Source organism: Athene noctua, chromosome 11 (genome assembly GCF_965140245.1).
Source record: "Athene noctua chromosome 11, bAthNoc1.hap1.1, whole genome shotgun sequence".
NCBI lineage: Eukaryota > Metazoa > Chordata > Aves > Strigiformes > Strigidae > Athene > Athene noctua.
The window spans coordinates 20,600,519-20,672,607 of record NC_134047.1 but is presented as its reverse complement, the minus strand read 5'-3'; positions in this window follow the sequence as shown (position 1 = coordinate 20,672,607).

The window sequence follows — 72,089 nt, the reverse complement described above, 5'->3', positions numbered from 1 at the left end:
AATTAAACCATGCACACTCTTTAAAAGAGCAATGGTGCTTCTGATAACAGAGGCTTAATCATTGTGTTACCTAATCAGCCGCCTGTCTGGAATTTACTTCACTGCAGGTTGAAATTTAGTATTAAATCTCCATCAATAACAGTGTGCAAATAAAGATCGTGTAAGCAAACTGACTTAATGTCAAACTAATGAGACTGGAAACTCTGCTTAAGGAATTATATTTTAGCCTTTATCAAATAAAGTGCCTGGGGGGAGGGGGTTTCCCTGAATTTACTGCAGTAGGAGATTTCAGTGGTTAATGAGAGGATCAAGACTAAATGTCAAACTAAATAATATCATAAAATCTTTATTTCTGATGCTTGCCAATTCAGAGTCACCGCTTTCATATACCCTGTTGTAAGTAACAGGTTCATTGGCCATATTCGAACTTGCAGCAATACTAAAACCTCATTTATCAATGCTCAGACACTAATCTGAAATCCCAGTATACCAGAAAAGCTTAGTGAATAGTTAATTGCAAAACAATTACACAATGATCTGAGGAAAACCAAATTCCTAAATTCACAGCTTCTAAGAGGTTCTTATGGAAGCTATAAGGAATATTTTGAAGAGATTGAGATATAAAAGCATACAAATGCATTAATGACTGCAGAGATCTATCAGTCTTCTTTCTGTGGTGTGACAGAAATTAAATTACTTAAATGATGTCTAACACGAGTTATCCTGTCTGCCTGGTTATGACTGTAACTCTTCTCTAAAGGTTTCCCTTGATGGGGATCTGCATCTGATCAATATTCAGGCCAAATACGGAAACTTAAACCATGTTACGATTCGAACACATTTAGCTTAAGTACTTAGTTTTCTTTCTTTCTTTGTAAAACAATGCAGCTCCTTGATATTTTTGGCTGTTAACTTCAGAAAAACAGTAATTTCTGGAGATTTGGCCATCCTTCCAAACACTCAGGATGGAAGTTCTGTACTAGGAACCTGCTTGCAATCTTTCAATTTTCTATTAAAGAAAAATAACAAGGCATTCCATCAAAAATCAGAAATAGTACTATGTGACCTAGCTAAACCAACACACCACTCAGGTAGAAAACACATAACTACAGAAACTAAAAAATTTCAGTTGTCCTGTGTCCACTGTGCTATGGGAAACTGCCACAATGGTAGCACACACAAGTCATACATACATACATATATATATATATGTTTTTATATATATATATATTATCTTTAACCTAACTACCTGACCTAAAATAGTGGATTAAATGCCGAAATCTATGCCACAGTATCTTTATTATGTATGCTACACAAGCTATCTAGATAAAAACATGCTCAGACATGCTCATGTGCTGATGTGCAAGTGTATCCAGAAACCAAAGTGCCCTCCAAATGTTTTCACAAGTCTCCAGATCAAGTGCAAAGAAACTCTATAATGCACCATTAGAAGTAAAGGTACAGCAGTGAAAATACTTTTCTGATGAGGTGAGGAGCTGACTCCCATCTAGAAGGCCAGTACAAGGCCTCTCCATCAGTTAAATCTCAATAGGAATTCCAGGAGTTAAGTGGAGCTCAGTTCTCAGGCTATAGTTGACTTCACCATTCCACACGGGTTACTGCTGGCTAACACCTCAACTGCAAAAATGAGCAAACACTTAAACATAATCAACCTTAGCATTTTACACTACTACATGCCTACAGCTACAACTCTATTTCTCAATAATTTTTCAAGCCTTCTCGTTTACACTTCAGATTTCCTCTAAGCAAAGGTACTATGTGGGACATTTTTAAGGATTAACTCTGGATAAGATGGCCTTTAGAAATAAACATTTTCAAGATGATCAGTATAAGGGGAGATGACGAAGAAGAAAGGAAGGAAAAATGCAGCGCTCAGCTTACCTTTAAAAACGCACAGGAAGTCCAAAAGGATAAAAAAGAGATATTAAAAAAAATCTGGGTTTGTGCCCTCTCATGTTTCAGCAAGGGTTTCTAAATATCATCATGGGAGAAATCAATTTCAGCAGCTGTGGACAGCCTTAAGGGCTTGAACAGCTTAACTGGAGAAATGTTTTAAAAGTTAAAAGGCCAGAATCATGTCAAGTACATGAAGCAAAACCTCACAGATGCTTCTAAATGTATTCATTATACAGTATTACAAAGGACAGCATCAATATAAGAAAGTATGTTCAGAAAGGAACATTAAAAGCTAGTTTTATTGGGGAATTCTAATCAAACACCAAAAATATTCATATAAGCATATACATTATTCTAAAAAGCTGTATTAGCAAGTTTTAAGAATTGTCCTTTAATACGTGTTTAATGTATATAAGCTAAATCTTCAGAAACATAATAGCCACTTAATTAAAGTCAGGATTGAAATTTAACAGTTCACTTAAACTACTCACCTCCTAATTTAGTTTTCTTTTTTTATGTTGAATTTAGTGTTCATGCAGTGAGACTAACTTTCATGAAAGTTGGAAGCCCAAATGCATAGAATATGAATGGTCACAAAACCTCTGGCTTTTAACTTCAGAGATAGAATGCATATTTATCCTCTGGCTTAATTGCACACGGAAATAATGGTGCCTTTAAAAGCACCTCTTTGGTGAGTAACTCAGACCTTCAAGATGAAAATAGCGCAGGAGGAAAATAAAGTCCAGATAAGAAGTAGCAATTCTACAGTTCACTATTACCTCCCTTCATTAAATGTGTGCGTTTTACCTTTCCCATCATCATCCCTCAGCAGTGCTGCTTAGGAAGGAGACAAAGACATTCATTACAAGCCCATCACTCCCAAGGAGGAGAGGTTCTTCAGCCATTGCTCTCTACAGTGAACTATGATCTGAAGTGGGGATAAATTAATAATTTGAAGAAAATGCTACTGTTCTGGAACTACTGTAATCATATTAGAGGTAAAGGAGGCAATGAAAATCTTGATTTTTGGCCCCATTATCACACTGTAGCTCAAATCACATTAATATTCTATTCTAGACTTGCAATGGAGGTAAGTGGCAGAAAAAAATAAAAATCCTTGTTTACTCTTTGGTAGTGTATATTTACAGCACCATAGAAAAAACAACAGTTGAACAACGACAACATAGGTCACTATATCTGCATCAATATTAGTGATATACTTTCTGAATAAATACTCTGTTATCTATCACACAAAGATGTAACAGACTGTTCTAATGATGATTAGATTTATACATTTTTAGGTAGTTTGATTGAAACCATTAGCAAGGACCTTAATTCAAAGTGGTGTAAACAGTGATATCCTCATTAGTCTGTTTACAGTTTCTTAGTCTAGCGCCAAGCACTCAGATATTACACGGTATTATTTTTTTCAGTAATGCTTCTAATATTGGCTTCTGCGCTGCACTTCTGTGCGTTGCGTCATCCTTGAGGCACCCTTCTGCTGGAGTTAGCCCGGGAGCCTGCATCACTGAGGCTCCTTCCCCAACTCCAAACTGTGATGCAGGACAGCCACGCAAATCCTGTTACTTTTTGGGTGCTCTCCACATCTCCAGGAACTATTGCCACATGCTTTTGTACAAAAATCAGAATACAGTGCTGTTTCAAACCCAACACAAAAGAACAAGGCCCAGTCACTGTAATACATAGACTGGATTTTTTTAACTAGTAAGGTCAATAAATGCTTTACTTAAGTAAATCTTCAATTCAGGATCCCATTTCTACTGAGAAAATATAAATTTAATCAGGATTTAAGTATTTGCCTAAGTTCTGTTTTCTCATTGTAGCAAGCCCTATTTAAGGTTGATCTCTTTTATCATCTCCCAATCCATCTGCTTGCCAACTTATCTAGTCTCTATCAAAGACTAGTAATCAAAAGCCTTTATCATTCTTTTATGTTGTACAATAAATAGCTCTGAAGCTATCTGTTATAAAAATTATGAACAGTAGTGATTCTATGACATACAAGTCCTCTACAACAAGACCCTACAGTTAAAAGATGAATTTGTGTTCTAATTGAACTAATTATTGGGAAAGGAGAATGCAGGAAGCCCAAAACATTGAACTAATTCTCTGTGGAATGCCTTCTGGTAAAAAGGACATGAAAAGAGTCCTCACCTCATGTCAGTAATTATTTTGGATAATACAGAGCTGAACGTTATGTAGATGTCCAAGTGCCTACTTGTTTAAAGAAATAGCTGATTAATTTTTTAATCTTTTTTTTTTAAAAAAAAAAAAAAGTCCTGTTGTATAGAGAGCTTCCTGAAGTCCTAGTCTTTGACAGACACAATCTCAGCTGCAACTGTGTGGCCTGTCCTCTGTTCTAGGACATACAGGTTAAATTCACACAGTCACTGGCTACAACTTTATACCTACAGCTGGTATGAGGCTGAAAAGATGTAGGGTGGGAATCAGGTGGTGCAAAGCAGCAGCATTCCATTATTTTACAACAGCTGAAGATATGACTTTAAGGCCTTATTAATAAATATATAGGCTACATACAATGGACCTGAACCTCTACCGTGCTACTCCAAGTTTCTGTCTGTGAAATTTCTTCTAAGTAATGGTATGACCAAAGTATGTGAATTATAGTGATGAAACCAATCAGTATTTCCATGTTGTATGTGTACAGTACATACTGTTATAGTCTCTCCATAGCATAAGTCTGAAAGCTGTTCAGAAATAACCCTGAAAGCTTTTTTCCCCAAAGAACACTTTTTTCTCTTTTCTCATCTTATTCTAAGGAACCTTGAGCATCTCTAGCTTTAGGGGGTTTTCTGCATTTAGCTTTCTCCTTGCTAAGAGATGCCACAAAATATAATATATGCAACCTCAAAGCTACAAGATGCATTTGCTGTTTTGTCTTCATAAAATCAGAAAAAAGCACCCCCTGCCTTCTGCTTAAAAGATACAACTGGAAACAAATGGTTATGTTTGCAATATCCATCTTTCTGTATTCAGACTATCAATCGCAGTGCACCGTCCTGTCATTCTTACTTAACCTCGACTAAGTTTGTACTCTTTATCGCTTCTTTAGGCAGTAAGCCCTTTGTATAATTTGCTGGGGGCAGTCCCAAATTTGCAGTCTCTTCTGTTGCGGTCATTTGCAGGTGCTGCCTGATTTCCACCAAAGAGAGTAGCTGTGCTGTATGCACCCAGGACAGGCTGTCACCTCCATCCCAACAAGGACAACTTTCTGCTGTGGACTGGGGCAGCAGCCGCTAGCAGGAAACATATGTGCAGCAGCAGTGCTTCCAGAACTGATAGTTTTAATTTACTGGTTGCTGTTTTCTTTACGTACCTTCAAATTTGTTTTATCGTTTTCATTTTCTACTCATAATACACACAGGAGGAAAATGAGTCAAAAAAGCCATATAGAAATAACCTTTCAGGTTTTTCGTAGGTAGATGGGATATTCTGATATGGGAGTCCATTATTTTTCCATTTAGGCATTACAATATCCTTTAACTTACTCCCATTTTCCCTGCCTAATTTGCCATCTCTTAGATGCCAAGAATGTGTAGAAATCTCTGAGGGGTATTTCTCTCATCAGCAGAAAAGGAACATTGGAATAATGACTTTCAGGCACTGGTGGCAAGCATTGTATTCTCAGAAGCATAAAATCAGAAATGGAAAAACTCCTAATAGGTCACCTAATCTATCTTTCTGCACAAACTGAGTTCTGCATAGTTGAAATATCCTCAATTTGGTTGTTACCTGCTTGGGATTCCATACTCAGATTCCCTTCCAGTAATACACTCATACACTCTTCCCCATATCCCCTTTCAATCTCAAGGAGTCGTCGAGATTCAGAATATACAAGGAATAAAGGATGATAAGCTCAGAGAGTTGTTACATTAAAACCATCAACTTAGCCTGACATAAACCAGAGTTTTGGGCTCTGTATTAACAGGAAAGAATATTAGACTGGCGTAACAGTTCTGTGGCAATAATTACTTTCTAAATGTACTGGAATAAATTTAATCTTGACGAAATTCCATCTGCTGTGACTACTGCCTTTCTAATACACCTTTCTAATTTTCATACCAGAAGGAGATCTTGAAATTCCTGCATAATAAACTTTCTTACACAGTTATATGACTACCAGTATCTAAAGATACACTTTAGCAGTTCCTCTCAGGAAAAATAATGATCTGTTTGCAAGAGCTAATAGGTCTATATTTGCTCACTGCTTACTTCTGCAACTTTCCAGTTACACCATTACTTTATTTGTGCTACTGTCATAAGTAGGAACTTAAAACACTAAATGGCCTCTGAACTAGACAACTGTTTAATCAAGTTACACTATTCAACCAGTTTCACCAGCAGAAGTTGTGACAGAATATCTGCCCACATCCATATGGTGTTAGCAAACATCTCTAGACCACGGACCAAAAGGTAGTAATACTGTCAAGAGTTTTAGCCCACAGTCTCATGCGACCAGTGGAATAGCTCCTATTTTTGAATGTGCCTTGAGGATAAAGGAATGAACTGAGGGTGAAGGAACTAAAAGGCTTATCTTTCATTCAATAGTTGTTCAGTGGATCTGGAGAAAACAGACACCCCACATGTAGCTGGGTAGCAGTCACAGATGGATAAGCAGCTGACCTTCTAAAGCATCATTCAGCAGAGCTGAATTAGCACAAAGGTATAAATAACAAGCTATTAGTATTGCAGTAGAAGCAACAATTCTGTCATATTTCAAGGAAAGACAATCAGATTTTATTATTTGTATATAATCACAGTTGCTATAGGGTAGACAGGATTGAACAGAGACAAATAAATTATAACCTTTTTGCAAAAGAAAAATCAAAGTTGTTTTGTGGAAGCATTTAAAGTAATAAGAGCTCTTCCCAAATGGGGCTTCTTGCATTCATTTTGACAGCAAGGGAATGTTTTTTCCAGATCACATAAAAGCCAAAAAGAAAAAGTTTCTGTCATAGCTTAAGCCAGTAGTTTTCTCCTAGAAATGTGTTTACAGTTTTAGTCTCAACAGGGAGGCATGTTTTGCATGTAAATAGCAGGTGGTTATGGAGAGTTACTTTGACAACTAATGTCTTGAGCTGCCTTGACATCTGTGGTCTAATAGAGTGGCTCTGTAGTAAGTGAAGTTCCTGATGAAAGGCAACCAAATTAAGTGGAGTTTTTCATCTCAGTTTCTAGCTGGCTATACTGCGACCATTCAAGGGGGAATGAAGAAATGATTAAAAAGAGATTGCACTCTGGCTTCAGTGGCAACTGACATAAATGAACTTGAAAAGACAAATAAGACAACACTAATTTTAAAGCCACAGTGGTTCTTCTCAGTCAGCGTAACTGGAAATTGCATTGCAGAAAGCAGAGGTGGTCTCACTCTTGCCCAGAAAACAAGCAACACCATGCTGTGGGAGAGGGGGAATGTCAAGTGCACCCCAAAGAGATGTAATTAGAGGCTCTGTCTTATTTATTCTTCTGTGTAGAGAATTAATAGCTACAGTGTTTATAATGTCTCCCAGGTCCTGTGCTTAGGCTTAATTCACATTTTCTTTCTATTTCCTAAATTATAATCTGAAAATTACATTGCTGATCTCAGGAAGGTCCATGATTCTCAAGAGCAATGTGTCTTGAGAAGACCATAACTTTTTCCAAGCTGCAATCATGGACTTCTCCCTTCCAGATGGCCTTTCCTGTGCATCTTCTCTTAGAAAAACCTCTGACTTCTGCATCCTACAAAGATGCTTGGGCAGAAGTATAGTATTCTCATCAGTCAAATGTATTCAAGAAGTGTTAGAAGAGTCCCTAAAGTATACAGCTCTATAAAACTGCACAGAATTTACAACTCACCCATAAAGGCACTTACTTATGGTTGTCTCATATGTGGATTAGGACAAGGAGTTTCAGGCATTTCAGTGATTCACAGTTTGGCTACCAACCTGTTCCAGCCCTTCTGACTGGATCTTCAACTCTGTGGCTTTATTGTAAAAATAAATATTACTCTTCAACAGCACTTGGGGTAGGTTTGCTGCCACAAGCTGCCCAAGACACATTTGAAGCAGAAAAGATTCCTGAAAAATGTATAGCTTTTGAGCAAACATGGATTTTTTTTCTTCTCAAGAAAGGTACTACCAAGATACTGCTACTATCTGATTTTACGGTAATGTTTCAAAACAGAAAACCAGATGTTAAGCATCTTCTTTCCTCAGAATTTTAGGACATTACATCCCATACAACTGTGAAATGAAAGGGAGTTCATGGAGCAACTGCTGTGTTGTAGCACACTGCTCCCATTTCCAGGGAACCCTCTCTCCAGATCACTTGTGAAAGACCAGAGTGGGAATGGGACCATCTCCTCATAGATTTGCACATTTCCGTGCCACCAGACCCTGCAGTGGTGTGAAATACTCTGCAAGAGAAAGAACAGTGTCACTGCTAATCTGTTTTCTCTGAGTTGACCAAAGGTAATAGCCGCATTTGAGATATGTAAGAAACAACATCAGTCTGCCAAGCTAAAACCAGAATGACAGTCCTAAACAGTCCTTAATTATTCTGATTCTACTTTGCCTTCATATTGGTTGTTGGCAAGTGCACTCTATTTTGCCCTACAGTTCTGCTTCAGAGGCAAACTGTGTTTGTCCTGCCTCCACTGTCTGTCAGAAGGATGCCAACATAAACGTGGTCGTCTTACAGGGATGTGTCTTGACAGGTAATCTATTACATGACACATACTGAGCCTATGTCTGCCTCTTGCCCCCCAAATGCATGTAGAACTAGAAATCGGAAGAATATTATGCTGGCTCGTTCATTTTTTTCGCTGTATCTATCTGTTTGCATCAATCATGTCATGTCCAGGAGCATTAAGAGCCTATGTACATGTAAGGTTTAGGATCTGTGGGGAAAGGACAAGAAACTCTGATTAGATAAGACTCTGCAGAAAATTAAAATACTGAAGCTCCGTAACAAAATCCTGAAAATCAAATATTGACAAGAAGATAGTCCATAATAATCTCATAAGTGTATCTGCTCTGCCAATTATGTGCTAAAAATACTAAGAGCCCACACTTCACTTGAAGTAAAATTACCATGCAAGTGATATTTTCTCCTTTTGCATCAAGACTTTGACTTAGAAGTCACAAACAGTCATGAGAGTTTGTTAAATCCTTGCCATTTACTTACTTTTCATTCTCAGCCTTGACATAACATCGTTAGAAACGATACAACTATAAATCCATTGCTCAGCAAAGCTAGATAACCATGTATCTTCCAAAGAGCAAGAATTCACAACGGAATATTTGAATGCGGGGAAACAAACGTGCTTAAAACCACACTCTGTTCTGCTGAGAAATATAGAGGTAGCAGGAAAGTTGCATTTGGGAATGCATACAAAGATGATTCAGCCCATGGGGCTACACCAAACCCATTTCCGGGGCCTGATATCAGCATTGCAATGCGCTTTCTCCAAAGGGAGCTCTTGCATCGATTCAGATCCTACTACACACTAACACTACCGCTTTCCACAGACTCTATTGCCCTTCTCACAAACGTGGTAATTGCACACGTCCTATTCAAATTTCTCCTCCAGAAAATTATATGAACCTGGCTGCTATGACAGATTCCAGATCCCATCCTTCCTGAACTGAAATAAACTTGAACACTCCCAAGACAACAGATCTCTATTCATTTTGTGGGAGCAGATGGACTTCACTTCGGGTGGGTTCATTTTCCCCTCTTCTCATCAGATCTAAAAAAATCTAATCCTTAACAAATCATTGTGATAATAATTTCTTATGCTTTGGTAAAAAACTCAGCTCATAATCTTACATAATTCCTCATGTAACGAATACTAGGATGCATATATAATCACATTTTTTCCAAGTCATCACACAAGCTATATTTTAACAGAAAAACTAGCATGTCAGTAGCAGAAAACTGCCAACCTTCTCTCACTCCCTCTCTCTCCCTCTCAAAAAAAAAAAAAAAAAAAAAAAAAGCAGGAAAAAATTTCTACAGGGTACGCTGAACTTACACCTCAAATCAAAACTAAAATATTATGATTTACTGTAAATATGATCACCATACAGTCCAGGATTCTGCCAAAAGTTTATCACAGTCACCTGAAGTAGTTTTAATACTAAAAAACATTAACTGCTGTAGGATACAATGTTCAATGAGAACATATAACCTACTGTATTCTTCACATTTTTGTATGAAATTTCTCATTAATGATGGAGCAAAAAGTATAACAGCAGAGCTACCAAAAGAGTTCTTTGAGATTATAATAACATGTGGAAAAATAGATTGTATGTCAGGTATGTAATACACATCCGCATGCATAGGTGTGATTTATATAGTACACGTTAGCCATCTATCCCTTAATGCAAGTTAACTCTATAATGAAGAAACAAAGAATAGTATCAGACAGCAGAAAATAAAATAGAAAGTACTTACTACATAAGAAGTTAATAGCTGTTGGTAAAAACTTAGTGTATCTAATCCAGAGTAATTCCTTTGTTAAACTATACTTCCACTTTAACCAGTATTTATCTTTCTTTGTGCCAAACATGCCTAACAAAACCAAATAAAACCAAAGAGTGAATGATGCAGTGTGCAAAGATCAACATAAAATACTGAATGAACATGTCAATACAAGGCTATCATTTCAGTAGGGCAAAGCAAGACCTGGGTGGTACCAACTCATCTTTGACACGGACAGTAACGTTCCAACAAAGCAATGACGTGCTTATGTTAAAATCATTTTAGAATTCTACTTATTTTTAAAAATGTTGTGGAAAAAATATTGGAGAAGTATAAGGATTTCTTCTTCTAGATTATGACTTCAAATATTTTTCAGTATAACACTGATCTGAAATCATTGCCATCTAGCAGCAAATCCTTTACCTGGGAGAGTTAGTAGACTGAATTCAGTCTACTGACTGAATAAAAATCTGTAATAGAAAAAATCAGTAACAGAAAAAATCCGTTCAAACCCACATTGGACATCTCATTAGACAGTCTGAGGATTAATGAGGCTAGAAACTAACTGCACTTTTGTTCCTAGAAATGGTCTTTGATTACAGGTCAGACACATTGACAAAACAGTATATAAAAATTATATAGGTATTGTCCTTGATGTTTCTTTTTCCTGCAGAGAGGAATTCTGTGTTCAAGTGTAGCACTCAATAATATTCCCATGCAGTTAAAATTAATCTTAAAGAGGTGCGACAGATTTTATCCTTCATCACTTTTAAGTTTGTTAAGATTAATGAAGCACATTTCCAAACCTGATGATGTATTTACTCTTTACATCAATGTACCACACTACTAATAAAGACTGCATATATTTATTGCTATTACTATACAATCTTATCGTAAAACCAAAAAATAACCCTTGACTGAAATAGTTGGTTAACTTTAAATGTTATCAACCTTTGAAGTTTTCACATCCTCTACCTCTAGGGTTTTTTGTTTTGTTTTTTGTTTTTTTAACAAAGGGTCATTAGAGTATAATGTAGTTTTAATCACCTCAGTGTTATCACTTAATTAATGCTGAATTAAATTGTAGCATCTGTTGCCTATCACCAGTGTGTGGCACGCGTTCATCATATAGAGTGCACAAGATGAAGAATTTAGTATATGCAATTTTTTCTGCAGTGCATCCTAGGTATTGTTATTCTTTCTTGCCAACAGCCAAAATGAAACATTGAACAGAAGACAGGAATGAGTAACTGAACTGTGGCCAGCCTTCAGCTTTTCACTTGGCATACTTTGCTCTTTCTTGATATTCCTTATGAAATTAATCCATCTCGCTATCACAGCATGTTTAATTAGTATTGGCAATGATTCTCTGATGTCCTTTTTCAAATCAGAAGTTTCTAGGATATATGTCCACGCTTTGATCATGTGATCTATATTCCTTTTCCTTTACACTCCCCATTTATGAAACCCTGATACACAGTCTGTCAAGTAATCTAAAGGTATTCAGACTGGAAACTTTTTAGATAATGACCAATCCCCCAATTTATTCATTACTTATTCAGAGTTTTACATCAGTTTTCATTACTATTGCTCCATCTGAAGGAAAAAACCAAAAAGTACCAATTTAACCCTGCTGATGCTTTGTAACTATCAATATAATCTCAAATTCACCCAGATTCAACCTCAGAAAGCTTACTTTCACATCCCAGGCATTAGATTGTACAGTGCTGTCACTTTTGGGTTAGATAAATGGAAATAAGAGAGCTAAGTACCATCAATATATTCTAACTTTATCTTAATCGATGACTCCTTCCTAAAGCATTCAGCTGCTCCATGTGTAAACTGTGAAACCTAGTAGAGTCCCACTTATGAAAACTTTGTGAGGCAGAAAGCAACTACTGAACTCCTCTCTTGGATCTCCTTTAACAAAACCCAAGAAACTAAGCTCTGCTTTGTGTACTGGGTCATGATGCCATCAAGAATCAATATCACAGTAACACCACCTATAATGCAGGCTGCAATACCAAACAAATTGCCACAAAATAATTCTCTAGATTTTTTTTTTTTTAAACAAAATCCATTGCCATTTAGTAATTGTGATTTAATTGGATGCAGCAATTGCTCCATGTGGACTTTGTGACAGTGAAAGAATGTTGTTAACAAAATCTGAAGGAAGCTGTTGCCCCACGAGACCTGCAGAAAGGAGGCCTTTAGCTGTGCTGGTAGTAACCTTCTGTACAGATTGAAGTAGGATCCCTTTTATTCTTTTATTATTACACATGTGTGCAGCAATCACACAGCAGGACTCCCAGTCCCAACTGGGGGCTTATACTACTCAGACATAAATAAAATATGTGATTAATAATACACGCTAGAGCAACATCAGTACTTCGTGAGAAAAAGGAAAATACACTCCTAGAGAATAAGCACGTACTTTACAATAATTCTACTTAGCATTCAGTTTTTCTTCTCACTTATAAACAACAGCAACAGGACAAAAGATGGCAATTTTAATTGTAAAGCAGCTTAATAATTTTATAAAGGGAGCTGTACTCCTGCTGCACACTACAGCATAATGAATTCCTTTTGAAATTGGAGAAGGAAAGAATAATCCCAGAAGCTCTAACAGACAAGATGTAATGCCATCCTAATGCAATCTGTATCTTGTTCCTGCCATAATAAGTAGTTATTTTTGTTTAGCAAATTGAACACTGCATTATTCCCAATAACTGGAATGAGTACAGACAGGGAAGAATCTGCTTACTTGGGAATAATTTTTTATGTAATTATTAATGAAGTTGCTTATGGTTCACATTGTCTGTGCAGCCTATAAATGCCTATACTGAACACTCAGCAGAACTTAGACAAACCATTAGTCTAATTTGAATAGTGGGAAGGGATCAAAGAGACCAGAACAGGGTTTCAGCAGCTTTTTGAATTTTACTTTAATTCAGTAGAGTCCAACCTACAAATCTCAGGTGATTTGATAGACTGCAAGTCTCTTATACTTATGTATCTCTATCTGACTTCATAAATCCTTCATATGTTTCTGCCCAAAAGTTTAAGACTTATACCTTAGTGACTGCCTGTGGATGAGAGTTATTTATGGCTGCCAGTATTCGAAAAACGGGTTTAGTATGAAAAAAAGAGACTCTCTGGTAAAACAGCTGAACTGTGAATGAGTCTTATGGATTCCTCCAGACTCTGATTATAATTTTTAAATGCAATATGGCGATAGGTGCGATACTTGAGGTCCTGTGATTCAAAAAATGTTCTACAGTGCTAAGAAATTGAAACATGACTTGAAGACGGGTACATTTTTTCTTTTTCTGTATACACCCATTACTTTTTCCACATAGTGTTTAGTGGTTAGAAATGTAATTATTAAGTCCGTATACTAACTGCTTTCAGTACCATATTCTCCACAAAAATAGCTATTGATCATATGTCTAAATTAATGTTCTTAACAGTAGAAACATCATTTTAGCAGTAGTGGGATATAAAAAAACCCCACGGTGGGACATTTATGTTGGGGAGAGAAGCTGCACTATGTAGCTGCTAAAGAAAGCCCAGGAGCGCATGCCTGGGCCACCAGATGAAGACATAGGTGAACATTAGGAATTTCACAAGGGTTTTAAGTTCTTAACAATAAGTTGTCAGAAAGAATGATGATGGATGTCATCCCAGAGCTCAGAGAACTAGTAAGCCCAGGATGAGCATAAAAGACACAAGTTCAAAGCATGGCTTAAAATAGAGGGATTTCAGAAGAAACATCAGTTATAAGTGCTCCCCTTCCATCTATTTTGCAGGGGTTTTATTTGTTTTGTTTTAACCCAGATGAGTTTGCTGATCCAGTGAACGACATGACTCCATAAACAGTTGGGTTAGTGTAACTGAGGGAGCACTGCGCTGCAGTATGGCACAGAACAGAATGGCTCCAGATGTGATGGGAACTCATGCTGAAGTCACAAGATCATCAAATGAGGGCTCATCTCCCACCTGAAGGGAAGTGCAGCATTGTTTTCATTGCCTGTGAAGAGGGTTTGATCCAGAATAAAGAGAAGCCCTTACTTCATCTATAGCTGAAAGGTAATCCGAATTTAAACTCTACCATACAGACAGAAACCAAAGGCAGGGAAGAGTATTGTCAAGCCATAATACATCTTCAAGAGAAGTAAACCAATTTAGACTATGACAACAAAGCTTTAACCTGCTACACAGCTGAAATTGTCCTTCCAATAGTAAAAAGGCAAATGATTCTGTAACAAGTGGAACACAAAGAGCTCCTTTCTTCTTACTTGACTATCACAGAAACTGTATGCGGCGCTCAGGAGGGTGAGAGTAGATTCATTCCTTGCTGGTCCTCAAAAGGAAACTCAATGCGTTGTCAAATAGACTTCCAGCCACGGCTCACCAGCAGCAGACCTGCCTTAGAGATCTGCCGTATCTTTTATATACATGCACAATTCCCGTATGTTTTTGGTGGGAAGGGTATACGTCAAATTTAAGAGACAAAAGCATCTGCACAACTGTACAAGTATTTCTAACATCTATGATAAGGCAGATTCAGCTGTACTGATATTCTCAGATCAGTTACATGATGACCTATGGAAGTTATAAAATCACTTGAAGTATCAAGAATGTTCAAATCCCAAACTATAAAAAAATCTGCATAATATATAAAATTATTTACAAAACCATAACAGAAGCAAGGGATGTACCATACCCTTTAATTGTGACAACATCTGCAGAAAAGCACATAAATAATACCATAAAGCATAATTCACTTTCTCTCTCTTCTCATCTTCTGGTTTTTAAATACAGTCACTTTAATCCCCATTAGAAACTTCTTTAATTCCCTCAAATTAGCTGCCCAGCATAGGCAAATTTCTTAGACCCAATCTCAAAGTTTTCAGAAATTCTGTTGCTGATGATTTTTATAAAAACATCCTTGAGTTCCGAGACCTAAGCAAGTGTTTTCCGATCCTGTACTTCTACTATTCCAGGATGAGTTTCCACGGTTTGGGCAACCTTCTTTTCTGGTGAGGCTTTCCCTGTGAGTCTAAATAAGCTTAGACTTCTGATAAAGAGTTTATCCCTACTGGACCCATACAAGAGCAGGTGTTTGCAGAGACAAAGAACAGCCTTTTCCAAATGAGCTGGCATTGGAACACACTATTTTAGTCAATTGGAATACACTATTTTGGAATTCTTAGGTCAGAATAGCAAAGCACTGAAAGCCCATGATAACAGACTTACTTACCTCTCTGCTTCACATTAGCCATAATTTCCCAAATTTTGCTCCAAGTAGCCAGCTTCAAGTTCAGTTCTGGAGCAAAGAGTGCCAGTTCAGTGGCCCTGTACTGCATCCCACTGACCCGGAGCTTGGCCAGGATCCCGGGAGCTCAGAATAAGCTGCAAAATTCACCTAGATGAAGGCTAAATTACCTGTGCCTAGTTTTATGCTGATATGGCCAAGATTCTTCTTGGCACCAAAAGAAAAGTGTTCCTAGTCCACGCTAAACTGCATTTACTGCTGCAGCTAGCAAAGTTGAACTTTACTGAGAAGGAACACAGAGAGCAATTAACTAGCAAAAGACAGAGGTTAAAAGCCTAGAATCTGAACAAGATTCTACATTGATGATGCTCAGGTGGATCTTCATATTTTGCTCATTTGTGAGTTCATTCATTAATTTTTCACCTCATTTCCGATATTTTAATAACTGACATGAACAGACTAATAGTTTGCATTATGATAAAAGAATCAAAAATACACATCTCTGTTTTTAATGTTTAACTTCCATGATTTCAAAGGCATAAACTTTGTTAAAATCAGCCAAGACATCATTGCATATTTTAACCAGCTCAGTTTTAATTGCAATTAGTTAATAAGTGATAGAATTATCTTCGTATTTTCCTTACTGTTTAAGCAAAAATAATCCGTACATTACTGAATAAACCAAAACAATTTCAGTTTAGACTTCAAACAATATATAATTTAATGTTTTAAATTCTTTCAAGGGAAACAAACCCTCAACAAATCATATATATTTCACCTTTAAATTGATTTTCAATATTGTTCTGCCTTATTTGCTTTCTCCACATGGTTTCTTCTGTTTCCACTTTCTATTGCACTTCTTTTTCTGACATGTAATTTCCTACTTGCTTTTCTTTCACTTATTCTATTTTTTCCATTATTTTTTCTATTATTTCATCTTCCTTTCTGTTTGTCAATTTTATGCAGTTTTTTTAGTGTGGCTTAGTGTTTTGACATGCCTTTATTGTTGCATTTATTTTTATTTACTTTTTTGCTTTCATTGTTCTATAGATGAGACACTATGCCAAGTCAAATCCCTTTTCAAATTTTCTTTGAATAAAAGATGAGCTGCTCTGGAATCATTCCAGATGTAGCTGCCAAAATGAACTGGTCCAGCACAGCTTTCTTTGGATTATATTCCATGATAGTTTCACTACCACTCTAGCTGTAAGAGGAATACAAGAACTTTCACCATGAATCCTTTTTTTGTCATTTTTGGTACCTTTGATTATCTCAGTCTATTGTATTTCAGACTCAAAACTAAGACAAAAAGCCTTCTTGTGCTGACTTTTGACAAATACCTACTGATGAAGACCTTCAAAAAACAGTACTCGTGTGAACAGTAAAACCCAAGAAGACTGAATTCTTGCAGCTCTTGTCTGTTGGGATTCTCCTGCGTCTACTGCTTTGAGTGGTTTGGGGTATTGGGTTTTTGTTTGTTTATTGCTTTTGGGTGCTTTTTTGGTAGCACTTTTGCTTCCAACTTGTACAACCTTAATATTTTCATATTTCTGCCATTGTGTCAAACCTGTTTAAAATGTGGCAACAGATTCTGAAGTTTGGATTCAGTATTCTTCTTGCTTTTCCAGTACCTAATATAAGGACTGGTAAGCTGAACACTCCTGATATTCATACATATACAATTATTTTTCAGTCCTGGCTTAAAGATCAGTTATTCAATTTCAGACGAGCAGGATGGACTTTTTTATTATAAACAGAGTAATCTTTCCAGTAGTGTTAAAAATACACATAGTTGTATAAAAAAAAAATTCTTATGGAAAAGGTCAGATCTGCACTTAAACATTTTGTTTAATGGTTGTAAGTTACCTGTGAAATCTTACAGCACATGTGAATAAAAATACATTACTTAAATTCTTACTATTGGAACGTGAATTATTAGACTAAATAAAGTTACCACAAGATTTCCAATGTTAACGCAGGTTTCTGAACGTCCGACATGTTGATGGATCCCTCTGCACGTGCTAAGACTACTATATCTACACAAAACCTGGATGTACTTACTGTCTGTGTACAGATAAATTGCAGAATTCCCTTATGCAACTTCTTTTATCGCTGCATCTGACTGATGGGCATAGAACTCTCTAACAAGATGTTTCTGTATCACGAAGCAGAGCCTGGTGTAGATGCCTGAACTGGCATGAACCCAACACAGCAGCACTGACCCAAGTGGGCAGTGCTGAACACATCTACCAGGCATACATTAAACTGTTTATTTGTGCCCGTGGAGAGAGTCTAACACTTCTAAGAAGCTATTCCACTGACTTTCACTTCTGCAGAAAGTACAACACATGCACAAGTGGCAGAATTACTTGGTGTGCACAGAACTATCACATACACATGCCATGGTGCCATGGGCCATTTATACAATTTTTTTGTCCCAGACATTCCAGACTAAAATGTGTTAGTTGCACACAAGTCTGATTTGCACTCACAATCACAACTTCTGACATAAACCAGGTATATGGACACGTATCGCTGACAGATTTTGTGGATAATTGATCATCAAATCCTATGTAGCCTCAGAAGCATAGCTCAGAAATAAAGAAATATCTAAGCTATTTTTGAGCTGTTCTCTTATCAAGGTTAAAAAAAAAAAAAATCCTCTCACAATGCCACAGTAGCATTCCACTTTGATTCTTAAGCATGTATCGCTGCAGGTACGGGCACTGCCTTGTTCAGATCCAGCTCAGTTATTTCTGCATGGCACCACACTGACACAGCTTTACATCCTTACGGTATGGAACATTCAAAGACTGATTTCCAAATGGTGTAACACAAGCTAATTACGTTTTCTTTTGCTGTACCTTCGCTACAGAGATAATAATTCTCTTTTGAGTTACTATTTCCACTGCGGAGGTATCAATTTACATCAGCTCTATCCTGTGCTATGTCATGTTGTGCAGGCTTCTAATACCATCAGTGAACTCTACGCCCATCAGTTAATTTATCAACAGGACGAGTGCTCTTGGATGAATTGTACATTTAAGGATCAAGTCAGTGGTTGCTCTAAACCTGAAGTGATAACTGGCTTTTTAAATAAAAAACAAAAGTAAAGCATTTGAACCCTGCAAACCCTGCCTTAATTCATCTGTACCTCTGCTATGCTGTGCTTTAATACCACTCTGAAAGCCACAATGAAAATTAATTGGTAATGCTCCATCATGAATGCCTCCAGGTGTGAGAAACAGTACTTCAGGAGAATAATACCACAGCTAGTAGTCAGTAGAGCCAAATCTCCACAGTATTTAAAAATACTTCTTATTTAGATTGGGTGAACAGCTTCTTGGAATGGAAAACACGAACTGTACTAGCAGCTTGTACCTGAACGTTTCTGAATCTATTCAGCCCACCTATAATGAATAAAAATGTCCATCAATATATTCGTATGTTAGTTTTTGAAAAGCAAAACAGAGAAGAAAATTGGATGCAAGACAGTATTACGTTTATGAATGCAATTAACAAAGAACATCTATGAGCAGAAGACACATCATGCAGCAACACGCAGCACCAACAGATACGAATTTGCACACACAGTACAATGTGATATAGAAATGAGTAGACACATTCAAATATGTATGCAGAAAGTAAACCAAATGCGGTAAAACAGAAACAAAAAGTCTCTGTATTTGACTTCCAGTACTAAACCAAAACAAGGCATATGTCTACATGACTTGAGGAAAAACACCTGGTAGTAGCTTGCTTTTAGTCTGTTCTCCTCACCACTTCTACCTTTTTCTTCAACGCATTTACAGTCTCCCAGGTCACCAAACCCTGCTCTATGCAGGTCTAATCCTGGAAAATATCTTCTCTTGGAAAAAGTACTTTTTGTATTTTTTTTTTTTAAAGGATGGAGAAATGAGTTCATCATCTCCAAGAAATTTGAAAGCAAGAAAACTAGTTTGTAGAGGAGTCATGTAACACAAGAAACTATGAGTACTGTCGCAATTAATTGCTGCATTTAAAACTGAGAAATTATTATATTTTTTGTTAAGTTTTTATCTAGAGGAACTCTGAAATTTTTCATTCATTTTTTAAAAATTTCACAAAGGCTTTGATACTAGAAACCTGCATTCACAACCATGCATGTATTTTAGATGCCTGATTCAAGACAATGAAACCTGACAGATGCTGCCACATTAGACAATCAACACGCTTCCAGCAGGAGGAGCAGGGGGGACAAAACCCATTTGTTCATTTTTTTTGCACATGGAAGATACACCTTTCAAAATACAAATGGATCCTGTCTCCTGGGCTTCCACATCGTGGATGCCTCTTCTATCTTTATAATCAAGACAACTATTAAGGCTTTCCACTGCATACAAGGAAGAAATGATCGTTCTTCTACATCCTTCGCTTTTTCATTCTTCCCATCATACCCCTATCCCGTGAGTAGTTATAGATAATGCAGGTTAGCAGATAAAGTTTATACATATCAAAATTATACTCTAAGGCCATACTTCAGCATATTCTTTGTTTGCACTGATCCCTGGATCACCAATAAATGCATCGTGATAAGTTTTTGGTTGCCACCTGACTTCACCCATTAGAAATACTAATTAAAAAGAAATATGCTACAAGACAAACGTAATCATTTAACATGTTTCTTGCTACAAGCCAAGTGTTTGAAGGATAGGTTGAGCACTTTCCTACTTACAGAATTTGACTTATGGGACTATCACCTCCTGTGATATTACTGAAGAAAGAACATATAAAATGGTCTAACAGATTTATATGAATTTTTGTAGTGGCTCTGGCAATTATTGACATTCTTCAATTATCATTGACCTTTATGTTCTAGGACAAATACTATTCCCTGGAGTAGCCACTTAGAAGAAAATCTAATGTGCTGTTCCTGAACATGTCATTTTTATGCTACTTTAAAAAAGAAATGCTGCTTAACCAGCTAATTGCAGAAATTGTATGTCATCTAATGATAGCTCTTCTCTCTAGGAAACCTACAGTAAATTAGCACTGCAAATGGGATGGGGCAATTCCACTGTTTTCTGGTAGACTGTAAATGATAGATGTTCCTGGCATATAGAAACATTTTTACTTTGTTTCCCAAAAGCCATAAACTCATTAGCATCTCATCATACTCTTGAATGCAAAACCCCGCAGCATGCACTGGACATCTGGGAAAAGCTGTAAAAGCAGATTAATCACTGCCTTTTTGTGATATGATGGAAACACAGGAAGGATCTCTTTACTCCTGGCAACCATATTTTTGTTCTATTCTTCTTAATCTGTAATCCCTTTCTCTGTTCAAAGGAATGTTAACAAGATGCCTGATTTCTCATACAGGAAGAAGCGAATTCATCAATAGATGTTGCAAAACTGAGGTGGCGAGTTTTCCCTTTGTCACCACTGTAACTACAGTGATTTTTTGCTAGATATGACCAGTCAGATAAGGGCACTCTTTTGACATAACTAGCTAGGGTACGGGTAATCTTTCTTCAAGGAACACCCTTTGTCTTTATCATTGAACACGGGGAACTCACTTGCCTGCCATAACCAGAATCAAGTTCCTGGATGGGCGTTTACCTGTCACCTTCCATTGCAAATGTCACAAGTATCAGGACTTGATTAATGAACAGTATGGGGCAGAACCAATGCTGAGGTATTAAGACAGAATAACAGCTAATAAAACTGTCTCTTTAAATATGCTTTCTAGTCTGTTAAATGATATACCTGCTAGTACTAACAGATGAAGTGATTTTTCAAATGACACCATCAGTTATCAATGAAAAAAGGTTAGAAATGGCAGGCAGGAAGAAACTTAATCTACTAGATCCCATCCACTGAGCTTTGAGTCCATTTCTACCACATGGACAAAGAGTTTCTTACCAGAGGGCCATATCCCCTATTTCATTTCTGAGACTGTATGCCAAAAGTTTATGACACATGTTAATGTCCTTCATCTAAATACAAAAGTTTCATTGTCAAATTATGCTCTAGATGGGCTTAAGAAATTGTGAACTGGTTTCTGTTATGAAAAGTCACATTATATTAACATGTTACTGGTAGGAACTGTGCATAAGAAGCCAAACCTGGGTTGCAAGTTGTTTCAAAGCCTACACTGTATTTTCAAACATGTCAGACAATACTTGGAAATATATATTTAAAGTGTGGACACAACCCACGCAAATACTCTAAAGCTCTGGGCTGTGCCAAGTCAGGCTTCTGGGATAGGTCTAAAAAGAGAAGCCAGAAAATGGTATATATTTGCATACGTAACTGGAACCACAGTGAATTCACATATAGTGGAATCGTATAGATATGTACTTTGAGGAGCAAAGGCCTGAAATCTTTAAACTTCATTAAAATTTCCTAAGAAACATTAAACAAGACAGAGTACCAAATACTATTCATCTAGTTCTTGATTCCAAATGGTAATCACATAATTACTAAAAAAATCAAGGAAAGCCCGGTGCATGAACAAGAATATGAAATCTGTGGTTTTGGAGGAAGCAACAGACAGCCAGTAGCCCTATCTAATTTATGCTAAATAAAATTTTATCAAATCTTTGTTTCCTTACAGTCAAAACAGTTCACAAAACTATCTCTTGGAGAAAGAAAAGCCCCTCATATTTTTTGACATGTTTATCTTTAAGACTTCAGCTTTACATTCAGGAGACTTTAATTAAGTATCTCAAATTAGACCGAGCAGAACTTATAGCCCAGTTCCTCCCACACACTACTCTGCCACATTAATCACCACACTACTTCAGCATACGTTTATCTTCCCCTAAAGCAGACTTTCTGAAGGCATTCTCTTGTTACAACTTAAGCTGTACAGCCAGAGCAAACTAGAAGCAAATCTCTAAACCTCAGAAGTTGACACTGTTAAGGATCATCCTGGTATCATCTGCTTTAGTTTCAAGAATTATCACATTATTATCTGCACTGGCTTTAGTCTCCAAAATACCTGCAAGAAAAAGCTAAGAAGAATCTTTGATGCTTGGGACTTATGTGTACATAATACAAAAGCTTCCTTTTGTTTTAGAAAGGAAAGTAAGAAGACATCGCAGATGTGCTAATGTTTCATCTCCACCGTGAAAAGAAAAAGCAGAAGACATCCTCCCTCTCCTGAAAACCTCCTCAGTGGTTAACACTGGACAGCCATTCATTTATTTACCTGAATGGTGACCTGTTTCCAACTTCCACTGATTAAAAAATAGCAGCGTTCATACTCTGGGTTTCTTAAAGCGGAGTGTTCTTGGCCTCTTTTTTCTGCAGTAAAACAAATGCCGCACTTCCAAGACACTGCTGAAACCCCCTGCTATTAGATCTCTCATTTCTTCCCCAATTATTTAAATTAGTCTTGCAATTTGAGGTGATGTAGGAGTCTTCTATGCAAGTACCAGTTACAGAGAGAAAATTAACCAGATCCACATCTCATGTACATTGATACACACCGATTTACACCAGATGAGCATCTGACCTCAAAACATGTCCGATCCCAAACCCGTTTATGCGTTATAGAAAAATTACATAAATCTCTGTTTAGTGGGTATGGTTACATCCAGCAGATATTTTAAAAGTAAAAATAACAACTTGTTCATCAGATAATTTCAAAGAAAAAAGGTCAGTGATCAAAGAGATTTTCACACAGTTTTACCTACATCTCTCCATTCATACAACAAAAAAATATATCAACAAAAAAACACACAACAGTGAGTAATCTTTAAATTACTGGAGAGCAATTTCATATCATAAAATAACTTTCAGAGATATCCTGATGACTAATTACTGTCATATTTCTACAATGCAATTAAAATCAATAATGTTACTGGAACTAGAAACCAACATACTGCCCTCTGGTCACATTAAATGCAAGTTATTTTCTAAACTTCTGAAGTCAGAAGAACAAAGTTATTCTTTTATTAAAAGAGCCTATTTTTACTAAATAGTGAATATATCAGCACCTGATTCTCATGTGTGTCTTTTTGAAATAGAGAACTCTGATCCTCCAACAAAGAAAGGGAGGCAGACACTGTAATCATCAATTACATCGTCAGAGAGAGCAAATTACATATTAGCAACCAAACCCAAATAAGTTGAGGAAAACTGACACAAAAAAGGAAACTGCTCCCTTCACTTGCTTCCTCTGCTGCAGAGATAAAACAGGAATTGATCTTTCATAATTTAAATTAAAAGTAGGAAGAAGGGAGAAAGCTTGACATTCTGGAAACATTCTCCTTTGACTTGGATTATGCAGAGGATTTTACTCCCACATAAAATAGAGGTCACTCCTTATACAGTGGTAATATTTAAAACGTTTTCAACACTTTATAAGCATAGAGAAAGTGATAATTTAGCAAAGAAAATGTAAATAAAACATCAATCAATGGAAAAAAAACAGAGAAAAGAAACATAATATATACTTGCAAAAGGAAACACTCTGTTGCCTTTACGTTATATATTTTTCATTCCAAAGGCAGACCCATTTAACTGCAAACAAATATGTATTGCTCAGATTGAATAAATGATCTCAAGTGATCGTTGACATCATTAGCCCATGTTTTGCCTGCTTTTATTTTTAGAACACAGCTCTTGGAAACAAAGATATTAGAATCAATGGAAGCAGTGTGAATTTCTATGGACTTTGTATCAAGTTAGGTAAGACAAGCTCACCAGGAGGAGGATGCTGGACCCCAAATGTTATCTTTTGGTGTAAAATTCCAGCATTACTGAAGTCTGAACCATAAAAATTGTCCTTTCCCCAGCCCAAGTCATCTTAGTCTTTTTCCATATAGAGCATAGTGCAAGAATTAGATTATACGTAACAGCCATCATTTATGCTACATCTTCAATTAATTAATCTTGAACTCTTGGCAGAAGCACCAGAATTTATATCTTATCATGCACTAAACCTGTCCAAATGGCAAGTAACACTTGGGTGTTGTAATGGGCTTCTCCTTTCTGTATCTCTGTAAATCAGTAAATGCTGACAAATCTTCATGATGGCATTTTCAAAAATATACAAATATGTACAATGTGGTCTAAAATAAAAAGCTCTTAGAAAGAAAAAAGAAAGCCTACACTTTAGTAGAACATGGATTCATTTGGTGAGAAACTGTGCTATTTGCAAGCAGCTTGATTCATTGCATGTGAAAAATGGAGTGGCACTTGCTATCTGCCTGAGTGAGTTTCTTGTAAACAAAGGATGATGTGTACAGGAGATGTTCCTGTCGCTGCTTGAGCTCTGTCTACCTTTTTGAGACTTTTTGAAACCAGGAAGAACGCAGAAAATAAGGACTTAGATTTAAATGTTGAGTCCCATAGGCTTAGAATGCTCATGTTCTGTCCTGAACTAAAGCGTCAAGACATACTAAGATGAAATGCTGGACAGAATAAGACCTTTTTTAAAGGAGTCCAAGCAGACTAAGCTGCCACATGCTCTGAGCTTCTGACCGGCTCTGTTACACAGACCAGACTACATCTCAGTAATGTTTACAATACCCATTTGGAACCCTGACAGTATGAAACTTATTGGGAAAAAAAAAAAAAAAAAAAAAAAACACCACAGAAAACCCCACAACATTCCTTTTGCCAGACAAACGTGTAAAATGCAAGTATCCACAACAGTCATCCCTGGTATAGAGTCAGATTCCCCAGTGTTATCCTGCTTGGAGAAGCTTATAAAGCTCACTCCTTTGGGTAAGATATTTTCTTAATGGGCAACAAGTTTTGCCAGACTTCTGCTGTTACTTAGTATTTTCCCTGGCATTATCTCAAAGAAAGGTTTTTAAGGCTTATGTTAAGAAATGATGTTGAGAATGATGCTCGGCCCAGCCCTGAGCTGTTCTTAATCCTTCATATGTCTGTCGACTCCCACAGAGCTATGCTAATTCATACCAGCTGAGCAGCTCTCCTACTCGAATAATGTTTTATCCCTCAATATGATAAAGGAGTTCTTCACCTAAAGCCATGTGGAGTCAGGCATGCATCCGTAGGAAGAGGGAAAGTGCAATCCAAGACCAGGAACTGAACCTTTTTTCTTCACTCCTGTATTATCAGAGTGCTATCCCAGCTTACACAGTCAGCTGTTACCCAACTCCCTGTGATAGTTTCAGTCTGACAGCATGAAGAAAATCAGCACTCACCTCAGTATCAGAGTAACACATTTAACAGGTACTTGTAAATGAATTTCAAATATTTGACAAGTCAAGCATAATAGCAAGAACTCCGGGCCCTGTGGAACCCCAGAATCTGTGTCCAAAAGGAAGTCTCATGGCCATCCAGATCAATTTGCAGGTGAAAGATCCATACATATACAAACCTGCATAACATATGTCTTAATCCCTGATAATCTTGCAGTCTAGATGAGACAACTGGCTTGCTCGTACAGTAAAGGCCCCATTCTAGGTGCCTGTGATAAATAAGGTGCAAAAAAATGAAAAAAAATATAACAACTGAATTTACATTTCAAAGGTTTGAAGCATTTACTGGAAGTCATGGGACTGAAAAACCTTTAATCCTTCCTTTCTAGGCTAAATATGAAAAAAGTTCTTGTCGTGAGCCCTGTCACGTTACAGGGCGAAGTCAATGGAAGGTTCTAATTGACTTCAGCTGTGGAATACATAAGGGATGACGAAGGCACTCAAATGCTACAAAGAAAACTGATGAATTCTGTTTTACAGATTTCATAACAAAAGGGCTTTGTGAAAAATCATCTCACATCACTCTATGGGGAAAAAAAAAAAAAAAAAAAAAAGAGAAGAGCTCAGAAAATATTCCTTCTCTTGGTAGCAGCTGAATACTTGTACCAGTAAGGAAATGGAGCAGAAGCTCCATTTATGAAGCTTTATGATACATTAAATCTGTTGACCTTGGACACATATCACTTCATCTGTATTAGTCCACAAAAGCCAAACCTCCTTCTGTGGTGTGGTGGAGAATGGAGAGTTTTAAGAACTTTGTTATTTCTGCATGAAAGTCACTATACATGACACTCACTTTTAGCATTTTATTACTTAGCTGTTGATCAGAAGGTTCCATACTTTATGCAACAGAAACTCATTGGACGTGCACAGCTATACACCAAGGGGAATAACCACAGAAACTTATATATCTATTGTATTCCCTCCTCTCTTGGCTCATTGGTAGAGAGAAATGGTTTAGGAGTTGAAAGTTACATTATAAACCTTGCCTTCCTAGCTCAAATAATTTTACGATAATTAAAAGAAGTAATAAAGATATCACTTAAGTCTTGTCTTTTGACTGACTAAAGTTGCAGGATAGGGTTTGAAATGTAGGTGCATAGGTCCATATACAGAAACATACAGTAAGCAGGCATCTATACGGGAATTACAGAAAGGAGAAGTCTACACCTTAAGAATCATGATGACTAGGGCAGGGAAAACCCTGTCTTTCCATATGCCCTACACTGAATATCCTGAAGAAAGTTTTGCTGTAGCTTATGATGCATGATAAGGTTTATTTACTCAGATTATGCTGTTCTTTGCCAATCTCTCCTATTACATTTAAAATATTTTAAATCAAGTAAATATTTTCTTTTAAAATTCAAGAATATTTTTTCCTGACCATTTTGGGTTTTTTCTCCTTCATAAACTTAAGGTGCTTCATATTAATAACATCTATCTAGAAAAATAATAGATCTTTTCGGCACATGCATTGTGACTGAATATAAGAAAGTTTCTTAGCAAAAAAATAGGGTTTTCACAAAGAAATACCAGATCACAAATGTGTCTCATATGGCAATGCTTTCTGCCTATAGAAAAAAGAAAATACCAGCTCCCAAAAGACATGTCTTCACTTTTGATAACTGCAATCGTTTAGACTTAAAGTAGCTGACCAGAGATTTTCTCTGTGTGTGTGTACATTGCTGCCATTGTTTTTAAGCACTCAAACCCACAGATGATTTGAGCCAATATTGACCTTTAAATATCAGTTATACCACTCTGAGATAAATGAGTGTTGCTACTTGACAGCTGTGTGAGGCACACAGCAACCTGGGGAATGAGTGGCTGTGTTGGTAGCACAATCAGTAGTAGCTCTGATTAATGAATAAATACAGGTGGGACAAATGAGAAATACTTGAGCTTTTTTGTGGTTGTTTTTATATGTCTCAGTCTACAAAAAACAGAGGGGACAAACGGTGACATTTTCAGCCTCTTTTCCATTACCAGGAATCACTGAACAGTGGGCTCTGCTTGTCTAATATTCAGTGCAGCAGTAAAGGCATAATGAAGAGGATTTTTACTGCCATTATCTTCTCTATTGCATTCCATCATGAATATTTTAGCTTTGGACATTGATGGGGTGCTTGTTGCCTTTCTCAGCATTCTCCCAGCTCTTCTGGGACTAGCCCCCACTCGTGTAAGCAGCATGAAAAATAACTGGAAGATTCCTGGAAGAACTGGGAATCAAAGGAGTTGCTGTTCAGTGCTTGTGGTGGTCTTTATGTCATCAACCTACAGGCTGTGTTCTTTCAGCACACGTCTCATGAATATTCAGATTAAATAAAACATAGATTACTTCAAATTTACTCAAAGTATACAAGGTCTTGGATTTTCCAGATGACTCTCTTCTGTACATCTATTGTCCACAGACCCTGACCATACTAGTTTCATTACTGCCTGCATCCGAATTACCTTTTTGGACAAATTGCTGAGGCAATTCCAACAAAGGAATATATTTTAAATGTGGAAAGAGGTCTTTGGTTTATATTGTACAAAATTAATCACTGGAATTGTTTCCACTACTAGAACTCACCAACACTAAAACCCACAACCCAACAAAACAACCAATACCCAAAATATCTGGAGTTCCAATATCAGGGAGTTTTCCAAGAATACTTTTTTCCCCTCTAATAAAATGTTAGTAAATGAAGTATACAATTATACAGGATATTATCAATCACCAACATATCTGAGGAATAAACTTACTTTGAGGTAATGGGTGCCATTGACTTAAGCATTTCATGCAGTTTTCTTAAAATCTCTGGTACTGGTTACTACCAAATGGAATACTAGATGAGGCTGTTTCCTCAGCTGAGCTGTCACAGACATTCAGTTATACTTTATATCTCTCTGTGGCAGCGAAATACGGTAAAGTACAAAGGTGATCACAGGAATGCAATTAGGAAATAAAATCTTACAGAAAAAAAAAAAAAGGGCTAAAAGTTAATTGAATTTGAGAGTAGAAAGTATTATATGTAAAGTACTCCTACTGCCATTCACACTTTTGTTTTAATATAGTTTAAGGTCAAATCATCTTTAATGTGATGTGACGTGTGGATAACATGCAAAATCTCTAATGTAATGTTACAAGAATACACATAAATATTTCAAAAACTAAGTGGAAAGATAAACACAATTCACCTTGTCTAAACACACATTCTCTTCTCCCTGCATCACCCTCAGCAGTTAAAGACTATGATCTACTGTAGACACTTCCAAGAATATAAATCTTGCAGCAGTTGCTAATGATTCTCGGGCAATGACAGAAAAACTAGAAATCGAGCTTTTAAAACACATTCTACAAACTAAATCCAAATTCTGTTTTCTTAAGAATCAAGGAAGTTCTTCAGAGATATGCCTAGGAGAAATCATTAATAGCCCAATATGGAAGTAACAGTGGAAATATTTTATTACTACTATTGAAATGAATACCTCTAACAGGTCATGAAACTTAGTTCATGTATCAAAATTATTCAAATAAATCTTTCCTTTACCACCTGTATCCTACCCTTCAGGACTATGTATAAGAGAAGGGCATATGCTGACATCTCTGACAAGAGGTGTTTTGTCAGAGTATTCATGATCACTAAAAAGCAAATATTTACACACCCAAGTCTTTAAAATTCTATGGAAATGACTAAAAGATACATGCACATTTCCTAATAGTTACACTGGAGATAAAACAGAAGCTATGGACGAGTAATGGTCTTCATACTGTAGGTATTGCAAAATGCTCTTGACCCACGATATGCAGTAGGATGGAAGAATAATAACAATCTCCTCTGGATATGAGTGTGTACCTCTGACAGATTTCAGAATTCAATTTGCCTTCACTGTTTTCAGGTAGATGAGGATAGTGCATGGAACTGAGTAGGTTCAAGTATGTTATATTAATATCACAGACTACTTGCATATATTTCCCAGGCAAATTCATTAGCTGTGAAGACACAACTAATAGGAGATTTGCTTCTACTTTAGATCTTGTATTTTCCTATACCATTCTTTCAAAGATAGGAAAAAACCCAAAACGTAAATTAAGTAAAATTATGTGCAAAAATTCAACAGCACCCCGATTGATAAAAAAAAACTATTCTGAAGACACCGTGTCCCACAACAAGGTATGTATTCTACTTAATTCAGAAATTTGGCACATCCATCAAAAAGGAGTGTCCTCATTACACTAAGCCATCACTAAGGTTTGAAGAAATGAAGACTATTCCATTCACATGAAATTGTTTGATTTGTGCTTGAAAGTGTTAGCTTAAAGACATAATATTTCTTTCTCACGTATAATAAAATCGTTCATAATCTCTCCGTATAATACTATTTATATATGTATTAGCAAGTATATGGTACTGTTATGAATTCAGGGGGTTGTATATCTCTTGATACAAGTCTCAATCTAAGCAGAATGGAACTCCATAACTGATGCTAACATGAGGCAGAGGAGGACAAGATAAATTCTTCTATTCTCTTCCCAACTTTTCTTCTATTTCTGAAAGAACTAATACAACTGTTGCCTTCTCTACTCGTAAGAAAGGAAAGGGTTCTATTAGCTGCAGCTGATTAGCACTCAAAGATAGTTATTTCTTCTTTGTGTTTCAAAACAGAGGTTCACTTTTAAACTATAGGTGATAGAAGAGTGATGGGTTATCAAAACTCTCTACATAAGATGAAGCAGCAGCTGCTGAATGGATGATAACAGGTAAGAGAGAAGTACTTAAATTGGGGGGCTCAAGTCAGATATCTAGATAATTCAGCTATTTCAGTTGTAACTAACATGCCTTACAGACGTAAGATTGCAATTGCTTTTCAGTGAACCTCTATTATTTGTGTCTTTTATGAATACCAGTATCTGAATGCTGATATTCACATCATGTTACTCATTACTGCTGACTGATTGGTAAAAGCAAGTTCATATAAATAAATGTATCTTCAAGCTATTTCCAGAAGAAGGGTAACTGACATCATGTTAAAGGTACAGGACTATGATAGAAACTGGAGAAAGACTCCCAACTAACAAGGTAGTGAATAGCTATTGTGGAACAGACTTACAAGATGGATGTGGGGGACCTAAAAGAAAAATTTTGTGTTTTATGAAAGAAATTACATGGTGAAGGTGTTTACAATACACAAGATTGAACTTACTGGCCAGAAGATTTCAGTAAACTGTACCATGCATATTAATTTTGTTGTTCAAAGATATAATAAACCTAAGAAAGATTAGACACAAACGACACGTGATTCACCCAAAACTGTATTTGTGCTTTCCCCACAAAAAATTATATTTGCTATGAATTATGTATCAGGTATTTGGCAGAAGACAGCTGTAGAGAAGGTTCTTCAAAGTATCAAATTATACTGAAATGGAAGTAATTTGTTTTCTTTGTCACTTGCAATCCAAGCAAATCTCATAAGTCCATGATCATTTCATTTCCACGAACAGTCTGAAAAGCTAACAATAAAAACATAAGAGCCTCAGGAAAGAGGAAAAGGATCCACCTAGACCCAACTACTTATCAGGTTTTGATAATCTGGTAGATGTGTCTACTGGCAAAATAAAGGCATGAGTTAGAAATCTGTGTTGAAGAGATGAAATAGCTTCAAAGAGTTTAAAATGACTGCTCTTAATTATTCTAAGAGTTTACAATTGTGCTGATTTGGGATTAATATGGTGAGATTTAAACTGCTCCAATGCATTCTGTAACCAGTATCTGTCAGACAGTTGAGCAGAGAAGCAGACACATCATCTTTCTGTTCCTTAATGGTTTCTTTCCCTTTCCTGCTTGCATTTCATTTTTTCAGCTCTTTCTTCTATTGCTTTTCTGTTTTTCTGGTTTTATTACGTTCATCATAGCTATAAATAAATAAACAAAGCACAATACTCACTGATTGCTATTTTATATGCTAAGATACAGTATTTCATAGATAGAAAAAAAAATAATCTCATCTCCAGGATAGTACTTGTTCTATTTCTGGAGTAACCATCAATAGCAAAAATCACATTACAATAACAAAAGCCACATTTTTTCCAATGTTGGTGAAGAAATATTCAAACTCTTCCTAATAAAAAGTTTTCTTAAAACTCCTTTAGACTTCTAATACATTGGTGAAGATTTTTGTACAAATTCTCCGAGGAGTACTTATATTTCTAGAGAAAGTACACACAGACCAGAAAAAAAAAAAAAAAAAAGAATCACACTGGTTCGCCTTCATCTTTGAACACAAAAGATCCCAAAGGTTTCTTGATATTTTCACCTCTTCTTTTCTATAACTATAGAAGAAAATTACCGTTATGCTCTCTGGCCTCTCAGCCTTTTAGTCAACAGCAGGATCTCCTGCAGAAAAGATGGCTCCAGTTTTAACATATTCATCAGATTTCATGATTAACAGGCCTGGCTATTTTTAACTGCAGTGGTCATTGCTGCTCAGTTTCTCAAGCCTGACATCCAAAGCTTGCCCAACTATTAACTATAACCTCTCGGATTGAGATTCTCCCAGGGAGAACACATCTGCACAGCTCTCCAGTGTGGCCATGTCATACATACTGTCTGTCAAATGTACTGTTTGACGCTGCTGCTCTAAGCATATCAAAAACAGCAGGGTCTGAAAATAATTTTGTGGTTGTATGGCACCAAGGAAAAAAGAAGCCACATGAAACCATGTAAAACATACTTCTGAAAAGATCAACAATGCCAACTTCAGAGCGCAAGGAGAGTTTTGAAGCGTATGAGCTCTCATGGGGACCTGAGCTGGCCCTCTAAGTAACTGCAATCCTTCCCCCAAGCCCTCCCGTTTCCAAAGGGCAGGCATTCTTGGATACACTGCTGGAAAGTGTAGGAAAGCTTAAGACACTCTGGAACAACCAAAACAATATGATGGTGATAGTATTTTCAGTTCCAACCGTGGATGACATCTGGTAGCTAGAGATAAAAGGCTGTGTAGAGTAAGAAGCAATAGCTAGTAGGTCAAAAATATAATTTGAAGATTATGATGTCTTCATAATGCTTATAATGAGCAAAAGCCTTGAAAGCAGACTCTAATTTCAGGATTGTAGTTAAGCAAACCTATAAAATATGTAGATGCAAACCAAAACATTTTGGGGAAAAAAAAAAAACATAATTTAAATACTGGGGTTTTTTCTGTGTTTTTTCCATTATAAGTATTGTACATTCAGATCTTGATTTTGTTTCAGGGCCTTTGCCTCTGGATTTCTGGCTTCTAAAAAAGAGTCTGCTCATAACATCTCAGAAGTTCACTAGGATTCAGAGCAAAATGACGAAAATTTAGCAAGTCAGAGTGAAAACAAACAAAAAAATACTAGCCTCTTTGCAGCAGTATTAAAAATGGAATTCCTTAGCCTCTGATAGTGCTGTTTTGATATGTCATATGCTGTTACATCAGTCATGGTCTGTTATGTTAATATGTTGAGATGCATCACAGTAATGACACTGCAGCCAAGAAATGTCAAACACCAAAAATAAGAAATAGCCCTTATAGGGCTTAGACCTTTGACTCACCATCTTACATTCCACAAAAAATATAATCCAAGGTCCACGCACTTACTGGAAGTAAAAAATGAAGCATTTTTCAATTCAGATGGGTTTTGCTTTAAGTAAGAACTGTAGAAGTTGATAAACTTTAAGGCTTCATCATCTCATCATCTTCCAATTTTACAGACAGGTATATTCATTTATTCACCTTGTTCTCATGAAAAGGCTAGTCATTGAAATCTAGTAAGGAATGATGGAAAGTCACTGAGAAAATGCAAGCATGTTTTGTTTCTGCTATGTAACATGGAGATTGTTACCTTCAGTGAGGTAACAAAATAATAACCACGTGGAAATCTCTACTTCTCCTAATGGATTATCAGCAACAGCTAAACCCAAAAAGAAATTATTTTAAATAATGTACTCAAATTTAGGTGACAAAAGCATCTATAATTTTAGCACTGAGTCAAGCTTTAACTTCTTTTCAAATATCCACAAAAAAACCCACAAGTTTTTTCTTTAAAAATAGACTGCCGAAACAGACAGATTTGTGATTAAATTCAGTGACTACTGCTATCCTTCAATACCTAGCAACTCTGCTGAATACAATGGTCCTGATACTACAACAATCCTATGTGCTGTACTGACACCACTTCTAATTTAAATAACATCTAACAAAGTCTCCATTTCGTCAGTTTATCAGATGATTTACATCTGTAGTCAAACCACCTCTTCATTTGCCTTTAGAGGATGAATTCATTCATCTGTAATTTTATTACTTTTTCTGGTAGACCTGAAGCACAGTTTCCCTCCACCCGATTTAAATATGCAGCCATGTAGATGTTATCCTTCTTTTGTAGCACGTCTTCCAGGAAACAGAGCAGTAAGGAGTCAACTGCAAAGACTCTGCGATAGCAACTTCATGGACTCCTTAAATTATTCCACTGCAAGTGTTAACCTCACACTGCATTTACATTTGGAAAGTTAGTCCTCTTGAACTCACTCCAGGCATTATACAGATTCAGAGGGCTAGATTTAATAAGAACAACTTGGTCAGAGTAGCTTAAATTTATACATGTACAAAGGGAAGTCATTAGAGATGCAGTTCACATAAAAGCCATGCATTTATGCATTTCGATTCTGCCCCTTTTTCTACTTTGGCAGAAGAACATGAGGACAAGAAAAAAAAAAAAGATCAAAAGCTATGGAAGTTTTGCAAGAAGCCAAGTTAGTTCATAAGACCATAGAACAAAGTAATGTTATTTCCTAAGTCGATGTGGCCTTAAGTGTCTTAAATATGCCTTGAGCTTGCCAGAGGCAAACAACTACTGCAGACCATCGTACTTCTCGTCTACTTTTTGTTCCTTCATTAGGAGAAGTTTTCCATGTCGTGTCTTACCTACCTCAGTCTTCCTCCTGCTCTGAAAACACTTATTTTGAGAGTACATCTGCAAAATGTGCTATCACTGACTCACCTCATACATGCGTACGTACATATACACATGGACATGCACCTTGTTTGCATAAAAACGGTTTTTGTTGAATCTTTCCTTAAAACCAGTGTTGTTGTGATATCCTGTGCCTGCAGGTTTGCTATGCTTAACAGAATTACCAGCTGTCACTAAATTCATGTGCTGTTCATAAATTTAACTGAATTTCTTGGACAGCTGTTCATCTGGGCATAAACACATTCATTCTAATAGCTACATTAGCTCTACAAGTTTATTTGTTTGGTTGTGGTTTTTTAACTTTCACTCAGTATAATTACTTTTGACACTCTCTCATCAAATAAGTTTTTGTGCATTGAGAGTTTTCTTACTTTCATTTGCTTTAAGCCAATCAACTACATTATTTTTTTTCATAGCAGATGCTGTAACATGATGGACAGTCTGTCATAAACAGATGGACTTGGTCTAAATCCATCTTCAAAGCAACATCCCATCAAGAATGAAGAGCTGGTCTCCTGGGAATATCAGTCAATACTCAGCACACGTTCCCTGATGTTTAGTCAGCACAACTCCTGGGCAAATTTCGCACAAGTGACTACAAGTGTCTGAATAATAAAGGGAAATAGTAGCAGTCTTACCAAAAATACAGCAGTCTGCTTATCTTCATGCATATAATGGGATAGCGATATGGTAACAAACACAGCATGGAGAGAGAGGTAGGACAATATGGGAGGAAGAGAGCAGGTGGGGGCTGAGTTTGGATCACAACTGCTACAGTCAGAGAATGATTCAGTAAATGATCATGGAGCCAGTGAGATTTGTTTCTGTCTCACATACCTATAAATCCAAAGCCAGCAAGAAATGGTAATCTGTATTCAGCACAGAAGACATTCTTCTCAGTGCTAAACAGAATGGGGTAAATTTCAATTCTATTGGCTCACAAGCATCTGAGTGATCTTCTGAAGCAGATTGCATTTCACTTCTCCTGAGGGCCGCTATCTTTCATTGTTCACCAGGCCAAGAATGACTACCTGGTGTCACCACTGGCTGACAGCATAATTAACTGCTGGTCACAGTATAAACAACTTTTTTTGTGTGTGTGCGTGAATTGTCACTAATATTTGATTCTTTGAGATTCTAGTAACTCGTAGCAACTCTAGTAACACAAAGCACCCGTGTATTTGTCCATTTCTTTATATTTATGGCTACTCTGAGCATCTATGAATGACAATTAATGTGCTTCCACATAAGCATCCAAAACAAACCCTTGTGTGTTAGTGTGGTTAACTTCTCTGTGACAATTTATCCACCTCTATAAAACATAGTACAAGTTCATGATGTAAAAAAATTATCATTATTAATGAGTATGTCAGGCTGCAGCAGAATAGTTAGCAACTCCTGGCTTGGTACATCTACTTAAACTAGACCACACAATAGGATGAGGGGGTAAAAGATGCAGAACATGAAATTTTTAAAGTATGAAGGTCGGCTCACATTTCTGTGTACTTGTTCCAATTTCATTACAGAAGCATACATAGGTTAAAGAAAAATGAAAGTGGAGAAGTAGAAAAAGGAAGAGGGCATTGAAATGGATAAAAGGAGAAGTGAATAATAGGAAAGGATAGAAGACTGGAAGGAGAAACTGCTATGAGACAAAGGTGGCAGAACAAAACTAAGAGGTGACAAGGATTATTCATCACCTCAATTGCCTTCAGGTGATATGGGCCAAGCACAGAGCACTGCAGACATCACCCTGCAGATCAGACTGTATTTGCAGGTCCTCAGTACACAGCCTCCCTAACAAGAAGTGGCATATGAAATTTTACCCAATCACCAACAATTTTTAAACTCTAACAGAACTGATCCACTAAATGAGATTCCCTACTTCCCTGAAGATGCCAGTAACCTGCATAAAAACTCATAGCAATGTCATCTGTTTGTCAACACTGGTACTCTGTTTCATAAGATGCTTTTACTAACCTAATAACGTTCCACTACATCATGTGAACTAACCACGGTGGAACAAAAAAGCCCAGTTGTTTAATACATATATGTGATTTGATCCAGATAAGAACAGTAGTCATGCTAGGGGTAGAGATCATGCTGCATAATTGATCTCCTTAGCCCTTATAAACAATGGTGGATGAACGACTACTGTAACAATAAAACAATATGAAAGCCCACATTCTTTTTACATCTCAGTGAAGGAAAAACAGCATTACATAATGTTTATACACCAAAATTCAGACACGTGGTCAATCAACCTGCCCCTGGATGTCACTATTCTTTGAGTGCTGAAAACATTTTAGTTGAGAAAAAGGAAAAAAAAAAAAAAAAAAACCACACACCTGGTTTTTTACAGACTTTAGATGTAGAACATTCAAACCTCTTAGATTATAAAGTATTTTTTTTACATCCTTCCTTTTAGCTTCACTTCCAGAAAGGTTCTGTTTAGTAGCTGGATATCTGAAAAGAGGTCTGCAAAGTGCTTGCATAAAGCCAACCAAACAACTGTACTGTAAAAGCAATCCTCAGGTATTTCACAGACATTATCTGAAAGAGATGGCACAAAAAAGAGCAAGGGGATTTTCCATTATTCCAATGCATTTACTATATTCTGATGAACTGCTGTGATAAGGAAAGGAGGCACAAATCAATCTGGATTTTACATTCCATTTAATTGCACATACATCGCAGTATTTTGAAGCTTTCTGTGCAATCTGTAAGCTACCATCAGCACAACAAAGTTGCTTGTATCGGTTGCATCACCGTAACCAATTTTTCTGGAAAAGATGTACCTTTGTGTCTGGGAATTAGAATAGAATTTTTGGTTTCAAGCTAGGGCTTGAATCAAGATCCCCTAGATGTTATAATTAAAGCCTTTTTTTCTAATCTGCCAGAATGAAATGGCTTAAAACGGACAGCAATTTTCCCAAATACTTTCTCTTGTTAATACAGCAATGAAGTGAATATACTGCATCAGAGCTGAATTAATTTTACAGTATTTCAAGACTGCCTGCCACTGTAGTTATGCTTTGTTTTACTCTCCAGGAAGCAAAGCAATACAGAATCTCCTGTTTTACCAGCGAGGGAGCTGGCAGCCATCTGCACAGTTCAGAACAGAGTATGACTCATATATGAGAGAGATACATCATTCATGAGATGTTCCAGGGTTGCTTCCATTCTCTTGTGTAAGAGGTAAAAAGCTGCGTCAGCACGGGGGGCTGCTCAGTAAATTGAGTTCTGTGTAAAGAGGCATTTTAGCAGAGACGTGGGTCCTTAGATGTGGATCCTAACACCACCAGGGGACTTGGCAATTCAACAGCATGTGATGCTCAGCTCCATGGAGAAGCAGGTTGCTTAAAGAATCGTCATTTTTTGCTGCAAGGTATTCCTAGAGCACTCCTTATCATCTGTATGTTTGAGGTATAAGTATCCTGGGAGTCTTGATGGTATTTTATGGTGTTTGTGGAGTCAAGAAGATTCATCACTGATACTGCAGATCACTGAAAATTTAAAATGAAATTTAAGAGGCAGGCAGAGGTGAGAATCATACTGTCTGTTTCTAGTCAGTTTTTTAGGTCTCTCAACAGGATAAAATGCAAAACAGAATGACTATGTTCCAAAAATATGAGTTATTCATACAGGATAAAAGATGTAGTGAATTCAAAAATCCACAGAAGGAAGTTCTGGAAAGCCTCCTCGCCTCTTCACTTCGGGAACAAGAGAGGTGGGGATAGAGAATACTGTCACTGAGATAACTGCCTTATCTTCTAGAAGTAGCTTTAGTTTTTGTAGACACCTGTGTCTCCCTTAATGACACCAGCTACCCACCACGCTTTCCAGGACTGCAGCAGAGGTGAACTCGCAGTAATTATTTTGCTGTTGTCAGTCCACAGTCTCATAATTCCTTGTGGAAACTGGCATTTCATGTTTCTAACTATCATCAGCTCGCAAACCTTCTTCACTAGGAGAACCTTTCCCAAAATTCCACCATGGCAGTACTCTAAAATATCCCTGGGTGACTGATTTTGTCAAGTCTAATCATCTTGGATAAGACAGCTGAGATCTCAGTTTGATTATATCTGGACTACAGTTTGCTCAGGCGTGAGCTTTCAACACCAGGGAAGACTCTGTGTAAGGGCATTGTGGTGACTGCAAAGGCTTGGTGATTAAATCACATTTTCCAGGACAATTTTCAACTTTTCCAGGGAGACTCCCTAATCAGTGATCCATATAATTACTTTTCCATGTAGTTGAATTTGAGAACTGTTCACTAATTCTTTAAATATATGGATATCAGTGTTTAAGTATCCACAATCATAAATACTGGCAGATGCAAAATTTTCCAATGGGTTTGTCTGGATATAGTGGCATAAAATATGCAGGAATATAAAGACACTAGAAATCAGAAGAGTCCTCTGCAATGGAGAAGAACTACTGGTGGGAGTTGCTACAGTGCCTGATTTCTACTGGGGATCTAAAGTCCATGACACACACCCCCCCCACACACACACACAAATCAGTTCTCTGATCACTGGAATATCAGTTGGTTTTGCTTCAGTGTTTTGCAATAAAAGGAAAATTTTGTCACAAGCATAACCTATGGAAAGTAAAATACTGAAATAATTCCAAGAGAAAAATAATGTATAGATATAAAATCAGCAACAAAATATCTAAAACCTCCAATTCATTTTCTTCTCCCTGGACAGATAATTTCAAAACACCACAGGCTCCCTTTGCTGAGACCCAGAGACAGAATGGTCAATCTGAGAGGCCAAAGCAGAGACCAACAGTGCTCTATGTCTTTCAGTTTGGGCCGCTGCTTCTGAAAAACCAAACACGTTTTTACACAGATACAAAAGAAAATAAAAATGTTAAAAGCTTTATGAGAGATACGTCTTTTTTATGTTTGCTTTTTTCTTACTTAGCATCTCAGTAAAAGAAAAAGCAACTACATGAAACAACAGTAGACTTTTCAGTACTGCTATTACACCTGATGATTATATTTGTCCATTTTTATCACCCAAATAACTCATTCACCCCTGTGACCAGTGTTCATTTATATCTGTACCTAAATAAAATTTTAATTTGAGAAATAAAAGCCTCTACCTTCAAGCATTCATGCTGTGCAAATTATCAACTGGTAATCAATTTTTTCATATGTGACAGGGACCTCACCCCATATATTAGTGCTCAATCTGAGACCATTCAGATGTTGGATGCGGTATCCAGGTTAAATGATGGCACTTCTGACACTTCAAATATTCTGATATCCCCCAACTCACAGGTATTGAAACAAAGGACACAGGAAGCGTGTAATCATCTTGAGGGATAAAAAGACATTAGCTCTGGTGACAAAAACAGTAGAGGAAGTAGTGTATCACTGTACCCAAGCTGATAAACTGTACCTCCCAAGGCTTCAAGTTCTCTGTGCAAGCTCAGAGATATCAGCATTACATGCTAAAAATACCCAAAACAACCTGTCTAAAGGCACCTGCAATGTTCAGTACCCACAGATCCCACCTGTATTCAAATCTGCTCAGTCCACGCCTAACAATTAAAATAAAACAATTCTTCTGCATGAATTCTCTTCTTTGCACACATGAACTAATCTGTATGGGAACCCCACACAACTGTTATTTCTTTGGCAATATGAAGCTTCGGTGACACATGTTGAAGCTTCAGAAGCTCCAGCAGAACCATTATTTAGGCTTATTGGCTTGGTCTTCTAGTTTTTATGTGTGCAAAGTAATAATATAATGCCATCAAGTGCAGTTCTAATATGCCTTGCAATTATGACACCAAGCTCTAATTATGCTGTTATTGTTATTTTTTATGATGAGAATTTCACTTTTTTTTTTTTTAGTTCAAGGGAATAGAAAACCACACAGAAAAGCATGGTTGTGAATTTTAATTGCTGAGCCTTAATCAAAAAAAAAATACTGAGGAAAGGAATTAGGCAAATACAATGTAACAGAAAAAATTACTCATATCTATGCAGTTTGCCATAACGACATCTGGGACTGTCAAAACTGGCAGTTGAGACTCTACAGGATGAAACTTTGAAAAAAATGTATATTCTGAATTCGAGCTAAGTTTAACAAATTTTCTGCACTTCTAATTCTCAATACCAAAGTCTTTGCAGTACGTTGTAAGATGAAATAACCCCTGACCAAACCAGGTTATAACTTCAGCTGACAAAATTCCCAACTCCATTGACTTCAATGGATAATATAAAGCAAGTGAAGATCCTGTCTCAATTATTAAACATGGGGTTTACCAGACAATGTTGGCCTAAATCTGAGATTCAGAATGGGAAGTAACTGAGAGACTATGGTATTCCTAGAAGAAAACACATTTATACAAGAAATGGTTCCCTTTGCTGGATTTCTAATTCCTTCAATAATGCTTTTTAAAAGCATTTTCATTTTTCTATTTTTAATGTGGTGAGCTGCTTTCCGTTAACACCAAAACTTGAATTTAATTGTAGTTATAGAAATGTAAGTCTGCACCCGCTACTTCCATGCAGCACGTCACTTCATATTTTTTCCTTGTTATACATAGAACTATACCAAAATTAATTTTAGGACTGTGCACATTTTTAAACAACATTTTAAAATTTTAACAGCTGACAACAGTAATTTAATTTCATTTTTCACATCTTCTAAGAATGGTAGAGAAAATTTAATTCATTCCTGCAAACAGTATCATTTACTTTTCTCACAAGGGTATTTTTTAGGAGCAATCTCCTTGGTACTGTTGAGAATTTCCTGTTTCCAGAAAAGTCTCTGTAATTCAGAGCAGATTACAAACTTTAAGGAAAAACAAAACAACAAAAAAACCCCAAAACCCCAAAGTAAAGATTAGGAGGAAACAATAAAAATGGAGCCCAAAAGGTATAAAGTCAAACATTACAGAAACGACTGTAGTTCTTATGAGATATGTTCTCCAGATGGTTTAGTACTGAAGGCAGTACACTACTATTTAGATGTATTTTATGCTTCTTGAAGAAAAGAAATCCAGTGTTTCCCCCCCTGCTTCCACATTGCCTGTTTCCCAAGAGTTTTGCTCCACAAGTATTGCTCTCAACTTAGGAGACGTACATAATTGGTCCTCCCTCTCTCACGCTTCCTTGCATTCTTCTTCCATACAGCACATTACCTTCATAACTTCCAATCATTTACTGACTCATCAAACATGTTGTCAAGCCTCATAAGTCTCACTAGAAGTAAACTATTTCCTTAGTACTCATTCAACCTTTATTGCATGAACTGATTTTCTCTTTTCTTTAATGACGTGAATTTGTAGACACAGATATTCTTGCTTTTGTCGTATACTTTATTTCTCTAATGCATTTTATAGGTAAGAGGTGATTAACTGCTGGAACTACTCTTCATAAAACTGCTAAGAATTTGCAAACAAATGGTATTGGTGTTATAACTACAATATCCAGGACAAAAATGCCTTAAGGAATTTGTTTAGTTAATTGTTTCACAAAGGCCTGGATTTTTTTTTTTTCTAATTCTATACTGTAAGAGAAAAAGGATAAAGGATTTACGCATCCAAATATTCTTTACTATTACAGTCATTAAAAAGTACAGTGGTTTTAACAGTAGTTTGACCCCTTTCACAGATTAGCAAATACTGTGTATCTTGAAGACTTCAGTCTTCCTTACTATATTTTCCATACATATATTCATTACAACTATTTCACTGTGAAAAAGTCACTGAAGCTGAAGTCCTCTGTCTCTAGCAGACAGTGCAATCTATTATGTGCAATCTTTCCTAATGCTTAAAGTTTACTCATGAGACAAACCGCAGTCTTGATGTAGGCTGGTACACAACCTTAAAATGAAATCCATTTTCCACTGCTTATATGATGGATGAATTGAAATTCGGGTGTGCTATAGTGCAGCTAAAGAAAGTTTGCTGGGCAAAATGATCAAATTATTTTTTTTTACCCTTTCCTAGATATCTTTCCTGATAAACTATTTGTAACCCAACTTGGTCCTTTTTTTTTTATCCCTCTTAGGAATAGTATATAATAATAAAAAAGTATATTTTTAATTTGATCTACTTTGATTTTTTATTTCATCTTCTGCATTTCTTTAGCTTCTCCACTGTGCAAATTTAAGAGTAACCCAAATGCTAACAGTTTCAAAGATGTTAGTCAAATAATTATATATCAGAGCATGACAGAAATTACACAAAGATCAGAAGAAAACCTCAAAAGAACTCATCTGACAGAATACAGTTTCCAAACTTGGCATTATTTTACATTACAAGACAGTACATTAATCATATGTCACGGGTGAAGAGCAGGTGAAGAATTTAGATTGGAGGGTTAATAACATCGTTTCCACGTTGTATCAGGCAACCTCGGCTAACTTCAGCTGTGCTTGTACCGCTACAAGAGGTCAAGTATTTTAGCTTCTACAACTAATGAAACACACCCCGAACACTGCTCTTTCTTCCTCTACATGGGAAATTGATAAATGAAAGGATGAAGTATTTCTTACAGATAAGTGGGTTATTGTGAAAATACAAAATTGTATCAAATATTTCCCTTCCTTTTTTCTAACAAACTTCCCAGTAAAGGCCTTTGCATCCAAATGCAGATGTTCTTGGACTACAAGTGATTAGGAAAAATAGGATCTGCCCTGTGCTACATCTTGCAAAGAATTCAGAGGATGTCTGAAAACATAGTGCAATGTGATCATTGTAAAATAGGCCACAAAGGGTCAACTTCCAGGCATAGAAACTGCTTTCATTACAACATGGGGGTGGGCTTCCTTTCCAGCATGGTGAGATTTTTGCTGAGAAGGACAAGGTTTGAAGAAGCAGACTTAGTTCTGTGATCCCCGTAGAGCCTCCGTGCTCTTCAGGAGCCAGCCCTGACCCTGTGGGTAAGGCAGCAGCAGTGGGGACCAGACTCCTCACCTCCTGTCCAAGCTCTGCCACTTGAAAACCCCTTTTCTGTGCTGCTGCTCTCCCACCTGGAGAATGGGAAGAAAGCTAACTAATTTGTTGTATAAAAGGCCACATTACTAAACGATTAGATCAAAATCTCAGAAGCAAATAAAACTAATCTCATAGCTAAATTCTGTATTACTGCTTTTAGCCTGGTGATTAAAGCCTGCAGGGTTAGAATGGGAATCGTTCTAGCTCACTTCTCTAGAGACAACAGTAAACTCTAGCTATGCTCTTACCAATTTTGAGATATTTATACTGTATTTCTGAAAAAAAAAAAAAAAAAAAAAGGCAACTAATAAGGAACCAGGCTTCAATGGACCACAGTCAAATTTCAAGCTCTATGAATCTCAGCAGAATTTCTACCTACTTGAATCCAGAATTATTTTATTAGGTAAGTGGAATTCCAGTCACTTACATCAGCTATAAAATGCTGAGGAACAAGACTGGAAAAGAACTGCAAGGACCTGCAGTAAGTACACAGACACAGCAAGCCACACGTGTTACATGCCCTCACTGGATTTTGACAGGACAGAGGTTAAGTTCAGTCCTTTTAACATACTTACCAGGTCTCTACTAAGAAACTGTAGTAAAGTAACACAAAGGATCACATTAGAAATTGTGTGATAAAAAAGTAAATTGAAAGAATCCCTTTCCATTAGCTCTATTTTAACATGGTGCATGGAAGATGAACACAACATGAAATGCTAGATATAAAAAGTGGAGCATATGTAAAATAGTTCTTCAATCAAAATAAGGAAGCTATGCTGTTTTGCTCAAAGTACTCCAGCAGTCATGGTGGGTTTTCCTGTTATCTGATGCCATAGCAACAATAATCCATTTTAAAAACTGTAGTAAGAAGGTAATATATTATCATGACAACTGCGTTAAATGACTGCCTCTCCTGTGTTATGCTCTTGACTTTACACAACAATGTTAAGATGTTTTTTAACCAAGTTTTCAAGATGAAAATAACATGGTGTCAAAATATTTTTTCTAACCAATCAGCAGTATTGAAAAACATCACTGAGCTTTGTGTTTCCATGACAACTAGTCTCAAATGTTACAAAACTGCACCAAATTTACTTACAAAGAAGGGCTCTTACAAGAAAAATTGGTTCATGTAACATACTATACCATCCAAACCCATGTATGTAATGTACGCTCACAACAAAAACTGTACTGGTGATGTTTAAGTCTTCTAGACTTAAATTTCTTGTAGAAACTTTTCACATTTGGTAGGGACATAATATATTTCATTTATTCTCAGTTTTAATAAAACATAGATTTAGCTATGAATCATTCATTACAAAGTAACTGCAAAATCTATAAACACCAGAAGTTGAAACCATTACTTATTTTCATCAAAAAGAGCAGGGGCAATTTTGGCCTGGATGGACAGCTATACATTTTTTATTTTTTTTTTTAAATATATTTTATAGTTTCCTTGTGTTTTTCCCCTGAGATTTGCACTACCGTCAACAGCTGAGAAACTCAACTTCACTGCTTCTTCTAAAGACAGCTCATCTTGTGATTCCAATGATTTGTGGTTAAGGAAAATAATCCCCTTAATATACTGGCAGAGATGCCTTATCAAACATGCTCTGTTATGAGATTAATGATTTATTATCAAACCGAAAATCACTCAGATTAGTGGCATAGTGCGATTAGTGGAATAAACATCATCAAAGTATTATAAACCAAAAACTGAATTTCATTTATAGTGGATTTGCAAATAACCAATTACAATTTACAATCCATTTACAATGGATTACTGTGTAATTTAAGAGGGTTTTTTTATTAACAGTCGGATGCAGAAAAAAAAGAATTGGATTTCCAGTACTATTCCACCTACCCTGTTCATATCAAACTCTTAAAGCACATAGTAAAATAGTAATGACAGTGCTTAAATTAGGTATCCTTTGACAATTAACTTGAACTTCTAATAAAATAGTACTATCCTTTTTCAGTAAAGTGCATGTTCAGAGATTGAGGGAACTACAAAAGGAATCGGAAAGAGGGGGGTGATAACCTGTATGAAGTGAAGTGGAAAGTCAAGGATTTAGAATAATGATTAACTTTTAAATGGTTATAGAATATTCTTCTAACTCACCTTTCTGCAGATGTGACTTTCTTTTGATTAAAAAAAGAATTTTGATGTCACTAACAAATGGGTTTAAAGATGGTCAGAATCTTGGTTTTAATTGGTTGACATAACCCAAGCTGGTACTTTATTACAATATGAACATCAAATCAAAAATAAAAGAGATGTCAAAGACTTGTTACATACTCGATTCTTTATTAACAGACTTTATTACATCTGTCATTCTTGTGACCTCCACGAGAAACATTAAAGAATAGTATTTTTCATGACTGAAATAGAATGAGAAAACTCTGAATTTGTGAGCTTTATCCAGCGGTTCATTTCATGACTGATACTGCTTTGAGTATAGTAATCAATCTTTCAGGAAGTGGCTTTAGAAAGTGATGGGTACATTCTACTCTGGCTGGGGTACTCTGGGAAAGATTGCTGAAAACTACTCACATTGCAAAGCAACAACTCAGAACAGTCATTCCAAATGATTTCTATGCAAATCATTAATTGAAAAAAGATCCCTAAATCCTCACATTTTCAAGTGATTTGTCTGCCTAGTTGGCAAGTTCCAGTGAAAGACAATTCTATGGCAAAGAACAGGATTCAGTGAAGCACACTGTGATCAATCTAAATGAAGTATGAAACATAAAATGTTTCTCTGCATTGATTTCGCTACATCTTGCAATAATCATTCCAGCCTCTTTGATTGACTCTTAAAATTATAGCACACATTTTTCAGAATGACATGTCTATAACATCAAATGCCTTCTGGCACAAAGTACCTGTTATTAAGTATCCTTTAGAAAGTGACATTAAACCCCCATAAAAAGAAAAAAAAAAAAAAAAAAAAAAAGACCAGATAAGACATATGCAGGTTGCGTTTGGATGATAGAAAATAACAACAAACAAACCAACCAACCAAGCCACACACAGAACGAGGAATTCTGAGGAAATGACAATGTTTATAAGGATAAAAAGAAGAATCTGTTATTGTACTTTGGTTTGAGGTGAACTTGACTACTCAGTCAGCCTCTCTATCAGATGTGCACAAGGCCCTAGTACTCACTCTTGGCAATATTCTTATACCTTATTAAGAAATAGCATTAATTTCTTTCTATTTAAGACTTATGGTCCAGAAACAGTTCATTATTTATTAAGTGATTAACTATGACAACAGTCACTGTGAGTTAGCTAACTATCACCATATGTGCTCTACAGATAGAAAAAAAAAACAGGTAAAGAAACCTAAGCACACCTCTTCACAAAATGGCAGTAGCAGAGAATGGTGACCTTAGTTTCCACATTGACAAAACCGCAAGAAATGTAGATAAAACCATTTGAAAGTTTTGCCTTTTTTCCTAACTGCTTTAAGTGCTTTGGATGACAAAACCAAATGAGTATGGTTTTTCTTTGTTTAGATGCAAAAGCAACCTCATTCACTGCTACACACAAGAAATGAGTTAAGCCAAATATTGAGAGCAATCTTTCAGGAAGAGTTCCTGAGTCACTCACACAATGTGAGGCAGTTTCCATTTTAGGGTTTTTTAAAGGATGGCCAATAACTTTTAAAAAACCCTTCTGAGAAAGCAGAATTGTTTGGGATTTTAAAAACTAAACAAAGCAAACAAGAAATCATCAATCCAAAAGCATCAAGCTTTTAATCTTAAAAGTCTATCTCAATAAAAAAATTTAAGAACATGCAAAATAAATATTCAACCTCTGAAAATGATAAAAAAATAACAAACTTTTCTGCTGGTCTACTCAACCTTCTCACTGCCTTGCTAGCACACCCATTGATGCCCTTAAAGCATACTAGGGTTGTGATGTAAGTAGATGAGCCCTGAGCCAGACTTGCGGGTTCCTCTGTTCTCTCCTCAACAGTGACAAACTGGATACGTACCAGTATTTGGCACTGTGGCTGGAGAACAAGGTGACTATGTGATGGTATTTCTCTACAAGTACCCCAACCTCCAGGGAATCGCAGGACAAAGAGTTTTTGAGCCAGAAGATATTAGCTACCTATGAATAGATTTTTATGTGTTTGCACACACCATTTTTGGCCCACGTAAACTTTCACTAAGTTCTGTGGCAGAATTCCTCTGTTTGAACATATTCTTTTCTTTCTCCTGAGCCTGGCACCTTCTAACTTCAGTTGCCACATCCTACTACTTGTCTGAAAAAATACAACAAACATCATTCCCAGGAGGTTTTCTCTATGTGATGTATGACTTAAAGACCTTTATTGTGTCTCAGCCATCCTTTCTCCTGGTTGAAGCATCTTGGTGTGTATCATTAGTCCTTGTATGGAAGCCTTTCTACACACTTGAACATCAACTGCAGTTTTCCCTGCAACTTTCATTATACTATGCTCTTTTTTTAAATGGCAAGAAACAGAGGCACACGAAGCATTCAAAAAGCAAGTACACCACAGATTTACAAGAACTTAATAATGTTTTTCTGGGGTTTTTTTGTTTTGTTTTGTTTTGTTTTTTTTTAATTCTGTTTCTGACAAATCCTAACATTTGAGATTCTTTGGGGGTACTTTTTGAGAATTGAGCTAAAGTCTTCCTAACATGCTTCGATCAGTTAATTCATTTTCCTGGGTTAATGATGTCAACAACAATAATGTCATCCTCCTGAACCTCCTATGGCAACATGGCACCTATTCTCTGCCTGCGCTGCCAAGAACAAATGTGGTGTTGGGTTTATTAATGTTACCTGAAGCAATCTGTTGGCCCCACAGCCTCCAGCAAGTGGGCATGCCAAATTCACAAGAGAAATAATTGTTTTAATTTCTTTGGCTTGTTTAGATCTTCATTTCAGTAACTGCCCCCTCAAAATCCAAGAAATTAATTTAACTCACTTACTAGCTGATCACTAGCAGAATACTAAAAGGAAAAAAAAAAAAAAAAAGAAAAAATACTTATTCCTACTGTTCTTTCTCATCATTTTCAGTAAGATATTCTCTACCTTCACCAATACATAAGAAAACAACAAACTTCATTAAACATCTTTTATATGCAGGTCATTTCATTTTCTTCTACATTCTTCAAATGACTTAGCCTCACCTGCACCCTTGCCAAGCCACTAAGACAAATTAAAGAGGGAGGGACACATCTTCTCACAGACAGTTTAATATATTCTCATCTTTGCCCTGGGCAAGACATTCACCACCTTCTCACAATTACTCTTGGGTGTAAGACAGGAGCAGAAGGCAGGGCTGGGGTTTTTGTCTCTACAAACAGCACTGCAAACTTTTTTCATCAGACAGTCTGGTCTGTACTCCCCAGTATCTAGCATCACATTTCAAATATGATAACTAATTGCCAGAATTACAACCACACTGACATAAAAGGTAAAGCCAGATACTCCCTTAAAAATTTTATACAGGATCACGTTCACTGCTTTTTGCAAAGGGCTCGGGAGGATACCCACGCCACTGACTACCCAATGCTACCACCTCAGAGCTACCTTATGAAACTTCCTGGAGCACAGATGGCATTCTGCAGAGACATGGAAGCACACATGGAATAGACTAAACTGAACTTAATGCAGAAACAAACATTTGGCAGTTTAAGAAAATGATTGCACAGCTTTTTCTGTAAATTAAGCACTTCTTAGGGTTGATTAAAGCTGCATTTGTAGAGAATTTGTAAAGACACTCATGAATAAAAATCACTTGCTGGACACTTTGGTCTAGGTTAATCACTGGGTCTCTGGAGAGACCGCAGTAGAAGCGTGAAATTTTCTGGAATAGATGTTAAGCGTCTTCAACATTTTAGAACTCAAAATATTCTTAATCCAATGTGTAGAGTCAGACCTACACCAAAGTAATCCTTCTTCTACGTTTCTCAGGCCTTTAAATATGGGCAGGCAATTGAGAGAAAACAGTTTCAATTAGAGCAATTTTTATAGGCAAGTTATAAATCTCTGAAACCAGGAGTTTATAATAGCAACACTGACATAACTGTAATACAGCTTCACTATAATAAATCAGTTGCTTGTCCTGTAAGTCACGTTCTATAAATCAGAAATTTGGAATGTAAATCTTAAGACTTATTCATAAATCAGCAATACTGATCAACACTAGAAATAATATTTTGGCAGTAAATCACATTTGGCAAAGATATTCCCCTGCATTAGTTCACTTAAAAACTGCTTAAAGTTGTATCTCAGAGATTCTCCCCGAGAGCCTCCTGAACGTGCCTGGTATAGCCAGAGGGACTCAGCCGCCTCCTCACAGCATGAGACAGTGCTGCCTGGTCAGAGTAACTCTTCTTAGTCCAGGGAAACGCTTTGTAAGGACGTTTCTGTTACTAATATTTGTCTCACAATAGCAGTTAGTACCAAATAGACATCTGAAAGTTGATTAACAGCCCAGGTTCCTGCACACTCTGCATGCCTACTTCAAAATCTGGTGTTCTTGCTGAACAGCTGAAGCCCATGCAACCAGATTCCCACCACACTTAGTGTCTGTCAGAGCAGGAACAGGAGGTACAGTAATACCTCTGCAGGTCCCAAAAAATAATTTCCACCTGAAAGGTAGATAGGTATAACAACAGGCATGGGATGTATAGGGAAATGCATGTAATAGGGTAAAACAATGAGACTGAAAGACAGAAATAAGCTGGTGCTGGTTTTTGGCTCATTAGTAACTAACCAACTTAATGCTACAGCACTTTTAACATCATCTCTTCGTTAACAACTACAACTTTCAACTACATATCAAAACTTTTGCTTTTAAAAGAAGAAAACAGCACCAGTACAAGAAGTATTCCGGTTTATTTTCTGGTTTGCCAGTGTAAATTTGCCAGGGGTTTTCTTTAAAACAAACAGAAAAAAACCCTGTGAAACTGAATTTCCAACTTGTAAAATCTTTTCTACCACAGTGAGAATGGCACTTTCTAGATAACACTTCTTCCCAGCATATGTTTCATGTGACGTATATTTCTAAGTGAAAGCTGTTTATCTCTTCAGTGCAATCAGTAAACACGCACATGTACATGTTCATTTAGAGCATTTTAATAATGTTCTGTGTTTACTGAACTCAGGAAGGGTCATCAGGTTTCAAATTCAACTTATCTTCCCTCCAGCTTTTGATACACATAGAAAATCAGGGATAAGTTATTTATTCTCTATTATTGAATTTTGAAGAAATTATTGTTGAAAAATACCATTCTGCATCAATAATTAACACTGCAGAATGAAACAAGTTTCTTTCCTTAGTAATATTAATTATTTATTGCCTCTAATATAAACCAGTGCAATCAGTGAGAGATTAACTTTGGTTGCCTTCCTGAACTACACCTAAATCTATAGTTTCTATGGATGTAAGATGGAGATTTCTCCTGTGGAAATACATAACTTCCAAAAGGCATACCTGATACCGCTATAGGAAATCATGCACTAGAAGAATATAGTTTCTATTCTTAACACTGTTGTTTCTTCAGTTTATAGGAACAGCACACATGTGCTGACTTGATAACAGAACTAGTTACAAACACAACTCATCTTCTCTCCTTCTACTTGCAATTCTGGTGGCTAAAATGTGAAAAGAAATTAATGCCATTAAAAACACACCTCCACATCTCCCAGAAGCTTTATACCTGCGGGGTGGGGTTCCAAGAACGACAAAATGTTTGCCCTTGAAGAGCATACTCCACACCTGCCTGTCACTGCCTTTCCCAGGGCTCTACAGATGTCACTAAATGAGCAAATAAAGGGCAAGAGAAATTCTGTGGAGACATTAATCTTAATAACATGGTCTTCTACAGTCAACCAACAACTGGGAAGGCCTGATGTATTCCTTTTGCTCCAGTATATTTTTCAGAGGTCTCTTCTAAGTACATATTGGGCATAATATTTCACAGGCATTATCAGAAATGAGAAATTTAGACAGCATGTTGCAGCTCCCTCCCCCACATCAGTGTAGGTTCATGTTCCGGAGGCAGGAGAAGAACACTGCTGTGAGATTATGGACTGTGAATTACAAAACTAGCTTATCCAGAAAATTAAAACAGAAAATAGATAAACTCACTAGAATATCATGTCAAATCCTTGTGTAATTACAAGTTCAGATAGCAAGACTGATAGGAAGTCCCTAGTTAAACAGCATTTTCATATTGGATTTTTGAGTAGTGAACTGGCCTGTTCTGTTAAAAAGCTCCTTTATTTTTTTCTCTAGCGACTTTCAGGGATGTAGTTGAAGTTCTAGTATTTGTGAAGTGTCTGTAAGAACATTCCTACATAACACAGATTGCCTATGTTTTAATGATTTCACCTTCGCAAATAACTGAAAAAAGTGAGCTATAATGGGAAAGATTAAGCAAATTTAATGTAAAATTTACTATGGTCTAAGGAAGTATTATGGAGTATCTATAGTTGCCTTCATGATAAGCAATTTCAATCACAAAGTTTAAGATCTAACAGGTGCTGCTGCCTATTATTTGCTGAGAAACATTTTCTCTGATTTTGCTAGAACTTATTCCTGGTGCATGGTGTTTTACGGAACATGTAGATAGAGAGATGTGGAAGAGGAGCAAGACCTGTAGCAAACAAATGCTTACATAGCTGTCCTGGTCTGGAATAAAGTTCATTTTCTTCATAGTAGCTGGTACAGTGCTGTGGTTTGGATTTAGAATGAGAATAATGTTGATAACACACTGATGATTTTAGATGTTGCTAAGCTGTGTTTATACTAAGTCAAGGACTTTTCAGCTCCTCCTGCTGCCCTGCCAGTGGAGGTTGGGAGTGCACAAGTACTGGCAGGGGACATGGCCAGGTCAGCTGACCCAGACTGGACAAAGGGGTATCCCATAATATATCATGTCATGCCCAGTACATAAACTGGGGGGAGTTGGCTGGGAGACACTGCATCTTGGGGATTGGCTGGGCATTGGCCAGTGGGGGGTGAGAAATTGCATCATGCATCACTTGGTTTGTATATTCTATTATTATTATCCCTTCATTTTCTGTCCTATTAAACTGTCTTTATCTTAACCCACAAGTTTTACTTTATTTTTTTTTTTCATTCCCCCCCATCCCACTGGGTGGAGACTGAACAAGCACCTGCATGGTCTTAATTGCCAGATGGTGTTAAACCATAACAACAGCACAGGTTCACAAAAAAATTTGATATGTTAGCAGCTGTGTTTGTGATTTTGAATAATTTCAAAATGTTTTGAAATGGTATTAAAATCTTCGCCAAGCAATACATTTCAGAGATTCACACAGTCTGACACACTGTAAAGAAAATATTCCAAAGAATAACCTTTGAATCCAAAGGGAATTCTTAACCGTGCAAAGGAAATTAGAAGTATTTGATAGTTATTTGTAAAGAATTACGCCCAGACTTGTGAAGGATTTTAATAACATGATATAATGTAGATAAAATATTTCTGCCATATAGGTATTTCCAAAGAATCTCTCAAGGAATCTTGACCAATCTCTGGTAATTGAAAAGATTATAAAACTGTTTCTGAAGTAGAGTTGAAAACTGTTAAATGCACATAACTGAAGAGGTAAGGTAGTTCCTTTTAAAAGCTTATTTCTCTGACAAAGGCTATATTGCTGCGGTGTATACTGCCTTTAGATACCCCAAAGATGACTTTTTTGAATACAGCATCTAAAAGAACTGAAGTTTTCATGTGTATAGAAGGAGAGGATAAAGAGGATAATGAAGGGGAGGTAAGCTCACTATCACCAAGGTGTTAAATTCCTTAAGCTCATCTTTTTTTCTCGCACAGGTGATTATTTTTGGCAAGTTATTCCTCCAGTGAATTAAAGAAATTAAATACAATTTGTAGAGGAAAGCAAAACAAAATATGGAGAGACTACAGTTTTCTTGAAATCAGATATTCACTTTTTTTCGCCATCTCTCCATGACTTTATTGTGCAGGACACATTATGCTTTTGAAATGTAATCCACATACCCAGATAAGAATTGGTGAGATCCATTCTGGAAGCTCAATATTAAATTATAAATAAAATTCTGAAGCAGATGCAACTCACCTCCTTCTCTGAATGTAAAGTGGGATGGGTAAACATGGGTAAATGTTATGTATTTCAAAACACACAAAGTTTAATCAAATTAAAGCTGTTTCACATTCTTTGGCTCTCCTTTCAAGGAAATGTTCCTATTCTAACTAGCTGCATATTTATTTTAATATACAACACTGCAAAATATCATCTTACTTCTGTTATTTGCCTGAAGGAAATTCATTTCAAATATGAAACTTTTACACAATATTTACTGTTCAAGTATTGCAGCTTTTATTAAATGGGGCCAGAGAGGATGCCGAGGGATTTAAAGAGAGAATTAATAACAACCATTGCTAATTTAGGCTTATGCACTACTTCATTGCAAAAGCAAGGATGAAGATAGGAAACCAGGGATAATCCAATTGATACTAAACATTTTGAACCTATTAACTGCATTTGAACAAAACAGTTTTTAAAAGAAGGCTACGTAGCTAAAATAAGACACGTAATCCATCAGAGATAGCATACAAAATTAATCTTTTCCTTTTTAATTTTTGTAAATGTGTGATAACAGTATGCAAATCTCTTTCTCACCTTCATATGATCTACAGTGATTTCAGTGAGATCTCCAATATAATAAATTAAATAAAGACAAATGAAAACCAACTGTAATTCACAGAAGCTTAAAAAACAGATTTAAAATGACAATTATTTTAAAGTAAGAACACTGGAACTAAAACAGGACCCCAGGACAATTCAGATTGGAAGAGACCTCAGGAAGTCATCTAGTCCAACCTCGAGCTCAAAACAGTGTGACTCATGGTCAGACATTTATCTAGTCTGCTTTTGAAACCTCCAAGAAGAGACAGCACAACCTCTCTTGGGCAACCTGTTCCAAAGTTGGATTGTCCTCATCATAAAAAAGCTTTTCCTTAAATCCAGTCAGAGATGCAAGGACTGTAATACAGATGTAAGGCCTATGAATTTCCATAAAAAGATAGACCGCATTTATACAATGAGCCAGAGTGAGAAATTAGTCTCTGGTTTCATTTCACAATGTAATGAATTAGTCCACTCTTATAATACCTCTGTAGAGGAAACAGAAAAAGTTGAGGAGAAATCCTAAATTATTGGAAATCCATACCATTAAGGGGTCTCCTTTTTCAGTAGACAGGGTGGATACATTCTTTTTAATTCAACATGTACATTTTGAATTCAATCCAAACTCTATTGACTTTATACAGCAACCATTTTGACTTAACTTACCCTTTCCCTAGAGTTACCAGTAATTATTTAAGTCAAAAACCAATTTTGTTTCAGCAACCATCACAGAACATTTCCCTCAAACCCAAGAGAGGTCAATAGATTAATCTAAGTATCTCATGAAAGAAATATGTGACTCTATTGATGTCAACAGAAGGAAAGAAACATTTGGTCCATATGACTTTCAGCAGTGCCTCTTACCATATAGATGATGCAGTAATAAAATCTCTATATGTAAATAAACCAGAAAATGCTAGGAAAAATAGATTTAATGGACTTTGACCATTTATGTTTTGTACCTGATTGTTGTCTTTGTTCCTCAGTCTGTCTGTAAAATTCAAATTTCAGAACAGAAAATCAAGGCAAAAGCAGATGAAGAGGAGGAGAGGTAGTATAACTGAAGCATTCAAAAGGCATTCAGGCATTTGCAACATATATGGATCTAAAATGCTCTGATTTTATAAAAATATTGATGTGAAGAGAAAATATTTCTCATGCAGTTGCTACTATGAAATTTCTCCATGAGTTTTCCTAATTTAAAAAGCTAACATTTAATTTAAAACATGCAAAGCAATCTGTAATGGATCTCTTAAGTGAATAGTAACTGCTAGTTCATCGCCACTTCTTCGCACAGTTCACATTATGCAGCTAATCTAACAGGCTCAGTTCTACTGCCATAATTTGAGAGCATCTTCCACAAACATAATTCTGTATATAAATGCATGGTTTATATACACCTTCCAAGCATCTTCCAAAATATGTTAACTAATAGAATCTAGGAATCAAAAATTAGTGTGTGACAGATTTACATCATTACTGCCAACTTAAAAGTACAAATTCTAATAAAGCCCGATTCCATGATCATAGATCATTTATCCTCTCAGGATCCATGCCTCACTAAATATGGAGTTACTTTATATTTACTTTTAGCTCACCATAAAATTCATCTCTCATTCTAATTAATTCTTTGCTATCCAAAAACCCCACTTAAACACAAGAAACAGTTTCTCTCAAGTTTTTCTGTGATATTCATCAACATAGTATCTGAATGGTTTACAAATACGTAGTTAATTAATCTTCATAGCACTCAGTCCATTTAAAAAATAAGAAACTAAAGCACAAAGTACTAATTACAAATCTTCACTCATTTCCTGTGCTGCATTTGTGGTATCAAACTGCGTAGTACTGCTACGCCTTATGTCCAAACCACAGCTCCCACTGCCTTGCCCTGCCCAAGCACCCACCTCCACACAAACCACTGGAGGAGCCTCCAATGCAGTAGGTCACCATGACCCTTAAATACATCTTCTCTAAAGAGTGAAGACTATTACTGATGGGAATGCTCTGTTCAGAAACTCAAAATGTGGTTTTTATTTAGCCCTGGAGAGCAGTGCTGCTTGATCTTCATTGCCTCACACCTCCTATCCCTTCCCAAGTTTCTATCTCTGCGCCACTTCTTTAGCCTCTGTATTTAAGTCAGACCATTCCCTCCAGCAGAAAGGGTGTAAATTCCTTCCTCTTAGCACACGCGCTTGAAACCCCAGTAGTCTTTCATGTTTAATGGCTTCAGAAGACAACAGACATGCTATCAAGCAGGACTTTTACAGGACTAGAAGGTGCTTAACACAAACTGATTGTTAAATAATTTATTTTTCACCCACCCTTCCAGAATGTGTGTGACAAAATGTTCAAAGATGTGCTAGCAAATCTGCATGACTTCTTATAGAAACAGCAAAGGGCATGTCCCTACACTAAAATAAACTTATGATAAAGGTCATTCTGCAAACCATGAAATCTCTCTGTTGATCCCAATATCATAGCAATATACCACCATACACCACCTGAAAATAGTGCAGTTTCCAAATTCTCAGAATCATATATCTATCCTATGAGCCTCAAAAATGTTAGATTAAAACGCTCAAAAGTGGTAGTTCCTAAACCTACTATGGGCCCTAAGAGAATATAGCAATCACATTTTTCCCTTTGTGTTCCATGCAAGGCTTTTCTCATGATGAAAAACAACAAAATTCCTGCAAGAACTTAAAAATAGCCCCCTATGGCAGAATCCTTGTCATAAAAAAAGCTGTTCCGTGTGAATTATATCTGGACATTAATTCAGAAGAATGAAATCTGGCCAGGGATGTCAAGGGCAACAAGAAAAGCTTCTACAGGTATGTCGCGAGTAAAAAGGAGACTAGAGAAAATGTGGGCCCTCTCCTGAAGGAAATGGGCCACCTGGTTACCTGGGATGGGAAAGGCTGATGTACTCAATGACTTTTGCCTCAGTCTTCACCGGCAAGTGCTCCAGCCACACCACCCAAGACACAGAAGGCAGAGGCAGGGACTGGGAAAATGAAAAAATCGGCCACTGTACAAGAAGATCAGGTTCAAGACCATCTAAGGAACATGAAGGTGCACAAGTCCCTGGGACCTGATGAGATGCGTCCATCTGTCCTGAGGGAACTGGTGGATGAAACGGCTAAGCCACCACCCATCATATCTGAGAAGCTGTGGCAGTCCAGTGAAGTTCCTGCTGACTGGAAATGGGGAATCAAAACCCCCATTTTTAAAAATGGAAAAAGGAAGACCTGGAGACCTACATGCCAGTCAGTCTCTTCTCTGTGCCTGACCAGATCATGGAGTAGATCCTCCTGGAAACTGCTAAGGCATATGGAAAATACACGTGATTGTTGACAGCCAGCATGGCTTCACTAGGGGCAAACTTTGCCTGACAAATCTGGTGGCCTTCTACAACGGGGTTACAGTGCCAGTGGGTAAGGGCAGAGCAACTGATGTCATCTACGCGGACTTTTGTGAAGCTTTTAACACTGTCCTGCATGATACTCTTGATCTTAAATTGGAGAGACATGGATTGGATGGATGAAGCACTCAGTGGACAAGGAACTGGCTGGATGGTTGCACTCAGACAGCAGTGGTCAATGGCTCAATGTCTGAGCGCAGAGCGGCGAGGAGTACTGTTCCTCAGGGGTCGGTACTGGGACCAGCGCTGTTTGTTGGTGACACAGACAGTGGGATCGAGGCACCTTCAGCAAGTTCACTGACAACACCAAGCTGTGTGGTACAGTCAGTGCGCTGGAGGGAAGGGATGGGCCATCCAGAGGGACCTGGACAGGCTGGAGAGGTGAGCCCGTGTGAACCTCATGGAGTTCAACAAGGGCAAGGTCCTGCACATGGGTCAGGACAATCTCAAGCACAAATACAGGCTGGGGGATGAGTGGAATGGGAGCAGCCCCGGGGAGGAGGACTTGAGGATATTAGTGGATGGAAAACTGACTGTGAGGCAGCAATGTGCGCTCACAGGCCAGGGAACCAGCCGTGTCCTGGGCTGCATCAAGAGCAGTGTGGCCAGCAGGGCAAGGGAGGGGATTCTCCCCCTTTACTCTGCTCTCAGAGACACCCCCCTGCAGTGCTGTGTCCAGCTCCGGGGACACCAACATCAGAAGGACTTGGACCTGCTCAAGCAGGTCCAGAGGAGGCCACAAAGATGCTCAGGGTCTGGAGCACCTCCCCTGTGAGGACAGGCTGAGAGAGCTGGGGGTGTTCAGCTGGAGAAGAGAAGGCTCCAGGGAGAGCTTAGAGCAGAATTACAGTGGTTAAAGGGGGCTACAGGAAAGGTGGGGAGGGACTCTTGATCAGGGGGTGTAGGGATAGGACACGGGGTAATGGTTTTAAGCTGACAGAGGGCAGATTTATATTAGCTATAAGGAAGAAATTCTTCCCTGTGAGGGTGCTGAGGCCCTGGCACAGGTTGCCCAGAGCAGCTGTGGCTGCCCCCTCCCTGGAAGGGTTCAAGGCCAGGTTGGACGGGGCTTTGGGCAACCTGGGCTAGTGGAAGGTGGCCCTGCCCGTGGCGGGGGGTTGGGACTGGATGATCTTTAAGGGCCATTGCAACCCAAACCATTCCATGATTCTACGAATTTTAAAGTCAGCACCGAAGATGAAAACCTGTTACAAAGGGTGTTAGGAAATTCTCACAACAAATGGAGTTACAGTTCCTTTACAAGCAGCATGTGAATGCAGCTGAAGACGTATATGATTCCTATGGCTATTCTCTGGGTGATTTCACACAAAGGTGTATAAAAACTGACTGTAATTAATGACAGATAAGCAAGACAAAAAAGGTATCAGAATTTGCCTGCAACAGAGAACTTACATGACTTCATCAGTCAAAAAAAAAGTGGAAAAGCAAACAACCTATCAGAGTGACAAGGTGCTGAACTTCAACAGAATACAAAATATATCATTTTATTACCTAAAAGAGAATATGTGTCTATGTTTGTTTCTTTCTACTAACAGTCTGAACAGATTTAGAGACCAGTGAGCAAAGGTATTATTAATACTAATTATGCATCTTTTCTCTGTTATTTATAATGCATCACAAATATATACCATAATATAATTTAAAATTACTCAGAAAAAATATAAATATCCTTGCATTAAGTAATTTAAAGATTACCATCATCATAAGTCTATATAATGCTGAAGAGAGCATCGAGTTAGTTTTATGGTAAAAATCCTTTATGGAACAGATAAATCTTATGTATTGAAAACTAGAACTGTGAGTTTTATAACAAAGCTGTATAAAATTAACTACAGTAGATGACAATGAACTATATTAATTATTAATGGTTCTAATGACCATTAGCTGGAATTATGGTCAAAGCATTAATGAAGGCATAAAAGACACCCCAAGCAATAAGGAAGACAGAAGCTAAGACACCTATGCTTAGGAAGAGTAGTGTGAACTGCTCTGAGCTTATTTTGCAAATGAAAAGCTGCATGCCACTGTAACCTGTAATATTCTTTGCACAAAATCTGTTATTTGAGGCATCCGATCTGTAAAATCGGAGTTCCTGCACTGGTTCAAGGAATCTCAGTTTTTATTATTTAAAATTCAGGTTTTAGTTGCTCACGTCCTATGAGAAACCCACACTCGGGTAATTTGTCTTTCCCACTCATCTTTCCAACTACCACCCCATTTTTCCTCTCTTTTTATCCCCTGTACTCACTGAATGAACTATTTACCGTTCTCTCTTTACATGCTCTCTGGGAAAAAAAAAACCTCTGACTCCATTCCAGACAGCCTCCAACTCTGCCTCTGCTCCCTGCACTGCACTGACACTGCTTTTAACAAAGTCTCTAATTACATCTCACTGGTTACACTTCAGAATCGATACTTATTTTATCTTAACTGACCTGTCAGCCACTTTTGACACCCATCAGCCACTTTCTTTCTTCGTGATATTTTATCATCATTAACTTCTGTGTTTCTATCCTCCACAGATATTCTTCAAGCATTCCCACACTAGTTTCTTGAGGGCAATGAATACAACTCTGGCTTTTGTCCCCACTTTTTCTCTGTGCCCTGCCTCAGGATAATCTCTCAAATCAATTTTCTGCTTAATATAACTACTATAACACCAAAAATCTCACTTCTGTGCAGTAATATCAGCTCAAATCCCACCACCTCTGCATCACATTTAGTTACATGCATTATAATCTTTATCTACTTAGAAAAATCTGAAACTCTCCGATGCAAACTTGTGGATGTTCAGTCAAAAGAACAACTTCAGCTTTTCTAAGCTGAGTTTTCACTGTTCCCCAAAGCTTCTCCAAATACTTAACCTTTGGCAGTCATTGCGATTTCTACCACTGCTCCTATTAACCCTCTGGTTAATACCACCCTGTTCCACAGACCTATAGCACAAACACATTTTTATTACTCCATTCTCTCAACATTTGCAGGGTCCTGTTGACTTTTCTTCCATGGCACTAAATAAAAACCTATCTTCACTAAAAGTCTGACAGGGTAGGAATCATATTGTAAATGTAAGAAGCCTGGTAAAATGGGGAATATTGAGGAGGATGACATTATCCTCATCCCACTGCTCCACGGAGACGCTAAGTTATGGCAAAAATAGCAATTTTTACAGAGAGATTACCAACCTTTCAAAAGATCTGCACATTCTCTCATTTTTCCTTCCCCTTAATTAAATGGCTGGAAGGTGCAATTTATTTTTTTTAAATAACAACAAGAAATCATACTAATTCATCAAAGCACATAAAAACCAGTACAGGTGGATAATCATCCACTAAAACATAGCACAAAAAACAAACCCAAAACAAACGCACGCCCACCACCAATCACATCCGATTCTCCCGAATGACTGCTAGTTCCAAAAACTGCAGAAGAGTTAAAAACTAAAAAGAAAAAATATTAAGCAACACTCTGATCACCATCAGAGGGGATGGGGATCCCAGCCCTCTTTAGGAAAAGGACTGCAGTTGTGTCATGCCATTTTGCAATCCTCAGGCCAATAATTTTCTTATGTGTGTATGTAGTTGCCTTTACAAAGAAATTCACTAGATATTACCATAACAAAATGAAACCCTAACTGAAATGACCAACAGCAATTCTAAAACTCTTCTCTTATACTGCCAATCCCGTTCCACAGCCTCATTTCAGTTTTGTGGGTTTTTCTTCCAAATTCAGTTAGAACTGATCTACTCTTCCGGCATCTCCATCCCAAAATGTCAGCTTCCGGTTTCTCAAGAAAAAAATTCAAGTCTTCAGGATGATCACACTTTTTCCCTAAAAATGTAGTTTTACTGTTTGGTTTCCTCCAAGAAATTGCAGCAACAAATTTTAAGCAATTTATAGTTATAACTAACTCAGAACAAAAATGGAACACATTCAGTGAAGACAGATAACTTGTTTCCTTTAAAAACTTCTAAAAGTAACCTGTGCAAGTCCTCACCACATTAACTCTAACAAGAATACAAGATATTTGTATTTCTACAAAAATACAACAAAAGTCCTATGCTTTTGCTGATTAAAATGTTTTCAAAAAGTAATTTTTACAAGCACAAACTTTCCTTCTTTGATGATCTCTAGTCTGCCACTTTATATAGATGGGTGGGATCATATACTAGTTTGAGACATTTACACCTCAGCTCATGAATCAAAGTGCTGGCACTCTATAATGACAGATCAATAGTGTTTTTGTAGAAAGACCCTATAGAATTTTATAAATAATGAGCATTTAGTGGAATGTGCAGGCAACAGAGAACAAATTACTTTTTCTCCAGAGGGGTTTTTAAAACCACACCTCAGATGTGATAAATGTAGTGTGATGGAAAAGACTACAAATGTTAATACGCTGCGCAGCACAAAGTGTTCAAAAATTACAAGCCGGTGCATTTACTTTCTCCTGTTTAATGGTTAAGCAATCATTTCATCAAGACATTTGCCCTTGTTACAGTAGCAGTGGGTCATAGCATTTCTCAAGATTTTACAGATGGCAGCAAAATATTTTTATTTTTTTTTTCCCCAAAGATGTTGATCAAGATATTTTAACATAGGTGGAGTTCCTTGGGAAGCATGCACATATTTTCACAAATTCATTATACTTTACTCCTAAGTAATGAGGCAATAGAGTCTTCGACTAAGACACTGTCTGGGAGTCACAGAAAAAGCTTTTATTATTGAGCTCAACTTCCCATCCTTCAGCAGGAGGGCTGTCAGAGACACAGGCACTTAGCCAGCTGTGGAGTACAGCAGGGTAGCACCTCTCACTTCTAACGGATGAGGATATAGGTTGAACATCCTCCCTTATTTCTAATCTGTAGCTCTCCGCTGGTGCCACCACTGCCACTGGGAGGTGTTTTGGATGACCACACACACGAAGCACAAAAACCTCTTCCTTTCTGCCGCCCTTCTACCTTGCAGGCCTCACTCCCATCCTCTCTCTTTCTCTGGCACAAGAGAATCAAGCCTTGACCTTGCTCTGGTCCCTTTTCTCTCCTCTCACTAATGATGCAATATTTTAGCAAAAGAGAAGGGGACAGAAAGAAGAATAGAGCTCAGCAGAAATAGGGATAGAAGCAACGGCTCAATTACTTCTTCACAGGTAGAAGATTCAAGCAGCAGTTACCAGTTACTCTTGAAATGATCCCTTGAATTATGAACACTACCGAGAAGCCTTGTCAAAATACCTGGCTATTATAACCCAGAGATAAAACACAAAATCTGAGCCTCCAACCTGGGCAGTAATGCCTGGCTTATGGAAAAAATCCTTAATTGTTTCCCATACAGTCATCTCAAACATACCAGTAATACTCACTCTTACATCTCTTAGAACCTGATCTTAGAAAATACTTAAGTACTCGTGAGGAAAGGGAACACTTGGGAAATAAAAAGGCTCTTCTACCATTTCAGTGCTTGATTCAAATACTGTCAGTTATCAGTCTATAAATATGATTTTCCTCATGTTCCCTTCTATACTCTCCTGCTTACTTTAGAAATGTAAGATCATGTTAAAAGGGACAGGAGACTTGCTAATTACTGCATGAGATCGCTACTTGCCATTTGCTGCTTTCCAAGCCTACTTGTTTTTGTCTCTCTCTCTCTCTGACCACATGCCTCTCCCCCATGCTGCAGTAGAAATCCTGGCTGCCGTTAATCAAAGCCAGACTTGTTAGCTGAGCACACGTTAATACCAGATCCCTGACCTCTAGGACAATCTCCTGTTTTCAAATGGCATTTGGAAAGAACTAGATGTTCTCTTTGAGCGGATTTTTATTGGAGAAAGCTTTAGTGGGTTATGTGAGGCATGCAGTCTTACTAGAGGTATGCTGTCAATCCCATTTGGAGTGCCTTGCTATTTTAAATACTGTCAAGAAGGTTCAGAGTAAATAATGGGTGCCTTTCTATGTTACCATAAATCAAGGCAAATAATGAATAAAAATAATGTTCCACTTCATAGAGTTAAAGTTCTTTATGCTCTTCTAATGAACTGTAACTCGGAAAAATATGAATGCAAAGACTAACTCCGTGTCTAATGCATCTAGAAGATTTAAGTAGGGAAAAAAAACGGTGGTAACCAATAAACAAGATTTACCTGATTGCTGTATGGCAATGTTATTTAATGCACATCTGTGTTTAGAAGCTTAGAAGCAGCAGGGAACACGGCATTCCTATCTTAGTTCTGTCAAGGTCATGATAGCCTTTATGCTCTAGACAGTAGTAGCCCAAAGTCATGCAGTTAGTTTTAAGTTATTGCAAAACATTGATGTTAATTCATCTAAAAGAACACCTATTCATTTTGATTTATTTCTGGAAGGGACTTCGCCTACTTGGAGGCTTCAGTAAGTCAATAAATTTCATCAGCGGTTATAATCTCTTGGCATGGACTGAAAAGAAAAGATGAACTGACAAAACAGAGTCAGTAAAGTGAAGGTGCTAAACCAGCCTTACAGATCTGCTCATCTACCTGCCTTAGGTAGAGAGACACAGTGCTCAGTTTAGCAGTTAAGAACTGCGGTACCTTTACTTTGTTAGTCAGTGTAACTCGTGGGACCTTCTACTCTCCTTACATTTCAGAAAACATAGCAAGGCAGATGTAAAATGCAGTAGGCTAATGAATTTTAAAATCAACTAACTCTAACATGAGTGTTTTATATCTCTATCTCTCTACATATGTTTACATATGGACACAGGGTATATATGAAAGCACACGCACTTAGCAATGAAGATATTTAAGTGAATAGTTCAAGTTCACTTATATGAAGACCCAAGGGTGGTTTTTTTTTTCTTATAGAATAAATTAAATTTGACACAATCAACAATGTTAATTTACTTGGAAGCTTCTGCCCACATATTGCCAAATTAATTTTTTCAACTTTCTATTTTAACAATAGTTTTCTGCAGTTCCAGAACTTCCAATCTAAGGACAAAAAGTCTCGTATTATGAGTGACAATGAGCTGAACACCATTTTTATCAAAGGATTTTCCCCAATGATGGCTCAGCCTGCTTAGTCTGTTTTGTCCAGAATCTCTTTGGGTCAAGTCCTCATATGATTCCCCCACCAAATATGCAAACAATCAAAATTTCTCAAGGTGGCAATACTGCTCAGTGCTATTCTGTGGCACTCATGAGACCAAAAAGCTTACAATATTTTCCTGGTATAGAAAATTGAAAGGTATCTTCAGAATGAACAAGAATAGGTGTGATAGCACCAAGTTTAATGAAGAAATTTAGGTTTAAAGGAACTACAGACTCAAGGTCCCAAACCCTTCGAATGCCGACTAGATGAATGTATTAGCTGCTGTGAGCCTTCTGTTTACTATGCAAAGTGCACACATTTCTGCAACACTGCAGGCAAAATTGCAACAGAGAAATCCATAAAAGATACTCATTAGAGCTAGATATCAATAGAGACTTTCAACTGTTGCAGTATTATAATGTTTATCCATGTCCTGTGACAGAAAATTGACTTTACTGTTCATTAAGTACTGACTGTCTATTAATGGTTTTGATTCTTAAAACACTAATACTTAAGCAGGTACCGCACGGATATGTTAACTTAGTGGAAATTAAGGCAAGTCTTTCAAGAGACTTTGTCTCTATACTCAGGCTTTATAAATGCTGTTCTTTAAGACTGTCAACATCAGCAAAACAAAAATCAGATTTGTTTAATGGAAAATGAGTAGTAAAGGCACTAAGAAAGCAGTAGGGGAGTGTCTTTATTAATGCTGCTATTACCAGAACAGTAGTCAAAGAATTTGGGGAATTTATTTAATTATGTCCTGAATAATTTAGTTTAGAAGGAACATGTTCACAAACACACATACACAAAAAACCAGAAAATTCCTATTTTTAAACAGAAGCAACATGAAAAAAATAATGCACAGGAAATTCTTATCATTGTTATTACATCGCTTTTGATATATATCATTTATTTTATCATTCTGAGGAGCCTGCAGGACAGAACAACATAAGAAAGGGAAGAACGGAAATTAAACAGTTATGCTGATGGGCAATAAAATTCTATGTGGGAGACTAAAATTCCATTATTCCACAGAACAAAAATGTTGTTTAACCTAAAAAACAGCCCTTGCATATCTCGTCTCTTCAATATAATCCAGGTCTAAAAGACCTTCACATTGTGTTCTCACTATAAGGGCCAGATCCTCTGTATATTTAGAGCACTTAATGTCCATTTTAATCACTTCATACTACTAAGTACTTTTTGTATTTCTAACCAACAGCCATCAAATAAAAAAAAAAAATAATCTGAGATTAATTTACTGTGTCAGTTCCAAGTTACTAAACGTGAAAAAGACACTTGCAAATGAAGTTTGCAAATTTTTTATTAATGTTAGAAACTGTTGTACTCAACACACAAAGCTGGAATTATACCTCTACTAACCACAGTGATATATCAGTGGAAACAAGGTCTTGCAAATAAAGACAACAATATAGTCCTCTGCCTCTGACTGACTCTCTTGTTTCAAGCAGCCCACTAACGAGTGGACTCTGGGAAAACAGAATCTGGAAATTCATCTGTAATTTTGTGGTAATGTTGTGGCTCTACTAGTTGAAAAAGTACTTTTTGCTATTTCCAGGGCAACTGTTCCAATATTTTAGAAAGCACTGCATATAGACAGGGAAAGTTTCACACCTCAGACTAAAATACGGCTCACATTTTGAAGCTGTATCTCTCCCTTAAGTGCTGAGTGCATCCGTCACTCCTGAGAGTGCAGTAAAATTCAACAAAATCTATGTGACTTCATATTAATAGTGGAAAAACAATAAATAGTCTCCAAATACTATTACATCTAAGAAATATATTCTTTCAGGAGATACTTTATCACTTAAAGCTATGAAAAAAATGTTAAGGCATTTCAGTATGTGGAAGGAATGGATACATAACATGCATATGGCATGAAGAAGAGCTAATATATAGTAACTGTTTTATTTAGACACTAAAATTTATCTCCTTAGAACAGGTAACTAACCCAGCAATTATACATACATATTTAGGTTGGACATCTAGCTTTCAAGTTAATTACCAGCCAAAAAATTAACCTGGGGTGTCAGCAAGAAATTAAAAAAAAACCCAATGTGTTAGAAACACAAAGCAGAGCAGTCTGCTTCAAGGCTCAGATCAATTTAATTTTTTAATCACTCTCTCACACATTCATTCTATTATTCATATTCATAATTTATTCATCCCAAGATGCACCTGTGAAACTCCTAGATACTGAAATTTTGATGCATTAGCTTTGGAAAAGGTGGGATATATTTACCTCTGAAAGTACATGAAAAATAAATCATTAAGAAGTTGATCTGTTCTGAGTGGTACATAGTGATCTGACCATGCTGTTGAGTTTTAACTAGCTATACCGGTGTCCAAATGTTATACATTCTGTTGAAACCTTTAATCATTGGAGCTGTTTCTGAACATACAGAAATTTATCAAGTACCAGATCCAAAGCTCCTGAAATATAGTTTTCAGCTGTCTTTCAATCAGTTCCTGCAATCCATAAGCATCATCAACATTTTATGCAAGTCCCTGTCTCTCGGAGCAGCACAGGCACTCATGCTACCTCCTTCAGCTGACTGTGGCACAGTTACTTTCCTCTCGCCTACTGAACACAGCATAAAGTAAACAGATCCTGGGGACATGGACATCCCTACCCGTAAGTTTGCTGCAATTCCTTTGCTTTGCTATCTGTGTTTCAAAAAAGATAGCGGAGATGTATCTCCCAGCCCTTGCACTTTCCAAATGCGTTCGGATTTGAAAACCAGAACGTGAGGTGTGTCAATAAAGTAAAAAGACAGGCTAATTAGGCCTTTAACGCAAACCAATCTGCTTCAGGTGACATTTACTTTTAGTCCCAATCCTCATGCAATATGTTTATGCAGCAATCACCACCTTCCCCCCTCTCCCTGCTCATACTCGGAATTCTTCAAATCGCGTGCCATTGTAGCCTGTATTTGGGATTCTCAAAGGTGTTCTGAGAGCAGTTTTATAAAAATCATGCTAAGGAAAGGCTGAATACTCAAAAAGAGCTTCCTCATGGCTTATTGATAATAGTTTTTGATGCAGATCATGCCTATGGACATTTCTTTATTTGCCACAGGAGTGAAGATAGATTCTACATTATTTTTCTAGAATTCTTTCTCTAAAAACTAACTTAAGAAAAAATACTAAATGTTTATGGTTTAAGCACAGTACTTTCTATACAGTTTGTAACTACAGGCTTTAAAATGATCCTATTTCACAGCAGAAGTATGCTCAGTTCAGCAAATGGAGATCCATCTGAATGAATTAGGAATTCTAAGATTCTAATCTTCTTATAAAAATTTTTGATCTCCCAAAGGGGACATAAGTAAAAGCTTGGAGCAATTTAGAAATGTAGAGAGATAAATGTAGTTAATGAAGTCTGGAAATAACTTCATTTAGTTATCACTTATTTTGTGATCCATTAATCTTGTCAACTCAGTGAACCAAATTACCACTTTTTCTTTTTTTATTTGATATTAAATTATTTTGTTATGTTTATGCAGGTCCACTGCAGGTGTTTATTTAGTTTTGAAACACTTACTGAACAACCAAAGATGCCAACTGCTAGCAACAATGTGAACAGCTTCAGTATTTCACCCTAGCCTACTGCAAAAAGCAGGAGCCAGAGTCATCTTCCGCCGGAATCTTGCTACGACTCAGTGCTCTTGCAGAACACGCCGGCAAAGTTTTAAAATCTTTCATCTGTAAGCTCTTTAGGTCCTGTCATTATATAGTTAAACAGAAATTGAAGGAGATTTTGCATCAAGTTCTGTTTAGCCAGTCCCCTTTAGTATCATTTCTAGATGATAATTAAGATAACTTTTCTAGAAGATAACTATGCGCAGCCATTTTGGTAGCCAGCTCTGAAAATTCTTCTCTGGGGAAAGGAGAATACAGGAATGTAAGTTGAGATGTCATTTCACTAACGGTACTGGCAGGTTATCCAGAGGAGACTGAAGGACAGAACCTGAAAGACTGATGCACTGTGCGAAGGCAGAATGGAGAACCCACCAGAGCCGAGTAGTTCCCTTTGCACAACTCACCGTCCATGCCAAATATTAAGCAGCAAAAATGTGACCAGAGGCAATTCAACTGTAATTCTTTTTCTTCAGCTTTGTCACACCTGCCACTTAAACAGAGCACTTAATTTTTTATTGAAACTCCAATATCACTAATAGATCTGGATTTTGCATCCTTCCTTCCATTTGTTTTGTTTCTGGTTTTGGGGTTTTGGTTGGGCTTTTTTTTTTTAAAGGGAAGTCAGTACATTACAATTTTAGATTACAATTTTAGATTACTGAAATATGTTACTCAGAAATTGGGGTTAGCACCCAACATGTGAAGGTACTAATTCTGCTTCACAGCTGTAATTAAAATGCTACAGATGCACTACTCCATGGAGAGCACTGAAAAGTGTATGTGGAAAATGTATTATTAAACATTGAAAAACAGCATCTCCTGCATTTCAGTGGTCTGAAAGACTGGAATAATAGCTTTCTTCACATTGTGATGGTGTCGTAAAGAAACTTTGAGTGTATAAAGTAAGAATCATTCTTAGCATAGCAGAGGTATAAACTATCTTTCACTTTGTTTACTATTATCCACCATACGTACTGAATTTCTTGAATGCAAGTTGTGTGTTAAACAGCTAATCCATTATTGAATGAATCCATTACTGTGAAATGACACAATTAAAAGCAAATTTAGAGTTAGCCAGTTACTATTATCTAGAAATGCATATTAAAAGGGTAAACATGATTATCACCAAGGATTAACATGTATGTTCACTACTCACACAGCAGGGTTCAAGAACAGTTCAAGAGATACAGGTTGTGCTTGTTCCACCTGCTTAACTGACGACTTTTAAGCGCTTTTTAAAATATCAGCTTTATTATTCTCTAGATTCTTTTTATTTCATAAGAGCAAACCTCTTCAGGAATCAAGGGGCTGACTCATTCACTACACAACAAAATGTGACATACAGCAAATTCTTCTGCCCATATAGCAGTGGATAGAAATAGGTCATATTGAGGTGAAAGCTCAATATTCCATTATAATAAAATAATGCTAATACTTAGTATGGCCTTCCATCTCAAAGAACTTTAGGAACAATTATTAATCTTCATACTTTGCTATGAACCTGCAGGGACTAAGTGAATAAATTCAGTATTTCTTCCTTTTTGCATTTCCTGTGTCTTAGGATAAACTTAAAAATATTATTAGTCTGATGGAGAAGCAGAGACTGTAAACTGGTAATAGGTATTATTTTTAGAGGTATTTGGGATCTTGCAGGTTTTAAAGGAACACCGCTGGACAGCCACAGAAACCCCAAGGTAGACACAGTATCCTGTATATCGTTCACCTGACTGCTATATAATTTTGATATTAAATACTGAATTATAAGAAAATTAATTATAAAAATGCCAGCATAGAAGATATTTTCATAATTCGGTAAAGAAAGGAAATAAAAATCCTGCAAAAACACACTATTGATGGGCTTTAAAATGTTTAGATAATATTTTTTCTTCAAGAAATAGGAGGCTGCTAGGACTAATCAATAACCAGAGCTTTTTGTATGAGATTCTAGAGATACTTCCCACATTTTGAAAATAAATTAACTGAATTTTCTCCAAATGATAGGACAAGCAAGAGTAGTTTAATTTCCCTGAACCGTAACAGACACACACCCAACACCCAAGCGCTATATTTCAAAGAATTTTAATTAAACCTGTAACAAAAAAAGGTATGTTTTACATCTTAATTGAAAAATCGCCAGCTAGAGAACTGAGACAGTGAAACAGTCTAGAAAACACTCAGATATAATGAAGAAAAGAATAAATGAGAATATTCCAAATGGTCTCACTAGTCAGCAACTAGAGTAAATACTGCAATTGAAATAATGTCATTTTAGTGATTAAGAAAGAACTAATTTCTGTTCTATTGCTCCTTTGCTTTGAGAATTATACCTCATTTTTGAGAATCCCTGACTGAACACAAAATTTCATTGGATACTCTACCAAACCAGAAGGCTTACTTTTGATATAAGCACTTTACATGATAGAGTAAGACACCAGCCTATAAGCAGTACGAGATAAGCACGTATTCATGATCACTTTCGTAGCTTTTATCTGTATTAACAAAAATTACCACCTTCTCAAGGGTCCCTTTGAAAGTATTTGGAAAGACAGGGAAAAGACTGGTATTTGAGTGCAATTACACCAAGTGAATGCTGTAAGAACAAGGTAACGGCTGAGCTTTACTCTGTGATGTGAAATGAAGCGGTTAAGTTCTAAGATTTTGACATGGGAAACCTGCCAAGGCCAGATGGAAATCTCAGCTGTCATAAGCAGAGGTCATTCTGTCCTTCTCAGCACAAGGTGTTGCTAAAATCCTGTGTACTATTCATACAAGTTCATCATACCTATCCTTTTAATTAGAAGCTAAAATGATTTATATGCGATTTCCTTGTTATACATTGTCTTGTCTTTGTTTGGTTCTACTTTTTAATTATAGAAGTCCACCAGAGATGCTCCCAAGGTAGTACTGATAATCTAGGTTTATATTTCTAAAGAATTTGTTTAAGGAAAGCTTGGATAAGCCTTAAAGGGATTCTTTGATAAGCCTTTGTTCTTTTATTTTACTATAATGCAGCATTTTCAGAAAGGGCAATTCTTGCTGAATAAAGGAAAGGTTTACTGATGACACTTTTATAGTAGAGTTTTAATGGAACTGCTTCTAAAATATTTTTACAAGGTCTATTTAACTCTCTGAAACTATCTATAAACAACTCTAATTACCAGACATGCTTAATGTTGATAATGTTGTCCACCAGAGAAGCATACAGAAACACCTCTTATATAACTAAGCATTATAGATAGGGTGGTTTGTACCTTTAAAAAAAAAAAAAAACCACAAAATTCCAGGGTTTTATTAACACACTGAGATAAAAAACAAGTAGCAATGACAGTTCAAGTTCTTCATGTGCTGATGAAGTCATAT